The sequence below is a fragment of the Lygodium microphyllum genome, chromosome 29 (genome assembly GCF_053477565.2).
Source record: "Lygodium microphyllum isolate KBCC chromosome 29, Lygodium_microphyllum_v1.1.10, whole genome shotgun sequence".
In the NCBI taxonomy this organism is placed as follows: domain Eukaryota; kingdom Viridiplantae; phylum Streptophyta; class Polypodiopsida; order Schizaeales; family Lygodiaceae; genus Lygodium; species Lygodium microphyllum.
In genome coordinates this window covers 22,431,680-22,503,768 of record NC_141163.1, presented here as the reverse complement: position 1 = coordinate 22,503,768, position 72,089 = coordinate 22,431,680, and the positions used below count along the sequence as shown (strand labels likewise).

General features: G+C 39.6%; 1 protein-coding gene across 4 annotated transcripts; it reads right to left on the bottom strand.

The window, feature by feature from the left end:
• Positions 1–15,640: 15,640 nt before the first annotated feature.
• LOC148010451 (uncharacterized) lies at positions 15,641–52,210 on the bottom strand. 4 transcript variants are annotated; one of them, XR_015689444.1, is made up of 3 exons: positions 47,380–52,210; positions 44,524–44,672; positions 16,651–16,707 (listed from the first exon to the last, which is right to left on the bottom strand). XR_015689444.1 is itself a non-coding variant. In XM_087671203.1 (2 exons), the coding sequence occupies exons 1-2, from the start codon at positions 50,363–50,365 to the stop codon at positions 16,262–16,264; spliced, it is 3,432 nt and encodes a 1,143-aa protein (XP_087527329.1). In that variant the 5' UTR covers positions 50,366–52,210; the 3' UTR covers positions 15,641–16,261. The 4 variants fall into 4 exon arrangements, 3 of the variants coding, with proteins under 3 accessions (XP_087527329.1, XP_087527330.1, XP_087527331.1); XM_087671203.1 differs by lacking the exon at positions 44,524–44,672 and having other exon boundaries at positions 15,641–16,707; XM_087671204.1 differs by lacking the exons at positions 16,651–16,707; positions 44,524–44,672 and adding an exon at positions 16,744–17,634.
• Between the last annotated feature and the right edge of the window lie 19,879 nt (positions 52,211–72,089).

Here is a 72,089-nt window from a genome sequence, read left to right as displayed (position 1 = left end):
TGCAACCACTGTAATAGGAGCCACTAGAGCCGAGGTCCAAGAAGGACCTGATTTTGAACCAGACCATCAAGAGGAGGAACAAATGCAGGAATCAAGTCCCCCCTATGCAACCACAAGGGCAAATAGAAGAGCAATGGGAGGAAGTAAGGCCACCCAAAAAAATGGTGGAGGCAAGTCACAAGTGCAAGGAGCAAGTGTGAAATGTGCCCATAAAAAGTTTCAATCTAGGACACCGCAAGTTCCTCAAGTGAACATCCCTCAAAGGTGAGGAGTATGATCCTCTCAAGTGGGGCTAGGAACTTGTAGTGTGGAGCAATGGGAGAATCACAACCCCTTTGAGTTCTCTTTCACTTTCCCTCACTCATTGGATAGAGTACTATCTCCTAGGGTGGTGGAGGATGTCATCAAACTCTCAGCTAGTCTCAGAAGGTGATAGCTAGAGGAATAAAGGAGGCACCCCACAAGGTGGTAGAAGGAACATGCAAACTATTGAGAAGATAAGACGGTGGAGGTACCTCAGAGAGGGTAGAGGGATATGAGGCAAAGCCAAAGTGGCACCGAAACATCTAGGACTCTAGCTTGGAGGCCTGGACCACTTTTTGCAACACCCTACCTTATGAGCAAGATGATCCTATCTACATGACCTACCCAAGAAGAGTTGGAGTTGACTTCATTTAGGAGGTGCATGGTAGATACAAATTCCCTTTGATCTATAATATAAACACCTCAATACTTGAAGAGAGCTTGAATTTTACCAAAAGGGACCTACGTCCATCTATAGCAAGTTTCCTGAATGATTTTTCCTCATGATGCCCTGATCCTGCTTTCATCACCACATGTAATTAGCTCCACCTACTATAAGTGTTATTAAAACAAAAACCTACTACAAAGGAAGACCAACTATCACCCCTCTTTTTTTTACATCAGTGTTGGAATTGATAGTTGTGCGATGGTGCACCTCATTATGAGAGACACTCTCCTACTAGCATTTTACATGAACATCTTAGAGGACATGAGTGATAGTAGATGCACTGGGTGTAACCACCCATTTTTTTCATCTACTCCACTCAATGTAAGAATCAACTTAAAGGGATATCTGCAAAGTAGGCCATTCCTAAGTAAAGCCCTCAAGCCACCATGCAGTTTGGCCCCTACTCCGCAACAAGATGCCTCTTAGTATGCTCCCTTATTAAATTTGTTCATTCAAAAGAGAAAAAAAATTAAAAAAACAAAAAAAAGAGAAGAATGGATAAGAAAAAAGGATGAGGACAAGAAAAACGTAGAAAGCAAAGAAGCCAACAAGGGGATCAACCATTTGTACCCTACGAGCATCACAAGCACTGCACCTAGGGACCACCCTAGCCCATTCCCCACTTCACATACTTAGGGTACCTTAAGGGAAGGACACACTCAGGGAGCTGCCATGCGGTTAGATCTGCCTCCCTAAGTCACACCCACAACACCACCCTTTGTATAAGAATGGGTCCTCAAGTGTGGGACAACACCTCGAGCTTGTGCCTAAGGTTTCGACCCAACTCCCAATTCCACTAGCACAAACACTATGCATTGCACTATGAGATAGGCACACCCCTAAATAGTGCACTTTCTTTTCTTTCCAAGTATATTTGGCAACCCACGATCAATCACCGGCATCGGAGGCCCCTATCATCCACTCAATCCATCCTCAGCATCCACGACTCTCCATCCATTTTGATATGTCTCTTCTCCATAGCCAACCTCCCAAAACCCCATCATTAATCCACATGGCAAAACTTCAACCACCCAAGCCCTTATCAAGAAGTGCCATGGGACTTGCACTCCACTAGGAGGGGGATAATGTTACATCCCAAAACAGAAGCCCAAAACATAAAGGTCCCAAAAAGTTGGAAATGGAAGACAACCTAAGGTGAGAAAAGTGAAAAAGAAAGGCAAGCTTTAAAAAATGTATGAAAAGCCTTAATACAAAAGGAAGGGCACAATAATGAGTGCATCAAATATTCTAGCAAAGAAAGTGTTGGGTACATTGTAATTCATTTTGTAAAAGAGTGCTAGGCTCCCTCTTGTGCAATTTGTAAATGTAGACGGGCATCGACGAAAGAACCATAAAAAGAGAAAAGAAATAAGGAAAGAAGACCTTGGATAAAATGGCCAGTCGTGTAAAAAGGGATGGATGCCTAAAAGAGGAGAATGACATGTTATAAAAAGGGAAAAAAGGGAATGGAGAAGATCATTCTTATGTGTGTCCAAAACTAGCTCTCCTCTTCTCTTCTTCTTCTTTTTCTTACTTGTTTGTGCTTATGCTTGAGAGAGGGAGTGTGAGAGAGTGAGAAAGTGAGTGTGTGAGGGTGAGGGACTGCGATGGAGAAGCTCTCCTCTCCTCTTCTCTCTTCTCTTCTCTTCTCTTCTCTTCTCTTCTCTTCTCTTCTCTTCTCTTCTCTTGCATGTGCAGCAATGGAGCATTGAGCTTGGAGCTGAGGATCGAGCTCACTTGAAGCTTGCACTTGGATCATAGAGCCAGCAAAGTGCTTGAGGGAGGAGGAACTCGATCGAGCATGGAGGTAAGCTGACTACACTCGTAGGTGTGAGAGCACGTACGGCTATGTGAGAGGTAGCCATTGCACTTGGCTTGAAACACTTGAAACAATAAGAAGTCCATGGGTCTTGGGGTAGTCGAGCATGAGCTCCCATAGATGCACTTGAATCAACATACCATACATCATCATATGTTCCCTTTCTTGTAACAATATTCATCATACGTTTCATAACAAACATATGCTCATTTTTATCTTCATTATGTTGTGAAGACAATGCATAGTTTCCTTGCTGCAATTTACCATTTCACATATCATCCTTCTTAGCATAACAATGGACTACAATATGACCTGTTTTGCCACAATAATAGAAAACAATAGAAATTTTTTCAAAACCTCTATTCTGCCATCCACCTCTTCCTTAGGGCTACTTCTAAGGTTTCCACACGGTCTCCTGAAACTTGCATTTCACTAAATTGCTGATTTAACTTATTTTGCTGATTATCACTAGCACATCCCATACCACAGCCTCTTGAAGAAGATCTACATGTCCCCTTCATGAATAAATGCTTGGACCTATTCAACATTTAATTCATATGAGTCACCTTGCATATTGATCTCTTCAGTAATCATGAGAGAGACCAACTCATCAAATTTTGGAAATGGCTTACGTACATATATAGGATTGACAAATGATTTCCAAGTCTTCTCATTATTAAGGCCACCTAACATAGATGAAACCAAATCATCATCATCATGCATTGCATCAATCGTGCTGCCAAAGAATCTGCAATGGTTCTCACCTTCAAAACATACTCATTGACAAACATTTTCCCTTTCTTCATTCAACTCTTGCTTTGAGTTGAATCTTTCATGCCTTTGTATTTACTAAAAACATGTTCTAAAATGTTGTTCAAGTTACATATGAAGTTTTTGCATTCTTGATATGCCAGCATAGTATTATCAATGATTGCAAATAGCCAATACATCACCTTTTGGTCCTTTGTATTCCATTCTTTCCACGCCTTTAATTCACCTAGAGTTGCATGGTTACTTAGCTTTGCCTCCTTTTCTTCACCTAAAAGGAACTCATAAAGGCCTTTTCCAATAAGAAAGTTCATCACATGAAACTTCCATGATGATTATTTGTTCTTGTCCAACTTCTCAATGATGGGATTTTCACTATTCTCTACCATTATCACAGAAATGATACAAAACAACAAGCAAGTCTTTTGCAAGCTTTTACAACAAGTGCATAGTAATATATCAAATAGCCTTTTTTACTAGTTGCTCAACAATACATGTAATTTGCAACTTGTTTGCATATAAAACTTATGCTTTCTTCCTAGCAACCACCTCAAAACTTACAGATTTGAAATGTGTAACCTATGCATCTACTTTCAACCAACACAACCAAAATTGTAATATGCTCTAAAATTGTCGTTCGTAACCTTGTGTGTCTAAAATATGGCCCGAAACAGTCTTAGATGGAAAAAAGACTTGTGTGAGGAAAGCCTGAAGGAATTATTTGCAAAATATACAATGCTCTATTTGCACATCAAATCTCACATGAATCTGAGATTTTCACTCTACCCTGTTTCTAGTGTCTCCACAAGCACTATCCAAGAGACCTAGGACCTTTCTAGAGGTGGGAAATAACACAAATATTTTGTTGCCATCATATATATTGGGAATATCTATCATTGTTACCCTATCCTTCATTTCTTGTATATTTTCTTTGAGTATAATATTGGTCTTGCTTTCAAGTATCATGTTTATAGGACTTCTAGCAAGAACATGCTCTTCTAATAGTTCAAGTTCTTGAAAGTTGCTCTTTTTAGGATCCTCTCCAAGTTAGTAACATGAACATCACCCACACTTGACGAGCTAGCATCCCAAACGAGAATTGATTATCATTTCTTATGTCATATCCCTTTGTAGAGTTGCCATTTTTGGTTATCAACAACTTATGTATAATCTCATATATAGTAGAAAGGGACGAGTTGAGCATGTAATACTCGCTTTCCTCAACATCACAATCCTTTGTTAAGTTGGTCTCCAAACCATTATAAATATAGCAAAGAGTTCAATGACTCTTTGTTGGTGGCCAAATTCCCTCCAATCATGATCTTGTGAGAGTATGATTTTCCTTTGTGGCATCTCTCTTAATTACATTTGGTTGAAGAAGAGACCAAAAAAGACTAACATCATAACTTAGAAACTATTAGAAGCGAAGTTATATTCATAATTTCTTAAGTAAATGGATATACCTTACTAGGTTATTTTACTATAACCACCTCCTCCTCGTTTGAGATTATCAGTATTCTTGAGAGATCTTATGTTGATTTTGAAGGCCTAAACTAGTTTGTTTTCTTTGGTATACTTTGATGTGTTTCTCCAATGAATGATTCTTCTATTGGACAATCCTATAGATTTTGCAATAACTCATCTCTATGTTTGGTTAACAAGTGATTCTCCACTTGAAGAACATCCTTCTCCAAAAATCCATTATAACCATCACCAATAAAATGCACTAGTGAAGAGCTATTATAAAAAGGATGAGTACTATTTTGATAAGATCTTTGGGGTATAACCTTCCATCCAACCAAAGATCAAGATTTTTTTCCTTCAAATCGAAGCACATGTTTCATGGACTCTAAAATAGTGTTTTGTTTTGTTCTTTTTTTTATTGGTTCATACTCACATTTTAGCTCAACATGAAGATGATGGAGAGCACTATTGTTACAAGGATTGTTGGATTATAAATCCATAGCTAAATATGTGATTTACAACTTTGAATAAGAATATTGTGTGAATTCAAAAAAGTCAAAAAATGAGTAAGTAACCAACAAGGAGAAGAAGAAGGAAAAGAGAGAATGAGGATGAAGGAAGGTAACGAGATGTCAACAAAATTTAAATTGGATGTTCTCTTTCACTTCTATCAAGACAAGGTAAGATCCTCATTAAATTAGTTATCAACATCTTTATGGTGGCCTACATTTCTAGGTTTGATGCAAGCCATGAGAATATGATGATAATGATCTTTTAACACATTTAAATATTTTTATTTATCAAAATATAAACTTTTTAAAAACTCCAAAATTTTTATTCTCTCTCTAGAACACAATATTAGTAAGTTTGGGAATCTCCCAATTCCCATTTTTTGAATACTAAAAAGGTGGAACCCGAATAACATGCCCATAAGTTTCTCAAAACCATATGATGTGACCTATCATTGGAAAGCACTTGAAAAAGGGAATTTATTGAGCTATAGAGCGCTCGATTTGGAGTTATAATGTACAAGTTATGATAAATCCAAAGGTTTGACTAGGTGTCCCAAACTTATGGAAAATTCCAATATTTTCCAATATGGTGTTCTAGGATCTCTTATAGGGAATTTTTGAGACCTCAAATCTCCCCTAATGGCTAGCTAAAAAGACTTTAGTGATGAGAAACCTGGGTGATTATGTGTCTAAATGGGAAAAATATGATATGGCTATAGAAAGGTGAATAAGTGCTCCATGGTAGGATACCCTAGCCACACTATTGGGATAGCTTGCACGAAAGGTGCATCATTCTTTCGTGTTGATCTTTTGCTATGATAGACAGTATGTTAAAGTTACATTGAAGCACTTGGAATACTTATGTTTACTATATGAATTGTAGTGCCAGTTTGCACATGTTGTGTAGATAGTAATTGCAGATGTGGATAGGATGCGGCCTAGTGATGTAGAGTATCATGTCAAATATGACAAGATCATTAAAGACCCAAAGTAACAATTCAAGGATAGAGCATACAAGATGCTCATTATTGCAAACCTGGCAAATAGAGAGGGGCTCTTCCAATTCATGTTCTCATATGATTGGAGAAATAAGAGTGTGGTAATAATATGAAGAAGAAACTTTATGTGCTTACAATGTCGAAGCTTAGTCCTAGAAGGTAGACTATTTGGTCATACATGATTAAATTTCCCATGGCAATGTGCTTGGGAATTGCATCTAAGTCTCTAAAGGCTACATGAAAAAAGAGATCTTGTACATGCTAATTAGTAGCAAAACTCAAGTTATCATGGCTCAAGCTAAGTTTGGTGAGGATGCTTATTTATGTTTGTTAATGAATTTTATTGGGAATATATATTGCAGACATGTGAGGGTCTTACTTAGGAGCTTCAAATAGCTGCTACCAAGTTACCTTTGAACTTTTGTAAGTCCCAAGGGATGCTCAAAGTAGACATGTTGATCAAGCATTCCATAACCTATGACAAGGTGTGAGCATAAGTAAGGAAGCAGAGAAATGACCATAGGTAGAAGAATCCTCAAGGAGACTAGTATACAAGTAAGGTGCTTTGTTTGAACAATGCATTATTTGTCTGTATAGAGTTTACACAAAAAATAATATAGTTACCTACATGGTGTAGGTGGGTGATGAGCTTAGAGAGGAAGGGAGATTTGGATATACCAAAGCCCATATTGATTTGGGAAAACATAGAGGTATTAGGGGAGGCCTGAGGTTGGGGGGGGAAGGCATGTACCCAAACTTGTGGAAGGAGTGCAAAATCAATGCTTGGGAGTATAGGGAGTGTCCAAGGTGGTTGGACTATACACATGGACACATCCATCCCTTAGAGCAAGACCTTTGGAAAGGTAAACAATGAAAATGGATATTTGATTATAAGCTAGTGTATCATTTTTCCTCAATAGTTATATAACATCATGTGGTAATGTATGCAGCAGATTTTCAAGTAGCTCAACATAGAGGGAGGGGGGGGAATGAGGATAATGAACTTAATGAAGAAGAGGGAGAGGGTGATGACATAAGCACACTAGATAGGCTCATAAAAATGGAGACAAAGTTGGGTTCCACTATTAGCAAGAGGACAAGGAATACATTGTATGCCTTAAGACAAGAGTCCCGCAAGAGCCACTTGGATGAGACAGTAGACAAGGACAAAGGAAAAAGGTGTTTGATGCTATGGAAAAATTCATTGTAGAGGATACAGAAACCATTGTGAAGCAACCTACCATATGAGTATTCTTAAATTGATTTGATACTATTATAACTTTTTTCTACATCTATTATTGACAAGTTCGTATGGGTTACATTATGTAGAGTGGATGACTTTTTCTTATATTGTATTGAGTGTTCACATTATGCAGAGTGGGTTGAGATATGTTGTATTGAGTGATGTGCCCATAGGAACTAAAACCATTTCTTATTGTGGTGAGGACTCTTATGGTTACAATTTTTTCAAAGAAGGGACATCCTCACCCTATTATGAGGTGGGATAGAGGTGAGGAAGTTTCATGAGCCCTCTGTTGAGATGACAAGCTCAACACATGCGGACATTGATGATGGACCGCGTGGTTAGATGGTTCCACACGTCTACACTTAGCACGTCGGTGGTCATTATGACTCTCACATGGCCACTGACTCATTACTTATTATATTCAGGTTGTTACACCTATTTACAGCTGGCATAGTTATAGCGCCAGTCGACTAGTGTAGTCGGTTATGCATTGTTTGACTTAGTAGGCCACTTTCATTTTATGTTGTATCTTATCTATACTTTGTGTACATTGTAAAGAGTGTGGAAGAAGAAGAAGAAATCAGCAAGAAAACGTTTTGGCCTCCATCTCTCTTCTTGTCTCTTGAGTGAGCTTCTCCTTGTGCATTCTATGTGTGTTCGGCGCAGCATCTTGAGCAACTCCCCCCATCACGCGATTCTTGACATGGTATCAGAGCCGCACCACTGAGAGAGGCTGATTTCGAAGGTTGAAGCAAAGGAGAAGAAGCAAGGTTTGAGCAAGCAAGCCATGGGTAAGAAGCTCTCCCATCCTTCCACTCTTTCTCTTGGATAGTGCCTATGGAGGCACCGGAAGCAGGGCAGAGCAAAAATCTCAGATTGCAGTGAGATTTGGTGTACGCGAAGGGCGCTGTATATTCTGCAGATGTGCCCTGTAGGGCTTTCCCGCAGTTATTTTGGGCATTTGAGGCCGTTTCAGGGTCCGTTTTAGAGCCGCAAGGTTGCGGGCAGCAGTTTTAGGGTACGCTGTGACTTCGGCTGTATCGACTGAAAGTAGGTACGCAGGTTACAGATTTCAGATCTGTAAGATCAAAGGTATTTACAGTGAGTAAACACAAGGTTTATCTGCAAACTGGGCAGATTGCATGTATTGTTGAGTAGACAGTGAAAAAGGTTGTCTGGTGTATTGCTGTGCACTACAGGTCGAGGGTTGCAGAAGATTTGCTTGCTGTTTGGTATTATTCTTGTGATAATGGCAGAGAATAGTGGAAGCCCCATCATTGAGAAGCTCAACAAGAACAACTATCCTTCATGGAAGTTCCGTGTCACGAACTTTCTTATTGGAAAATGCCTCTACGAGTTCGTTTCAGGTGAAGAAAAGGAGCCGGAGGTGAGTGATCCTCCAACTGCAGAAGAGACAAAGGCACGGAAGGAATGGAATGCAAAGGATAAAAAGGTCATGTATTGGTTGTCTGTAGTAATTGACAATAATATGCTGTGACACATTAGAAATGCAGAGAATGCATATGCAGCTTGGACCATACTTGAAAGTATGTTTTCTGTAAATACAAAGGCACGAAAGATTCAACTCAAGCAAGAGTTGAATACATTGAAGAAAGGGAAGATGTCTATCAATGAGTATGCATTGAAGGTAAGGAGCATTGCAGATGCCTTGGCAGCAATTGATGCAATGCCCGATGATGATGATTTGGTGTTGTCTACCTTGGGTGGACTTAACAATGAAAAGGCTTGGAAGTCTTTTGTAACTTCCGTATATGTCAGAAAGCCATTTCCAGATTTCGATGAGTTGGTCTTCCTTATGATCACACTGAAGAGATCAACATGCAGAGTGAGACATCTAAAAGAAGCGGTGAACAGGTCCAAGCTTTCTACTCCAGTTCAGGAAGGGGACATGGCAGGTTCTCTTCAAGAGGCCGTGGTACAGGACGTGGTAGTGACAACCAGCAAAATAGATTGAATCAGCAATTTGGCGATATACAGGTTTCAGGAGGTCGTGATAACTTTAGAGGCAGGGGGAGCTTTAGAGGAAGAGGTGGATGGCAGAACAGAGGTTCTAACAACTCTATTATTGTGTGCCACTACTATGGCAAAACAGGTCATATTGCAGCCCAATGTTATGCTAAGAAAGATGATATCCGTAGTGGTAAGTTGCAGCAAGGAAACTATGCATCGTCTTCACGACAGAATGAAGAAAAAAATGAATGTCTGTTTGTTATGCAGCATATGCTAAATGCTGTTACAGGAAAGGGAGCACATGATGATGTTTGGTATGTTGATTCAGGTGCATCCAATCATATGACCAGCCATGCAGAATGGTTTGGAGAGATGCAGAATTTGCAGAATGCAAGTTATGTGCAGACGGGTGATGACTCATGCCACCCAATTTCACACATTAGAAAAGTTCCCTTGTCCTTGCATGATGGCAAGACAAAGAGTCTTTCAGATGTATTACATGTGCCATCTATTACAAAGAACTTGGTGTCAGTCGGTCAAATGGTAGAGCAAGGGCTGCAAGTCAGATTTAATGCAAAGGGCTGCTTTGTAGAAGATTTCAATGACAAGTGCAGGTTGGTAGCAAAGGGAAGTAGAGTTGGACGTATGTTTACTCTGGACCCTGGAATTCCTACTATGAATGCTGCTATGTATGCCAAAGGAAAAGGTGTTGTTGCAGACATTGAAATTTGGCACAAACGCATTGGACATGCAAATGTACAAAGGCTGAAATTAATGCAGTCCAAAGGGTTGGTTACAGGTTTGCCTACATTTAGAGTTGCAGAATTTCAGAAGGTATGTGAAGCATGTCAGTTTGGTAAGCAGGCAAGACAACCTTTTTCACATGATAGAGATGTAAGCAGAAATATCCTTGATGTTGTGCATACAGACATTTGGGGGCCTATACAAAATGTATCTCTTGGAGGCAGTTCATACTTTGTCACATTCATTGATGATTGTTCTAGAAAGCTGTGGGTATATTTTATGAAGGAAAAGAGTGAAGCGTTTGAGCACTTTAGAACTTTCAAGGCTGCAGTTGAAAGAGAAACAGGCTTGAAAGTAAAGTGCTTGAGGTCAGATGGAGGGGGAGAGTACCTCTCAAATGAGTTCAGTGATTTTCTGAGGTCTCATGGGATAAAGAGACAGTTCACATGCAGGTATACCCCACAGCAAAATGGGATTGCAGAAAGGAAAAACAGGCATATTGCAGAAGTTGCATGCGCCTTGATGGCTGAAAAGAATATGCCTAAGCATTTTTTGTCTAAGGCTGTTCATACTGATGTTTATATTATGAACAGAACTCCCACAGCTGCAGTTCATGCTATGACCCCCGAAGAATGTTTTACAGGTAAGAAGCCTGATGTCTCACACTTGAAAGTGTTTGGCTGCATTGCGTATGTTTATATGCCAGATGAGTTGCGGAGGAAACTGGATCCGAAGGCTGAAAAGTGTATCTTTATTGGATACTCTTTAAAGTAGAAAGGGTATCGCTGTTACAACCCTGCCACATGTAAGTTCAGAGTGAGCAGGGATGTCATCTTTGATGAAATGAGCAGTTGGTATGCATCTAGTGGTGATGCATTGGATGTTGATGATGATCATGATACTCATGTGCAGGCTGAAAAGCAGGAATCACGGACTCTTAGTGGACCAGAGACATCATCTAGTAGTCCTTGGTCTGGGAGACTAAGGAGTACCTCTACATCTTCAGGTGCATCTAGTAGCACTACAGGTCAAGACAAAGGAAAGAATAAAGTGTCAGAAGGCATTGATGCAGTTCTTGATGGAGACTCCAGTGGCTCAGAGAGCTTGGATGATGAGCTTGGCATTCCTTCAGTGAGGACTCCAGGTGTGCAGAGAGCACGTGTTAATGCAAAGACTCCATTGAGTGATCCAGTGGTACGCAAGTCTAGCAGGGTGAGATACCCTGTTAAAAGATTTGGTTTTGAAGGTTATGCAGCTCACCATTATGCTTATATGGTGAAACTAGTTGAGGATGTTGAGCCCACATGTTTTGAGGAGGCTGTTGGTCATGCTCATTGGGATGCAGCAATGGATAAGGAGATGGCTGCATTAGAGGCCAATAAGACTTGGGATCTAGTATCATTGCCAAAGGAAAAGAAAGCCATTGGATGTAAATGGGTTTATAAGATTAAGCACAATGCAGATGGTTCTATTAGCAGGTACAAAGCTAGGCTGGTTGCAAAAGGCTATGCCCAAACATATGGCATAGATTATGATAAAACCTTTAGTCCAGTTGCTAGGATGGCAACTGTCAGATGTGTGATTGCTTTGGCAGCAGCCAAAGGTTGGAGGTTGCAGCAAATGGATGTAAAGAATGCCTTCTTGCATGGTGATTTGCAGGAAGAAGTGTATATGGATCAGCCAGCAGGTTATGAAGATTTAGAGCATCCCACGTATGTGTGTAGGTTGAAGAAGGCACTCTATGGGCTCAAGCAAGCACCTAGAGCATGGTCTGACAAGATTAGAGAGTATCTTGTCAATATTGGTTTTTATGTTTCTGATGCTGATCACTCACTTTATGTGAGAAAGGGAGATGCAGATTTGGTCATCATAGTCATCTATGTGGATGACTTGATTATTACAGGTGATAGTGATAGTGGGATTGCTGAAGTCAAGGGCTGTTTGAAGATGAAGTTTGAGATGAAGGATCTAGGTGAGCTAAGGTACTTCCTTGGCATTGAGGTGATCAGATGTGATGATGGTATATTGCTGTCCCAAAGACAGTATGGCTTGGATATGTTGTCCAAGTATGGTATGACAACATGCAAACCACTTTCAGTTCCGTTGGAGCAGAATGTAAAGTTGAGTGCTGATGTTGGGGATGAGATAGAAGACCCTACTATGTTCAGGAGGATAGTGGGGAGTTTGATCTACATAACCATTACAAGGCCAGACTTGAGCTACGTTGTTGGTCTTGTGAGTCAGTTTATGCAAGTACCTAGAAAGCCACACTTGGATGGAGTCAGACGCATATTGAGATATGTGAAGTCCACATTACATTATGGACTTTTCTATGAGGCAGGTACAGATGTATAGGTGTTTGGATACACAGATGCAGATTGGGCTGGTAGTATGTCTGATAGAAGATCTACCAGTGGATACATGTTCTCTTTTGGTAGTGCAGCAGTTGCATGGAGCAGCAAAAAGCAATCTACAGTTGCTTTGTCGAGTACAGAGGCTGAGTATAGAGGTGCTGCTGTTGCAGCATGTGAGGTAGTATGGCTGCAAAAACTATTGGCTGATTTGGATGTGCAGGTGGAAGGTCCATTTGTCATTTATTGTGACAACATGAGCAGTATACAGTTGGCTAGGAACCCTGTGTTCCATGTCAGGACAAAACATATTGAGGTACACTACCACTTTGTGAGAGAGAATGTACTAGCATGTGAGATTGACTTGGTGTATGTTAGCACACAGGATCAGATAGCTGACATCTTCACAAAGGCATTGGGTACAGAGAACCTTCAAAAGTTTCGAAGCTTACTTGGAGTTGCAGAGATGCAGTTGAGCTTGAGGGGGAGTGTTAAGATGACAAGCTCAACACATGCGGACATTGATGATGGACCGCCTTGTTAGATGGGTCCACACGTCTACACTTAGCACGTCGGTGATCATTATGACTCTCACATGGCCACTGGCTCATTACTTATTATATTCAGGTTGTTATACCTATTTACAGCTGGCATAGTTATAGCGCCAGTCGACTAGTGTAGTCGGTTATGCATTGTTTGACTTAGTAGGCCACTTTCATTTTATGTTGTATCTTATCTATACTTTGTGTACATTGTAAAGAGTGTGGAAGAAGAAGAAGAAATCAGCAAGAAAACGTTTTGGCCTCCATCTCTCTTCTTGTCTCTTGAGTGAGCTTCTCCTTGTGCATTATGTGTGTGTTCGGCGCAGCATCTTGAGCAACTCCCCCCACCACGTGATTCTTGACACCCTCTTCAATGCAAAGCAAAACATTTTAGGGGAGAAAAGCAAGAGCTTGCCATGTGAGCACACTAAAGTAGGCAATCAATATTTGTGAGGAGGTTAGAGTGGACATCACAGTTTTATTGGTGATATATATATTCAAAGATGTAAATAACAAATGTATTTAATGATTATGAATGGCATTTCATGACAAGTAATAGGATACTTTGTGTAGGTTGCTATTGTCTACTTTCGCTGAGAGGAGAGAGACGCAGTAGTCCATGTATTTGCTCGATGTGGGAAGCTTGGTTGATAATGCGAGGAGCTTGACCGCTGACATTACTTCAACATAGAGAATAAGGCGAATCTTGCTTTTTATGCTCTGCCTCAAGCACACAAGGCATGGAGAGATCCCATTTGAGAGCATGTAGAGAGTTTTTCTACACTTGATATGGCAAGGGAAAGGATGAAGGTTCCATTAGAGGAGTTTTTAAATACTATTATTGCAAAATAGGCACCATGAATGAAAGGAAATGACTATCCACATTGAAATGCATCAAGAAGACTCTTCATGATACCAATAGAAAATTTGGTTTTCAAATTGTTGCGACTCCATGCTTCAGAACATAGATTTACACAGGATAGAAACAGTCACAAATGAGTAAAGCTTATATTTAGCTCCTATTCATACTAATAAGCAAATTAAACAATACTATCAAGAGTAATGTAGACCAAGCAATTAGAAAATGCTTTAATTATAATATAAGATATAAGGATGATCTAAATCTTCAACTGATTTCCTCATATGTTAAATACAACTTGTTTGTCTTCAATCCTATTTACAAACTCATGAGTCTTGAAGTATCGAGCCTCTTTGACACTTGCACAAGCAATACAAATTTGTGCAATAATGACTCACAAGTGTACTTCTTCTTCTTCTCAACACCAAAGTATTATAAACAAGTTCTAGATTGTAACAAGGACACACATTGTAGCCTTTTGGTTTTGCCTCACGATCCACTAAAATATTCATTAAAAGTACTAGAGAGATTAGAGTGATCTCTCCATGAAAACTCTATTTATGATGGAAAACCATAATTTTCTTGTCTGTGAAGCATCTAATCTAGTGCTTTATAGCACGTAGTCTTCATTTGATCACTTTTTATTGTTCCTTTTTTATAAAGCCATCATGCTTGATTGTCAGTTGTGATACAACCAAATTTGTTAGTTATTGGAATTTTAAGGGTCTAATTGTTCAATGTTTTTAGTTGAAGTATTCATATATTTTCTTTCTTACTAGGAGAGCAAGAGTTATACTCCTTTCATAGAGCGCACCATTATCCTACCTACTTCCATTATCGTCTTCTTCTCCTAACAAAGTTATAGGTTCGACATGTCTAAACAACTACCAAAGCATCCAATCCCCACACCAAATTACTTGCGATTGAAAAATGATAGCCTCTATTAATGGAAGAGCATCCTTCCTTCAATTTCATCATTTCATCTATAATGTTATTGGCTACTATGCCAAGTCATCTCCATTCTCTTGGTTAATCATGTTCTAGTACACAATGTGCTATTTTAAATGACCATGGGTGCACTACCTAGGATTCAACATATCATGATGGTATCAAAAATATCCTAGTAGTCCACATTAGAATCTTCTATAGATAAAGTAGTGTCATCTTCACCAAAAGCAATGAGTGTATTAACAAACAACTAATATTTCTTGGGATTTTCATTAGGTAATATTCAAAGATTTATCATGTTCACATATAAGAAACCTTTAAAACTGATACCCTTAAGTTCACATGTAAATGTAGCTACTTTACAAAAATGAGGCAATTCTATTTGGTTGGCATGCAAACATGAGAGAGAGAGAGAGAGAGAGAGAGAGAGAGAGAGAGAGAGAGAGAGAATGTGTAAACTTGTTAATTCATGATTTAGTTGTATGCAACCTTAGGCCTTACATGTTAATTCCCAATACATTATTCCATGAGAAATGTGATTTGCTAAACATGGTGCTATCATGAGATCATGCCAAAATGCGTTATCATTGAAAGTATAGTTGTTCCTAAGATCCAAATACTTGAATGAATCTTCGGTATTGCGTTAAATTACTTGCAAAAATATGCATGCATTGTGAACAAGAATGTCAAATGTTTGAAAATGAGAGGTTTTTGGTTTGCTTCCATAAGAGCAATGGAAAGAGCTTAATCCCAATCTTCATTGGATAAAGCAATTAGCATAAAGTGTTCAAGGTGATCATAGGAAAGGTTGTGTAGCAAAATGGGCTAATGGAGGTTGGAATCGGGAGTGATTGTTGCAAATATCAAGCCTCTTTGGGTGATTATTGCAAGTCTCAAGCAAGAGATAGGTGATGCACTAATAAGAGTTACATGGGGGTAAATATACATATTTGAAAAATCATGGGTCAAGTGTGTTTGCTATGATGGATCATTCCACATATGGAGATAATCATGTGTGTAGAGAAAGATATATTTGATATGTTGAAGATTGAGACAAATTTGTTGTTGTTACACATGGAGAAATTCACGATATGGAGAGGTCCATACGGGTTGGCTACATATGGAGAGATGGATGTGTTGTGAGATCATAGATATGGAGAGATCCACATGAGTTTGCTACACATGGAGGCCTTGCTGAGATGCAAGTGGATTGCTTATGGGGGGGTTGGGGTTGGTCATTAGAGGATGAAGAGTGAGAGGCACGGGAGGGGTGGCCATCAGGTGGGGATCAAGGGGGAGGGGAGGGGAGGGGAGGGGGAGGCGATTCTTTGACTGCAATGAGCATTCGGACGACTTCTCTCATGGAGGGCCTGTGGAGGGGGGAGAAGCTGGTGCAGAAGAGGGCAATCTTGAGGACGAGCAGCATCTCTCTCAGAGAAGAGGAAGAGGAAGAGGAAGAGGAAGAGGAAGAGCTAGTGGTGTGAAGGAGCCTTGCGTCCAGGACATGGCTGGGCCTCCAGGCGGCGGATGATACTTCTTCTTCTTCTTCTTCTTGTCGTTGTGGTGATATTGTGGGGGTTGGCGGGCGCAGGATAGAGCGCTTGACCCATGTCACCAGGTCCCCTCCCTCCTCCAGGGGCTGCACCGGCTTCCTCCCTGTCAGCAGCTCCAGTAGTACCACCCCAAAGCTATACACGTCGCTCTTCTCTGTCACCTTCATTGTGTAGGCATATTCTGACAAGAGAACCCTTCGATTAAATGCAATGCAGGCGGCGGGCACTAGTCAGCTCCAACCGTCTTAACACACACACACACACACTCTCTCTCTCTCTCTCTCTCTCATATTCATTTGTATTCCATTGTCCTATAATTCAGCTTTCAGGCATCGCAATGTATGTTTTTGGAGGGAGATTAAAATTAGGTTCGGGAATCCTGATTAGGTTTCGGAATCATTCTAGTGATTCGGTTATCACCGAAGCTACAATGAAAATGGTGTGTGTGTGTGTGTAGTTTCCTTCCACCTTTGCAATTGTCATGCTGCCAATATATGGGTGACCTTTAGAAAAGGCCTTCTCCGAATGGTTTGAGAAGGAAATCTTCTCTGAAAATATGGGTTCGAGCTTTGAAATGCCTCCTCAATCTAAGATGAGAAGCATTCATGCATGGTTCAATTAAAAATACTTTTAAAACCTTGCCTATTGCCTTTGAGTTTTCTTAGAGCATCATATTAAAAAGACCACGCGAACGCTCGTACACACACACTCTCTCTCTCTCTCTCTCTCTCTCTCTCTCTCTCTCTCTCTCTCAATTGTTTTCACCATCCAAATTATGTAAGCACACAACCGATTTATAACCCTCTCAATTGTAAACCTTTGAAATATTAGTATCACAACATGCATAGTCATTTGAACTTGAATCACATGGCTGAACTTTCTAACTTGAATGAATAACTCTACTACAAGTAGCTACAAATTTGGCTTAATTAATACACATGGAATGGATTAGGTTTGGATTGAAGCAACCTTAGCTTAGCATGGTAGACGCATTGAGTTTTTCCCAATAGTGAGTTAATTGGCCAAATGAATATATATTTTACAATTGCCAAGGGTTTCTCTAAACAAAGAGAGTAAAATTGCACTTTGAAATACCTTAAGGTGTGTGCTGATCCCCATGACCACAAGAGATGGAGCATGTCAAAAACCAATAATTAGTAAGCCTTTGATGTATGTTTAACATCTATGGCATTTCAAGAATATGTAATTGTAGAAAACAAAAGTGAATACATTCTATTGTTAAAAGCATGGTGTATCAACACCGACTCAGAATGGATAAATAAGAAAGTTCATGTCCTTCGTATTGCAAACCCAATCTATTATTTACAATCCTATTCTACAATATTCGAAAACTACACTACTCAATCCCAAACTTCTACCAAGTATAGCAAAATTTTCTCCTTTAGGTGAAGGAAATATGAGATGATGATTACAAGGCATCTAATACCTCAATCTAACGGATCAATGTGAAGTTTGGTTGCTTTTGGGCTTATATAATGTAAATTAGTAAGGCTCACTGTTTACTTCTTAATACTCTATGTTATAGTTGAGACTCCTTTTGAAATCACCTAAAGTCTTTTGCAACAATTTTAACAATAGGAAAAATAAGGATAGATGTTAAAGAATAGGCAATACCACCTTTTACTAAGGTTTTCTTGTTGGTTTATTATTGGCCAAGGCCAACCTTCCTAATGTACACATCACAAAAGATCATATTTATTATAGGAAAATAAAGACCATGGGTCCTAGAGTCACATGACAGTATGATCTAGGACTTCGTAAAATATATCATATGTCAAAACTTATATATTGACCATGGACAAGCCCTAAAGCATGTGCACGGTACATAACATCAAACAAAAAGTCTACCATAAAGCATTTAATTATATGTCCATGGAACATACCACCAAGCAAAAACGATGGCATAATATCTCAAAAAGGAACTTAAAACAAGGACAAATTTCAAAAATTCAATAGATGAAATATCAAATAGCCTCTAATAGGCACTAGTAAGTCTTGAATTCAAAATGTAAGTCTAAGAAAGCACTAACAAGTCTTGAATTTGGAGTGTCAAACTATAGAACCCACAACTTCATGCATAAATAGAGCATCCTCTAACTCTAGGTGATTTACCCAAACCAAGTAAAGAAGTTTCTACCATGTACATACATCTCACTATTTTCAACCATAACATTGACTAGGGAAAACCCCATAACAACCAAGTATCACAAGTCTTATTGAACATAAGATAGGGGCTAAGACTTAAAAAAATGACTATGGAGACATTAAGTCCTTTTATTATCCCAAGGTAAATGGGACCAAAATTTTGCCTCAACCTAATCATGTACTCACCGTGTATTGATAGTGAAGAGTATAGTCTATCAACATGATATGCCACCTAAGATTCAATTCTAGTGGTGTTGTGTGAAAGATTACCCCCAACACTATCCAAACTTGAGATGGGATTGTATGACCAATGCTCAAAATAGTCATTTTTTTCTAATGCATCATGGCATGTATGTGAATAGTTGACATGTTTCATATCATTATGATGTATGTATACATAGGGGATGCCTTTATACATATTCTTTTTCATAGGGAGATGATTTACATTTTAAGAGAGAAAAGTATAAATACATCATGGGATTTATAAATTACTCCCAAGAATACATACAAGGGATTTGTTTATAGGTGCTTCAAGGCATGTGACAAAGAAGTTTTCTTAATAATGAGTGTCCTAGAGGGACCAATGTGACCCATCAAACATCACCCAAATCATTAGTATAGTTGATTGCATGCTTTCACGGTAGGGCATGTTGAAGTAACAATCAATTTAAGAGGGTAGTTTCAAAACCTCACTCCAAATATGCAAGGATGGAATGACAATAAAAAGGGGAGGAGAAAATCAGCAAGGGCTCACTTGGAGGCGAATATTTGCAATGTCATAAGTGAAGTAGATAATCTACTAGGTGGCCCGAACAAGCGAACCTCAAAATTTTGATTTAGCATCCAGTATGATAGTTAAACTCTATCATTTTGAGGAGAATCAAGCACTACTATTAAAACTACCTACATTCTCAAACCATACACACCAACCATTTCATGTTATGCCCTCTTCTTTCCACATATTCTATGTCATTTCATTGTCCTCGTGTCATGGCATATTTCAAAATGTGGTTGCAGTCATCAATTTTCCAAGTGAACAAAATGCTTTCCACTTTCCATTTTCTTCTTTCATTAGAGAAACAAGGCTCCCACCATCCCACCTTGTAAAAGAAGCCAAGGTGGTGTACAAGACAAAATAGTGCTCATATAGGGATAGAATGGGAGGATGAGACAGTAGAAATTTCTTTTCTTAGAGATAATAAAATATGTAGGATAGTATGAAAAGCTAGAATAGAACATAGCCTACCATAAACTCAAAGGTGAAATGCTCAATATGATTAGAGTTTTAACTCTATTCTCACTCAGAGATTGAACAAAGGCCAAAGGGAGCATGACGCAAAGGTTAAACCCATATGGTTTCCTAGATCTATGGAAAATACAACTCCCCCCTCAAACTAAGCCCCATAGAAGAAATTATTAGAGATTCATACAAAATCGAAACAAATATACATCTCATTTTGGGAGACAACCTAGGCATAGGAGCCATTATTATAACTAAAACAAGTGCTAAAAAGCCAAGAAATCTCATATTCACTATCAAGAGAGAGCAACTCCATCATGGTAATCATTGCTTTGTTAGATTTTGATTCTTCATTTAATTTAATGTGAAAGTAGATTTGTTTATCGGTTCTTATCCATTTTCCAAAAAATATTGATCAATTTTATGACCAAGCTTCTACAAGAAGTGTGTCTTGTTGGCTTGTCTTTCTCTTTTCTATAGGAAGCCATAATAGTTATCTCTATGCCTTTGCCTCATCATTCTTTGTCCATAAGAATTGCAACCATTTCTTCAAAGGCCATCTCTCCTCCTACTTTTAGTGTTCTATGATGGTTTCTTTTACATTGTTCTTCAATAGACAAGATGACGAGATATTGAGAAAAATTTATTTCTCATCATCATAATTTAATTGGTTCTACAAAGCATTGAGCTGTTGAAATAGAAGTCTAAGGACATTTAGATGTTGTTTGAGTAGCTCTAATGAATTATAGGGCACATTATAGAGTTATATCTTCAAAGATAACTTTGAGTTATTTATAACTCAACCAAAAGTATTTTCAAGGTTGTCTTATACCTCTTCCTTGCTTTTGGAAACATTAAGATAATGTAGATCATACAAAAAGCACCATACAAGGTAATGGCCAATATGATTGCAATGTGTATTGCTCAACTTGTCAATAAAAGGTTGTATGGGATTATTTACAACGGAAGGATTCAAGATGCTACACTAAATATCATATTAGACATTGAGTCTACTATTGATATCTTCTCATTAACATGGACTTAGACAAGGCCTACAACAAGATAAGTGCCAAATTTATCTTCAAAGTGCAACAATTATTTAGGTTTGGCTCAAATTTCTATAGGATGATTCAAGCCCTCTTTAACAATGCTTCTACTGTGATATCTATCAATGATTATTACTGACATGCTTTCAATCTAAGAAGATCTGTTGCACAAGGATGTCCCATTGGAGCTATTTTATTTGCATGGGCAACTCAACCACTTCTTAATCAACTGGAGAAGAAGGCTCAAGGGGGTGCTATCAAAGGCCTTCCTCTTCTTGATGGCAATTACTTTTGTGCACATTTGTCTCTAATGACAGTTCCAATATCATCAAGGAAAATTAGAGTTCTATGCTCAAGTTGTTGAGGGTGTTTGATGAGTTTTCCTATCTCTCAAGGTCAACATTTAGTAGGTCTACAAACCTTGTGTTTACATTCAATTTGGGTCTAAATAGGTAAATTGGCTCTAGAGGGTCATTAGCCTTGTTGAGTTTAAGTCGCCCACCTCTATGTCATTAACAATATCAATAATCTAAAATAATGGGCTAACTACAAAAGAAAGTCTCTTGCCTTAGTTAAAGGATGGCAATACATTGAGACACACGATGGGCTAACTACCAAGAAAACCCCCTTACCTCAATTAAAGGGCGGCAAGATATTGAGATGCCTAACAATAGGTGGATCTTGAAGAAATAAGAGAGCTAGAGATATCTAGAACCTCAAGGCACTCTAGTAAGGACTTAGGAAGAAAAGATTGCTACTCCCTCCTTTAAACGTAATGTGTTGCTTTGGCAGGTGATTGCATATGAACTTCCTACAAAGGATTTGCTTTGTAAGTTCAAAGAGGTCTACTCTTTCTTGTTGTTTTTAAGAGAGAAGAAAGATATTCAGCATGTCCTATGGAGCTACAATAAAGTAAGACACTTATGGATCCAAATTATGAGAATTATCAATGTTGTGGGATTGTACAAGATGGTGAACAAAATCTCAAGGTGATAGAGGTCATCTAAATGAAAATTTGAGGAGTGTCTGGGATCTTATTAGAGGTGTGATAATACGAAAAGGCAAGGAATAATAACCAATTCATCAAAAGCTTCAGATTTAGGTTGACCCTTGCTCGTTTTGCTAACAAAATAGTTGAGGAGGCCAAAAGCCATTATGGCTAATTGGTGAATAAGATTCCAACATTTAAGGTTGTCTCAAGAATGCTTTATAAAGTTATGTGATCCCTTTTTGGGATAATGTGAATATCCAATGTTGAATACAAACCATCACATTATTTTCTAAAAGAAGTACACAAACACCCTTACTATTATTAAATGCAAATTGATTAGAGGTATGTTCCTACACACACCTACACGAATACACACGTCTATTTGTACGAAGAATGGACTAATATATATTTGAGTACATAAACAAACTCATTATGCCCTACAATTGAGTAAGGTCTAGTTGACCTAGAAGCTATGAAAAGATCATAGTGTCACACCAAATCATGATAAGTTGTGAGAGTTGAAAATGGATTACTATTGAATGAAGATCAATAGTTGTCTACATAAAGTAATTTACAATTACTCCATATTAGGACCCATTTAAAACATGTTCTAAACATTCAAAATCATACCCATAAAACCTAATGTTGGAGAATCCCTTTACAATTTACAATTACTACATATTAGGATCCATTTAAAACATGTTCTAAACATTCAAAATCATACCCATAAAACCTAATGTTGGAGAATCCCTTTAAAATAATGCTTATCAACTCATTCCTATCTCTATCAGAAAGCTCTAGGAGATAGCCCTTGAGTCATTCAACTACTAGCAATAGGTTGAATGTCTTTAATAAGAAATGTTGCTTATGCTTTAAAAACCCAATTAGAATGTTTCTCTTTCCTATATAAGAGAATGCTTGGGTAGGCCATTATAAACTGGATTGTTGTGGATGTGAATCACAATGGCAACAACATCAATCAGAATGAGAAATCCCTTTGTGTTGAAGTATATGCCACACCATCTCCAACATGGGTATGTTGTGTTGCTCAACAACACCATTTTAAGATGGTGAACCAATATAGAAAGACTTTGTTAATTTGTTATGCTCTCCACAATACATGGCAAATGTCGAGAAGCAACGTTCGCCCTCAACATCGACACAAATACCCCAACCTTGTGAGTGGATTGATTCTCCATCATAACCAAGGCATGTAGTGGATGCCAACTCATGTAGAGCTTGACATCTCAATGCTCCCTCTCTCGAGCTCAGTATGAGCTTGTAAACTCCAAGCATAGTCCTGAAGCATTGAAGTTTCTCGGCTCCCAAGGCCTTGGTGAAAATGTCAACAGCTTGATCCTCTATGCTGACATGAACAAAGTCAATATCACTTGCTAGAACTTGCTCCCAAATGAAACGATAATTGACCTCTATGTGTTTGTTCTATGCATGATACACTTGGTTCCTAGCCAATTGAATGATGCTAAGGCTATCACAGTAGATGATAACATTCTTATCCACCTACAATCCCAAATCACCAAGTAGCTTATGTAACCAAGCTACGACACATGCTGCAATTGTAGCAACTCTATATCATCTTTGTACTAGACAAGGCAATTGTTGGCTATTTCTTACTACTCCAAGTAACAACAGTACTTCTAAAGGAAAATATAAAACCACTAGTAGATATCTTGTTTGAAATGCTACTCACCCAATCTACATCTGTGAAACCATGCAAATCCAATGGTACGCTTCCACCACAAAATAAAATATATTCTAATGTGGACTTGACATAGCACAATGTGCGCCACACTACATCTAAATGTGGCTTCCATGAAAGTTGCATAAACTAACTCTCAAAACCAATTATGTAGTTTAGGTCTGCCACCTAGTGATTGTCAAATAGATAAGGCTATGCCTACAATCTTCCAATACATAGTGACATTCTCAATCAACTCACTCTCGTGTGCACTAAGCCATGTCATACTTCTTTAATATATCCAATGCATATTGTCTCTGTGATAACCATATACCCTCTGGAGTCTCGATTATCTCTATATCGAGAAAATTGTGCAACTCTCCTAAATCTTCCATCTCAAATTTAGCCTTCAAAAGACTCTTCACATTGTAAATCTTTGTCTCAATATCACCCACAATGATCAAATCATCCATATATATAACAATGACCACAATACCTACATCACTCTCACATACATAGAGTGATTGATCACCTTGTGCTTTGTGAAATCCAATGTTGATAAGGTATTCTACAATCTTGTCATGAGATACCCTAGGTACTTGCTCCAGTCCATACAAGGCCTTATGAAGCCTACATACATAATCTAAATGATTCTCATTCAGATAACTATATGGCTGCTCCACATAAACTTTCTCTTGCAACTCCCCTTGCAAGAAGGCATTCTTAACATCCATTTGAAGCATGATCCAACCTTTTGATGCAACCACTACTATGACAAAACTTATAGTTGCCATTTTAGCCACTGTAGCAAAGGTCTTCTCACAATCAATACCATGAGTTTGTGCATATTCTTTGGGAGCTAGTCGTGCCTTATAGCGCTCAATAGATCCATTTGACATGCTACCTTGTAAACCCATTTGCAACTAGTAGCTTTCTTGCCTTCAAGTAAGGGCACTATCTATAAGTGTAGCTATTTCTTCATCCATAGCACGATCTCAATACTCATTATCCATTGCATCCTCAGAATACATGGGTTTCACATCCTGCACAACCTTAGCCATGTATTCATAGTGATGAGCTACATAGCTATCGTATATTAATTGTTGTGTTGGCTTTCTCACTCCACTTGACTTGTATGGACCTAGATCACTACCAAGTGCTTTAACATCTTATTGTATCTTTCACATGAGGTGTTTTAACATATGGAATCTCAAACTCCTCATCCAAGCTCTACTTACAGTCATCTAAATCAGCATCAATAAGAGAGAAACTTGATGATACATCTGTCACAATAAGTGAGTCCCTAGCTTTCTCTTTACCATTTCTTGACATCTGTGATGTACTTGGTGGAGTAGCTTGTGACCTCAATCTACCACTCCAAGATCTATTAACCTAACCATGAGTAGGAGACTCTTGTGGTCTACTCGATGTCTATGGATGAATGATGATCTATTTTGTGCACGGCCACACTATCATGCTTATCAACCCCAACTACATTCTACACATTACTGTACCAGTTACTCATTTCATTAAAAACAACATTTTTACTAATTCTCAACTCACATGTAATAGGGCTATAACATCTATATCCCTTTTGCTTGAGAGAATATCGAATAAATACTCATTTTTATGCTTTCAAATCCAATTTACCGTGCAACTCATCGAGAGTATGCACATAAGCAATACATCCAAATACTTTCAAATGGGCCAAATTAGGCTTTCTACCCATATGTTAGATATGCTCAATACCCCCGTATGTTAGATATGCTCAATACCCCACCCACATAAGGTGTAACAATGACCCATGGTGCTCTAAGTTGTAAGACCCCCATTATGAGGAGAAGCCATGTGTGAGCATGAACATTGGGTAGGTCCTAACTTATATGTTAAATGAGGTCTATGACTGGATGGCAAAAGGGTAACCTTTGTGGATCTAGCCTTCAGGTTAGATAGAGCAATTATATTGGTAGTAACTCAAAGCACAATGCATCTAGTTGCGGGGTGTGGGAGTTATTAAAGATCCTTATTTTGGGGTTCGAGGGCTATGGAAGTGGCCCCTAAGCAGGGGGATCTCAGAGGAGCCACTTCTCTAGAATATTCCATGGCCAATTAGAGAAGGCTTATAATATGCTCGAATATGCTGACCAAACAACCTTCCCAAGCTATAAAAGGAAGACCCTTCTAAAGCCATCATCAATCCATTTTTCACCTAGTTAGAGTTCTTCCAGTTACCCTTAAGCTCTTTGCATAGCATCTATCTGGATCACCATCTAAGCTTCACAATGGAAGCGCATGAGTAGGCACAACCATCTTTGTATCAGCTTATTTGAAATTAAAGTAGTTTCTGTTCTTCTCATATTTGTTGTGTCCTCTACTTCTTGCTCAGATTCTATCTATTGTGCTATGTACGTTTTACACCTTAAACTTCTCTGTGTGATACCATATACATCAACAGTGGGTGTCATATTCATGATGTATATAGTAGTAGTAATTTCTTCAACCCAAGAGTAATGGGGCAAGTTTCTTTCTGACATCAGTGCAAAATGCACCTCTACAATATGTCTATTTTTTTGCTCAATAACTCCATTTTGCTATGGAATATATCTATATGTATATTGTCTCTGTACACCATTTTTCTACAAAAAAATCAAAAAACTCATTGGAGAGATTTTTTCCCCCTCTATTTGACCTTAGGCATTTACAATACAACCCTATCTCCTTCTCAACCAAAGCCTTAAAACTTTTAAAGTGAGAAAATACCTCACTTTTCTCACGTATAAAGTAAAACCATACTTTATAAGTATGATCATCAATGAAAGAAACGTAATACATGTAATGACTCAAACTTGTAGTCTTTGTAGGATCCCACACATTAGAATGTATCAATTCAAGTGACTTCTTGCATATATGTTTTTCATGTGGAAACACATACATTGCTTGCTTTCCAAATTGATATACTTCACATACTTTATGTATCCCATCAACCCTTAACTTGGGCAAGCCATCCATAATCTTTTTTGACTCAATGTCTTTCAGCTACTGCACATTCACATGACCAATTCTCTTATGTCAAATTTCAATATCAGCCACAACACTTGAATCTTGTGTAAACAAGGCAACATCCATTTCAAGCAAACTTACATCAAGAGTAAACAATCTACAAGCATATTTCCCTTTTGCAATCAACATGCATCATTTTTTAGGTCTTCTATATAACAACCATTAGATGTGAACCGAACCTATAATCCCTATTCTACCATCTGACCAATAGAAACCAAGTTTTTGGTAATATTTGGTACATACAACACATCATCTAAATACTTAGGTTTTGCATCCTATATACTCAAATGAAGATTTCCAACATAAGTAGGGTGAGTTGTATCGTCCCATGTCTCCACACATAGCCTAGAGTCTCTAGACTCTGCATCTCTCTAAACCACTCTCCATGAGAAGACATGTGGTTAGAGATACCTGAATCTACATATCATACATCATTCGTTGATGAACCATCAGCAGCCATAGTGTTCACAAAGTTGCATTACAAACAACTATTCACTTTTATTATTATTATTTCTACTATAGGATGCATAGTTATCTTGCTGCTTTTTTTCATTTCTAATTTCAACCTTTCTTTTGAAGTAATATTTAAAAATGTGATCTTTTTTACTACAATGCCAAAATTCTTTGCTACTATTATCAAAATTTTGTTACCTATTAGAATCTTCAACTTACCCTCTTTGGCTCCCCCATCCTTAGGATTGTCCTCTATTTTGTTGTGCATCATAACCTTGATCACAACCACAACCTTGGCCTCTGCCACAACCTCTACCCCTACTAGTAGAGTAAAACACTTATTCAGACTTATTCTTGCTTTGAGAAGAAGAGCAATCCAAGACAAGGTTCTTCTCCTGAAGTATCAACATAGAAATCAAGTCTACAAAATCAGAGATATCATCCCTCATATTTATAGGTGGCGTGAAGCTCTTATATTAATCTCCAAGTCCATCTAAGTATACATACACAACATCATCATCATCAACTTCCATACCAATAGATCTAAGAGCTTATAGGATACTTTTGATCTTCAAGGCATAACGATTGATGGATAGGTTCCCTATTTTCACTTGGTTCAGCTCTAATTGAGCTGTAGCTTTCTAGTCTTTGTATTTACTTCGAATAGTCTTACCAAAATCTTCCATGCAATAGCCAGGGTTTTAGAAATAGCCCATTGTGATATCTATGGCACTAACAGATAGCCAATATATGACTTTATTGTCTGGTTCCAATCTTTCTTAGCCTTTAATTGTTCTTTAGTAGTATTTCTTATAGGAACTTCAGGTGCTACTACCATATCTCCTTTAATGCAATTTTAAATACCTTTGTCCTTCAAAAAATTTGTCATCTTGAACTTCCATGTAGAATCATTATTCTTATCAAGCTTCTCGCTCACAATCTGATTGTAATTGTCAAACATATTAATAAAACAAAAAACCTTGCAAAAACTTGTAATCTGCAAGCAAACTAATACAAGAAGGTACACCATAACTAAATGCAGTAGCCAGGATTTTAGAAATAGCCCATCATGCTATCTGTGGCATTGATAGATAGCCAATATATGACTTTATTGCCTGGTTTCAATCTTTCTTAGCCTTTAATTGTTCTTTAGTAGTATTTTGTATAGGAACTTCAAGTGCTACTACCATATCTCCTTCAATGCAATTCCAAACACATTTGCCCTTTAAGAAATTTGTCATCTTGAACTTCCATGTAGAATCTATCAAGTTTCTCGTTGACAATCTGATTGCACTTGTCAAACATTTTAATAAAACAAAAAAGCTTGCAAAAACATGTAATCTGCAAGTAAACTGATACAACGTACACCACAACTAAACACGCTGCTTTTTTTAGTAACTAAACAACAATTACTATAATTTGTAACTTGTATGCAAATGTCTGTTGTGTTTGTAATGTAGCAAACACTTGAAACCTTACAGATTCAGAATCTGTGACATGTACACAAGTAAGTGGCGAACATAGCCAAAACTACATTATGCCCAAAAACTACTATCAACACCACTTGCAGGTCTAGAACAGCTGCCAAAATGATATGCACTATATACACGGTTCTTTCTGCTTACCAAGTTTCATTGCAATCAAAGGTTGTAGCCCTACCAGCCTCAAGAGCCTTCTGCATCTATAATCTAAGGCAAATCAAGCAAGATAAAAGAGTTTCTTACCCATTGCTTGCTTGCTTACTTTCTTGCTCCAGTGACTTCACCTTAGCCTTTAATCGAGCTCCACTCAATTGTGGAATGGCTTTGATACCAATAAAACAAGCAAGAGGAGAGAGAGATGGACCCAAGAGCGCACACATACAAAAGCAATGGAGGCTTGAGAATACAGAGAGACTGGCCTGAAATCTTATTCTTATTCTTGTTCTTCTTCAAAAAGAACTTAGTCTACAACATGATAAAAGATTACTATGAAAGTACCACAATATATGTACACGTGATCACTAAGTGTGAACCTGCTAGGAAGGAAAAGGTGGCACAATAAATGTGCCATAGCCAAGGATGGACTACATGGGTGTAGTCCAATTGTAGAATCACTGGCATATCCTCACATCGATCACTTAACATGCCAGTGAATAATATCGTGCCACATCACCAAGGCATGTAGTGGATGCCAACTCATGTAGAGCTTGACACCTCAACATGGGGTTGCATAGATCTATGTGAAAAAGCTCCAATGAATTGGTGGCTCTGTAGCTAGCCTATATTAGAAAAGGCTGTTGATATTGTATGCCTCAAAGACAACTAGGGTGCAACAAAGAAAGTCACATACACTAGAGGGTAACCCCTCAACCATACGATTGAGAGGTTGTCATAAGGCCTCATACCAAAAATGGTCAATGATCAATATAAAGAGTATCTCTTGAGGTAGTATGCTCCATCTAGCCTAATCTCTTACTCAGTGAAGATGACTCAGCTCTCAAGATAAGGCCATGCATCAATAAAAGATTGAAGCCCAAAGTAGGAACATATAGGACTTCTACTACATATCTAGGATCTTGATAGTTTGAGAGTGACTTTATGGTGCCTAGATCCCCCTAATGCAATATATGTTTCATAGAGAGGAGATATCTATTGGATGCTACTCAAATGCTTAAGAAGATGTCTAAGTCAAATGAGGCCCTCAAACTAGTTGTTAAGCTCCTTTGTGGGTTGAAATTTGAGTTGCCCTTCTCATACCTTGTATGGGACAATGTAAATACCTTGCCAGATAATATTTCTTTCTTTTGCATGAGAAACTTTATGGTGACTGGATTGCCAAAATGCAAAAAAGGTTTGTCACCCATGGTGATGGGGCCCTCTTTATCATAGAGATCCTAGAGTGAACAAATCACATCGAAAGGGCATATGATTTGATGTTCCACTATTCACTAGCTAAGGCTTCTCCAAAGAGAAGGAAGCCAATATAGTATCATTACCTCATAACCATGGACAAAGATATAGCGGCATGTGTAGCGATATTCGACTCGTGCTCTGTTTTCCACCCCACATGAAAGGTAAGGGTGCTTCACAACCAAAATGGTCAATGATGAATCCAAAGAGTGTCTCTTGAAGTAGTATTCTCCATCTAGCCTAAGCTCTTAGTGAAGATGACTCAGCTCCCAAGATAGGCCATGCATCGATAAAGATTGAAGCCCAAATTAGGAACATATAGGACTCCTACTACATATTTGGGATCTTGATAGTCTAGGAGTAACTTTATGGTGCCCACCCTACAAAACTGTGCCAAAGACTTCACCCATGGTGATGGGACCCACTCTATCATAGAGTTCCCAAAGTAAACAAATCACATCGAAAAGGACATATGATTTGGTGTTCCACTGTCCACCAAGCCAAGGCTTCTCTGAAGAGCAAAAAGCTAATATGGTATCATCACCTCATACACGTGGACAAAGACGTGGTAGCTTGTTTGCTCTATTACCCACCCCACGTGAAAAGCAAGGGTGCTTCTGCAAAAATTTCACCTTCGAACGAAGAATGCAGATGGAAGAACCTTTGAACATTTCTGATCCCATAGAGGAACCCAATCCACAAAAGTACCATTGGCAAGATCAACAAGTGGTCGTGGGGTCGTGGGAGTCATCTGCTAATCGGCTGGTAGACAGGCGGCGGGCAGGCCGGGCCAATCATACAAGCGTGTGTATGGGCAGCATGTGGTCAATCGAGCAGCGCGGGTAGCGCAAGCAGTGTGGGCGGCAGCCTTTTGACCAGCAGGAGCATGGCTTTACGGCCGTGTACATATTCTGTTTAAGAGTTCTGACTGCCATACCTCGGACATTCACCTGTCTACATACTCTACTTCATCAATAGCCCGTGCATCCCCTTCCACAATGTTGCCCTCTGACATGGTACCAAAGCAGCGAAGTGATGAAAGCAAAGGTGGACAAATGTGAAGAGGAGTTTCAGCGCATCAAAGGACCTGTGTTTTCAGCATATGAGTGTGCGCAAGAGGGCTGTGCATCGAGCTATGACTAGAGTGGGCTGGGGAGTGCATCATCAGAGGAAGGAGTACTGTGTTTGCTGATAAGGAGGGCTACCTGGATTTGTGTGGCATGGGGATGACGTTTATGGACCTAATTTGGCAAAGGAATCACTAGGAGAAGTGTTGAAAGACTATGTTTCAGTATTCGGAGCAAAGTTTGTGTTCTTATCACCTCGGATGGTAAAGAAGACTTAGTGACCAAGTGGAGGAAGTCTTAGCTGGCTGTGTTTTCAAGGTCAAAGAGGGACTACCCGAGAAGTGTGACCAATTTAAGGTGGGAGAAGGATGTCTAGCGATTCACACATGGATTTCCAAGCCCTGATGGACTACAAAGTCCAGCTAGAGACAGCTTCAAATTTTGGAATCCCATGATGGATGCCATTCTGGAGTCATATGATCTTGCGGTGTTGAAGACTCAAAATCTGACCATCCAATGGTCAAGGATCCGAAAACTCTTTCTACATACGAGAAAGATGATCTAGAGAAGGCCTGAGCACAATGGTATAAGTTCAATGCTTGCACCTGTTGAGTGCTCTTTGATCTTTCTCACTTGCACATTGGCAATCATTATGCATGTGAAGCATATGATAGGTGCACATCAGATATGGGTGCATTTGGAGCTGCTTTACAATTGGATGATGTACATGAAGTGGGCATCTATGGAGATACAAATGCGGACCATTGACCCCAACAAGTTTGTATCTATGAAGGATCACATTAATAAGCTACAACAGCTACAATAAGAGATCCTCAATACAGGGGACATGATCTCCTTTGAATGTATGGCTGTCAATTTACTTGCACAACTACCTGCATGGTTTGTATTCTTCTTCAATCACTTTTGGAAGGGTTGATACTATCGTATGGGAAGAGTTGGTGCCCACAGTGTTGAATCAAGAGGACCCTTTCAAGCTACACTCTCCAAAAACAGGGAATTTAGAGGCTTTGAATGCCAGTATTCCAACACAAAGAAGAAGAGTGAGTAGAAAAAGAAGGATGAAAAATCCAAGGACTCCACTACTGCAAGTGTGGCAAAAGAGACCATCGGAAAAAGGATTGCCAAGAGAAGGACAAGATGGACGACAAGAAAGAGACTTCTAAGAAGGATTCCAACCCTTCAAGAGCAGTAACTGCTTCAACTTTATTGCTATTTCTTCACTTGGAGGTGTTAGAGGCATCTTCATCAAATGATATGATTACCCACAGCTTGAGAATAAATTGTGGATAATGGTGCGTCCTACCATATGAATCCATGGCATTGAGCATTTGCATATGATGTACGACAATATCTATATTGGAGATAGTTCTTTGGTTCTTGTTCATGATATTGGGCTTGGCAAAATTTAGGTCATTTCCAATGGGCATGGTGGTGCTTTTATATTGAAAGTCCTCTATGTGTTTGGACTTGGCTTTCACTTCTTGTTAGTGAGCAAGATCTATGGCCTAGCCGAGGGCTGGTAGTTTGAGTTTGACACTAATTTTTTTTGGATTCATGATGGTAGTTGTTTGTTCTCACTACCTTCTTTCTTCCAGTTCTAGACTGAAGCTATGCTGTGCTCGGTTCGGTCACCTCAACAATGAGTACCTTCGAAAGGCAGCTCATTACCAAATGGTTTGTGGCTTATCAAAGATTGGGATGAGCCAAACCCCATGCTTCTCTTGCATCAAAGGAAAGTTGCAACGAGATCCAATCCCAAAAATCCATCTTGATGGGCCAAGACCCCCTTGGAGTTGGTCTTTACATTACACGGGCTTGTGCGCAACAAATTTCCTTAAAGGGATTAAGTGTTGATGATTTTAAGCCAAGATTATGATGATGTGGACTTTTTTTTGTTGCAATTAAAGTCACAAGTATTCTCTCTCTTTAGAGATTGGCTGATCTATGAAGAAATAAAATCTAGGAAGAAGCTAAAGGCTGAAGATGAGGATGACTTAGTGGAGGAGTTCGCATTCTACTTCTTCCTTGAAGCTCCTAACTCTTTGCAATCCTTGTGCAAATGTTCCTTCTTAATGTAGCGATAACATTGGGCCTTCGACTTCTTCTTCCTATCACCCCTCTCTTAAGCTATAAAGGCCTTACTAGAGCCACCAAACTGCAATGGAAGCCTCTCCTCTAACCGCAAAGGCGTCTCATGCTCAAGTAGCATCAAGGACATCTATAGAAAATTGATAGGTATCGATGATGTCTGAGCCCTCAAAGCATTGGCTACTCCATCAAACTCTTCAAGGAGCTTATAGAGCACAATTCCCACACGATCAGTCTCTAGAAGGGCAGGCTGCATGTGTCAAAGCTAGTCTTGTACCTATGTGACACGAAGTAAGAAAGATTGAATAGTATCCTTTGCCTCAAACTTTATGTGTCGGAGCTGTCCATAAAGAGCGATCCATACATAAGTAGAGGCATCTCATACAACATTTCAAGCTTCGTCCAAGTCATTGGAAAAGTCTTGTAGGAGGTGACCGCCAAAAGGGCTTTTTTAGAGATGCAGTGAAGAAGGGCAAAATATGCTTGAGCATCATTAGTATGCCATGTGAGCACAACTTCTTTATAGTTGTCCTTATCAAAATCAATTGGAAGAGGAGTTGGACGCTTAGGATTCTCCCAAGCTCCAAATACAAGTACCATAATTGTTTCTACACAAACCATTCTTTCATAACAACACTCCATGTTAGGTAATCAAGGCTGTGTACTTTGTCATTAGTGGAATAACGAGGAGTCATCTAGAGGGGATAGAGAGAGAAAATAACAAAAAAAGGAGAAGAGATTGAGAGAGAGGATAGCCAAACCAACAATATAAACTGCACAAAATAGAGTTCACACATAGTGAATACAAGCTGATCACAAAAATCTGTAGAAGAGTACCTAGAAGATGTCACTGAGCACAATAAAAGCACTGAATGCAGTAAACATAGGAGCTGGATAGCAAAACATAGATTAGAGAGGCATTGAATGCAATGACTTAGCAAAAACATCAACATAAATTCAAACACAAACAGTTGAACCATAAATAGTAAAAGACTAAAAATTGGGCAATTGGCAATAGATAGTTGTTGCCAAGCTGGTAGGAATGGAGAGCACACATGAAACGATTAGTAGGAGCAGTTTGTAGACGTGTAATCGGCAAAAAACAACACTCAAAATGGAGATCTTGAAGTCTAATACCCTGTCAGAAGTGGATGCAGCAATGGAAGCATAAATAGATATTGAAATAAACTCCTGAATACAAGGATAGAAGAGAAAAACATAGAAGACCATTGCAAAGAAGATAACTCAAAAGAATGCTTGGAAAATGAAATCCATATATTAAACACGAGAATGTTATATACAACAATGAATAACTAGCTATATAGGCAATGGCACTGGCTCCCTTTCTCCAATAGAACTTGTAGATGATGAATGATTGATTGAGGAGGGAACCCTAGAATATAAAGGCGAAACTAGTGCCATAAATGGTAGCAAATCGGCCAATTAATGCCTATATAATCATCAAAATGACCAAAATAAAATGCCTAAATATCCTACTAATGTTAAGCATAGTAACTCACACATAAGCTGACTAGACTGCTAACACTCTCTCTCAGATCATGGGTGATCTGATATAATACAATGATACAATGACAAGGACTTATCATAGTCCATATAACAACGACCACTAGAATAGAACCATGGATACCCAAGCAATGGGTGATCAAGCCACCACTAAGGTGCCTCAAAGAGAACGTGAGTGTCGATGTCGATTGTAGTAGAACTTAAAAAAGACAGAAGAATCATAACAGATCTTGGAGTTTTAAGGAAGAGAATGACTCGGCCAAGGAGTCCGGATCTTGGTTCTTCATCTTCTTCTCCTTCTTTCTCAAAACTACTAACTCTTTGCAATCCTTGCACAAATGTTCATTCTTACCACAGTGATAACACTAGGCCTTCAACTTCTTCCAGTCATCCCTCTCTAAAGCTGTAAAGGCCTCACTAGAGCCATAGATTGCAATGGAAGCCTCCCTTGTAACTGTTAAGGCATCTCATGTTGAAGCAACATCGAGGACATATGTAGAATACTAACATGTGCCGATGACATCTAAGCCCTCAAAGCATTGGCTACTCCATCAAACTCCAAAGGGAGCTTATAGAGCATAGTCCCCACATGATGAGCCTTTGGCAGGGTAGAGTACATGTATCAAACCTAGTCCTAAACCTGTGTGGCACGAAGTAAGAAAGACTGGATAGTATCCTTTAGCTCGAACTTCATTTGCTGGAGTTGTCCAGAAAGAGTGGTGGCCCGCATTAGCAAAGGAGCCTCATACAACATTTGAAGCTTTGCCTAAATCGCCGGAGAAGTCTTGCAAGAGGTGACCGCTAGAAGGACTTCTTTAGAGATGCAACAAAGAAGAGCAGAATATGCATGGGCATCATCAATATTCCATGTGAGCACAGCTTCTTCATAATTGTCCTCATCAAAATCAATTGGAAGAGGAGTAGGACACTCACAAGCTCCAAATACAACGTACCATAACCGCTTCTACACAAACTATGCTTTCATAACAACACTCCATGTTAGGTCATTAGGGCCATGTAATTTGTCATCAGTGGAACAAGGGGGAGCCATCTGGAGAGGACAGGGATAGAAAATAAAGGAACAAAGAGAGAGAGAGAGAGAGAGAGAGAGAGAGAGAGAGAGAGAGAGAGAGTGAGCCAAACCAATAGCACAGGCTGCACTAAATAGAGTTCACACACAGTGGACACAAGCCGATCACAAAAATCTACAGAAGAGTAGCCAAAAGATGTCATCCAACATGGTAAAAGCATTGAATGCAGTAAACGCAGGAGCTGGACAGCAAAACACAAATTAGAGAGGCATTAAATATAGTGAATCAGCACAAATGTAAAGGCAAACAGCTGGACCATAAATGCAGACTCCAAAAGGCTGAAAACAAGGCAATTGGCAGTAGACAACTGTCATTCAGCTGGTAAGAATGGATAGCACACAGGAAATGATCAGCAGGAGCAGTTTGCAGACCTGTAATCAGCAGAATACAGCACTTGAAACAGAGATCCTGAAATCTAATACCGTGTTAGAAGTGGATGCAGCAATGGAAGCATTAAAAAATGCTGAAATAAACTGCTGAACACAAGGACAGAAGAGAAAAACATAAAAGAACACTGCAAAGAAGAGAACTTAGAAGAATGCCCAAGAAATGGAATCCATATATTAAACACGAGAATGTCATGTACTATAGTGAGTCCCTAGCTGCATAGGCAATGGTGGCAGCTTGCTCTCTCCAACAAAACCTGCAGGTGATGAATGACTGACTAAGGAGGGAGCCTCATGATATAAAGGCCAAAATAGTGCCATAAATGGCAGAACGTCAGCTAGCATTTGACCAGCATTAAATGCCTAAATAATCATCAAGATTACCAAAATAAAAATGGCTAAATACCCTAGTAATGTTAGGCATAGCCTAGACTCACACATGAGCTAACTAGATGGCTAACATCTTCAGCTGTCCCAAGAGCAATCGCCTAGCTACTATATCCTATTTTTATAGCTTGGCTTGTGTTTTCAGCTGTTGCCCTATCGTTTTTCACCTTGTGTAGTCCACCCAACTGCCGCTGCCTCCAATCAGCCCGATCCAAACAAACTCTTCACCCTAATCTACATTTGCAACTATTGATTGCATACAGAGGTTGCTTGTTGTGATTTAGGATATGTTTAGAGTACAACACACACTCTAGTTCATCCCTACCCTAGTCCATTTCGGGACACAAAGGTTCAAGGTTTTGGTATTCACTCTTGCATAGTGTGTTACTGCATTCCTCACTCTTCATCGTCTCTGAGTTACTCTTCACATTTGTGTTCTACTATCTATCCCTTACGTTTTATGGTACATTTGTGTTTTATCTTCTATTTTGAAGTATTTCTTTACACAGTACTAGAGGTAGGTCTCTCTAAAGAAATTTGAAACCTAAGCATTGATTTGAAAGCTCAACATTAGAGACAAGAAAGAACTTTGAGGAAAAGATGGCTTCAACCTCATCCACACCACTTCAATCTCCTAAACAACCTTTGCTGAGAACTGAATAGGAGTGGTACACACCAAGTCATCCTCACCACTTCAATCTCCTAAACAACCTTTGTCGAGAATTGAATAGGAGTGGTAGACACATCTAGCTCCCAAAGATTCTAGCACAAGAGGAGAAACATCTAATTATCATGGGTAGTTCCATCCATATGAGATCTCACTACTAAATACAGTTTGATCCTTGTGTATCAAGCCTAACAAGTCATTGAAGGTAACACTGACCATCTCCATTTAGATTTTGTGTACGAGTTTGAAGATCTTACAAGATTGTTGGAGCGTTTGACTCGGATGGGCCACTCAATTGGAGATAATGACACTGGTGATTTGAGTACATACCATCATTCATAATTGCTACCTCTACTCCCATGCAAGGAACACAAGTTAATACTTCTGTTTCCACTCCTATTGCTACTACTTCTATGCCAAATTTTGAAAATAATTAGGAAAAAGGTAGTATCTATGAGAGTTTAAAACAGAAAAAGAACACGAACCTAGAGAGAGAAGGGAAGAGAAAGACTGCAATGAAAGAAGAGAATGGAAGTGATAAATCTGCACTAAACTCAAAAAGAATGCCAAATACAATGTGGATTGATCAAGTACCTACACATAGCCCAAAGCATCAGTGAGGGCACCAAAACAAACTAATGACATGATAGTACTAGAAGACGGAGGAGAGTCCCGAATGTTGGAGTGTATTGAACCTACAAGAATGAATTTTGATTGTGGCCAATAGCTAATAGCTATATGAAGCCAAAAATGGAAAAATTTGGCCATTTGCTAATTAATCTTGCAATCAAGTTGGCTGACTGCATAGATAATAATAAAATAATACAATCACCTCTCTAAGATGTTGGTCGGCTTAAATCTAGTGTGAACGCACCTTTAGGCCAATGAAAAAGAAATGCAAAGGATGGAAATAAATGTCTGTCAATGTGAACATAATAAAAGGCTTACTGAAAGTGGCACCGTATTGTGCACTCTAGAATGGATAGAAACAATCAGAGCTCTCATATCTCCATCAAACTTGGATAGAGCTCACAACCAAAAGATGATAGCTTGCCATAGTATAGGCTAACATCCCTTTTAGACTTTAGGGAGTATCTAAAGACCTAAAGACCTCATGTGAAAAAGCATGGAAGCTTGAGACAACAACTACATGAATAGATCTAATGCATTGTCCTATGTGGGATAGTACACCACTAGTAAGTAGTGTCAGGAGTCAACATCTCCAACTCAATCTAAGTTACTCCACGTAGTGAGAGTGGCCCCCTCTCCATACATGAGTCCATAGAATCTCATCCTTGTAAGTAGCACAACACATGCAAAGCGGCTCTTCAATGGGCCTTCATGGGAATCTTTGTAAAAAAAAATGACAGTGCCACAACAAATGAGATGTCCATCCATAGAAACACGAAATAGCCCAAACGGCCCCTCGGCATGCGGAATCGCCGTCCCCAGCACGAAGCCGTCATGGGACGCATTGCAAGTCAATGGAACGTTCCCTGTCTGAAATGGGACAGGGAATGCCACGCGGCACCCACTTACCTTCGGCCAACCACTGCTCCTGCCCGCGATTGTTTGTGATTCTGCGCCCAATTGTTTGCCGCGCGTTTCTTGCCTGCTGCTCCCGCCCAATCCCGTTTCCGACCCCCGTGACCAGTCTGCATGGCACCTGTCCTTGTTCTCCTGTCAGTGGCCAACCGCCAATCCCCCTGCCCCTATCTCCTCCCGCCTCGCCTCCAACCTCTCTTCTTTTTTCTTCCTTCTCTTTCTTCTCTTCTTCCTTCTTCCTTCTCTTCTTTCTTCTTCCTTAAACCTTCTCCCTTCTCTTCCTTCTTCTCCTCTTCTCTTCTTCCTTCTTGCTTCTCCCTTCTCTCCTTTTCCCTTCTCTCTTGACTCTTGAGTCTTGACTCTTGAGCCTTCTCCCTTCTCTCGAGACTCGAGTTTTCACTTCTCTCGAGACTCGAGTTCTCACTTCTCTTGAGCCATTTTTATTTCAATTTTCAGCTTGAAATGGCTTCATCTTCCCGCCCCGCTCGTCGGGCTGGTGGTCGAGGAAGAAGGTCTGACGATTGGTCATGGTGGGAAGAAGTAAATGTTGACCACCCATTGAGCGGTGAAGGATCTCGACCATGGACTTGCAAGCTTTGCCCATACAAGCGAACTAGTGGAGCAAACAAGATAATCCATTGAGCTGAGCATTTGTATTTCGAATTTTTATTGATTTTAATTTTTCAAAGTTACTTAAATATTAGGATATGAAATACCAATTGCCACTTGTTCCGTTTTATGCATATATGAGCCAAATTTAAAGGTACAGGTTTGTCGGAATGTGACCTTGGAGAAGCAAAGGGAGTTTCGTGACCGTGTAGCAGGTCAATAAGCTTATCTTGCATCTAGACCACGACATGTTGCAATTAACCCTGCAACTTTTGTGACACCATCCCCATCAGATGTGTCTAGAGCAGTGTCAGTATCAAAAAGTGCTACCTGTACACCTGCTACAGGCATTGCATCGGCCATGGCATCAATAACGTCACATGTTGCGCGTAGACAGAGCACACTTGATGCTAGTTGGGATCCCAAGAAGAAGAAAGAGGTGGATACATCAGTGGCACATTTTTTTATCATGACCAAATTCAATTTCGTGCAGCCAGGTCAGAGTATTTTAAATTGATGTGCAAGAAGATTGGTGAGTATGGCCCTTTGTATATACCTCCATCATCAGAGACCTTACGCACCACTTTGCTCGACAAGGAAAAGTGCCTTGTTGAGCAAGCAACAGTGACTAGAAAGAGCATGTGGGCTAAAAATGGAGTTTTCTTGATTGCTGATGGTTGGAGTGATACATGCAAGCGATCCAGTCATGGTATGGTTGCTTATTCTCGTGGGGAAATGTATTTCATATCTTCACATGATGCATCAGGGACAGGAAAGTCAGCAGATGTACTTGCAGTAGAGTGAGTTACATGTATTGAGCTTATTGGTCAAAAGCATGTTGTGGAATTTGTTGCAGATGGAGAGTCCACAAATAGGGCAACAGGTGCTATTATCCAAGGATATCATCCGCATATCACAGTCTCATATTGTATGGCTCATTGCTTGAACAACCTACTAAAGGATATTGGTAACCTGTCATGGATTGTACCTGTCATAGAGCAAGGAGCTCAAAATGGTTAGCTTTGTTTTGAATCACCTGTTTCTTCGCCATCACTTCTCTTTGCGGTCGAAGAAGACACTTTTAAAATACTCTGATACCATATTTACTTTTAACTACTTGATGCTAGGCAGATTAAGAGAATGCAGAGATGCCTTGAGGCAGTTATTTCTTAGTGATGAGTTCACCTCATCAACATTGGCAAATACTCCTAGAGGTATCTTATGCTTGGAGAAAGCAAATAACTCTACTTTTTGGGATGATGTAAAGCGGATAGATGCTATGGTATCACCTATTGTGCATTTATTGAGGGTTATGGATGCTATGCAACCTTGCATTGACAAGGTATATGAGGCTATGGATAGGCTGAATAAAAAGTTGTAGGAGTTGGCACCAAATGATGAGGCGTATGAGGAGATACGCCATTTAGTTATGACGAGGTGGAACTCCTATAGCTCACCCATACATGCAACTGCATTTGTTGTGGATCCTGAGTTCCAAGGCAAGGGTCAAGAGAATGACATTGAGGTTATGGATGCATGAAAACTTATATTGTCTCAATGAAAGATCAAAGATTAGCTTTCATGTTATAGGACTTTTCGAGGTTCTTTTGGTTGTGGGATGCACAGAAGGATTGTTGTAAGATTGGGATAGCTTTGTGGTGGGAGGATTATGGTTCGGATGGTCGAGAGTTGTAGCAACTAGCCATCCGTATTTTGTGTCAGTCAGTTAGCTCCTCTTGTTTTGAGCAATTGTGGAGTACATATGCTCACATTGCTTTAAAGAAGAGGAATCGTCTTCGTGTGGAGAGAACAAAACTTTCTAGTATTCGTTAGTGCTAATTTGAGGATGTTATGTAACAGTATGACAACAAAGCCCGATCCATTAACAAAGTGGGAGATGCAGCAAGAAGAGGAGACACATGTTGATGTTGAGAGAGATGCAACAATTCATGGTACACATGATGATGAGGCTGGTACTTCAAGAGTAGCTAGAGCAGCCTCAGATCATGATGATGATCTTTGATTTAGTTTACTTATTATGAATCTCATGATACATGTACATTGTATATGATATTATGATCATTGATGATAGTGTGACACTTGGGCTCTTGTGCCATGCCGATATTATATTTGTACTTGTAGTCGTGCAGTTGCCCTTTGGGCTATTTTGGCAGCATTTTGCTTCAATCTAGAGATTAGACTTTATATTTGGTTTTTTTTGGGATAATGAGCATGTTCTTTCAAAGATTAGACTTCATATTTGTAAACTTTTAAGTTTTTTGGCAATAGGACCATAGGCATGTTCTTTCAGCTTAGACTTTAAAGTTTAGTTCATTGTTCATTGTTTTATTATTTATGGCATATGCATTATGCATTTTATAATTGAATAGCTTACCTCTTGAGCCTTGTAAGTTGCAATTCAATTTCTGATGAGTAGTTTTAGAATGATGCATGATATTTTAAAGTTAAAACTTAAAATGATTTGTCCTTGTGGATTGTATACCTTGGTTTTAACACTTCAAAATCCACATGGATTATGAGTGAAATATTAACTTTTTTTCATGATTTTTAATTTTTTAAATGTCATTTCCGTTCCCGCGTCCCCGTTCCCTAGGTTTGGTATCCCCGTCCCCGTTTTCCGTTCTTGTTTCCCGTTTCATGTTTCTATGTGTCTATCCAAGTATGAATAAGCTAGATCAAGAAACTAACAAGGCACCTATACCATCGAGAAGGAGATCTTTGGTAGAAACTAGCTTGGACTCTTGGTCCATGGGACATGAAACACGCTTACACTTAGCCATACCAAACTTTGAAAGTAGCTCGATAATGTACTTGTGTTGCGAAATGAAGATGCCCTTTATCGATTGATAAATCTCAAGGCCGATGAAGAAGTGAAGAATCCCGAGATCAGCCATGTGAAACTCTTGTCACAAAATCTCTCTAGTTCGATCCATTCTTGTGAATAACTCCTTGTAATGATCAAATCATCCACATAAAGGATGACTAAAGCACATCTCTAACCCTCAACCTTATAATAAAGGTTGAGATCATGCTCTCATCGGTGGAAGCCACTCTGTAGAAAGAACCAATTGATCTATTGGTACCAAGTCCTAGAATTTTGATTCATGCCATAGAGGGTCATCCACAACTTGTAAACATGATCCTCCTTTTCCAGCTCATGGAAACCAAGAGACTAATCAACATAAATCTCCTCCTCAAGAATGCCATCAAGAAGGTAGACTTCACATCCATCTAAAAAAAATAGGCCAGTGGTGATAATTGCAAGAGCCAAGATAGTCCAAATGGTAGAGATATGGGTCATTGGTACAAAACTCTTGACATAATCCAAACTTGCTCTCTATGCAAAACCCTTGGCAATAAGCCAAGCTTTGTGCTTGTACAAGGTGCCATCGACCAAGTATTTGGTCTTATAGACCCACTTCACACCTGTCACCTTTGTTTTCCCAAATGTGGAACCAACTCCCAAGTCTAACTTCACTTGATAGAGTTGAGCTCCTCCTACGTAGCATAGTGCCAAGTATCCTGTGCAAGAGCCTTCTCAATAGTGGTAGGCTTATGATCCTATAGAATCCTAGACACAAGGGCAGTTCACATAGAGTGAACTACCCTTCTTGGCATGTAGCCTAGCTGATTTGCATGGGTTCCGCCAATGTCTCAAGAAAGTGAGTAACTCTCAAATCCTACATAAGCTTATGAAACCACTAGGAAACAACAAGTTGATCCTATTCTGATGGAGACCTAAAGGCCTCTTGTACCTATGAAGCACCTATTTGGACAAAGGACTCCCCCTCATTACACAAAGAAGCCTCCCTCTCATTTGAAGAAGATGGCTTCCCCTCTGATGGCTCATTACCCCTTGGAGCCGTAGCCTCCTCAAAGACCACATCTTGACTTACCTCTATCTTTCTTTTCGTTAGGTCATAGAACCTACAACCCTTCATGGTTGTACTATAACCAACAAAGGAAAACTTTTTTGACTTTGCGTCGATCTTGCCCCTTTTCTTCTTATCCACATGGACATTTATATTGCACTTAAAGATGCGAAAGTGAGAGACGAACAGCTTCTTACCAAAGAAAGCCTCATAGGGAGTCATATCCTTCAAAGTCGATGTCAAAGACTTGTTTTGGATATGAATCATTGTGGAGACTTCACATCAAAAGCATGCTGCAATTCAGCTTTCAGGCTGAAATTTGTGCTTCATGAGGTCTAGTCAATAGCATGTCATCCACGTAAAGAATGAGAATCAAGAGGTTATCCCCATCTTCGTAGACATAAAGTGTGCTTTCAATGTGTGAATTACTGACATTAAGAGCAATCAACATAGAACCAATGCAAGGATCCTCCACTAGACAAGGTATGAGGGTGTAACAAATGCCCATAAATCAAAGGTATCAATGATAGACTCCATTTTATACGACCAAAAGGAGTATTTGGATACATCATGCCAATCTTCTATGGGCAAAGAAGAAAGAATAGACACCTGTACAGATGGTGCCATAATAGGCAGATGAGGACCTGCAATACAATTCCTATGAGAAATATGTAGAGAAGTAAGGGGGAGAAGGCTACTTTGATCTTCTAGACCTATTAGAGTTACGTGGCTCTAATTTTCTATCTTCATGTCACTCATTGCGATAGTCTAACTGGTGAGAATTCCTGTCTTCAGAAGAGTGGATGGAGTCCTCATTTGAGTCATCAAAAGTATTGAACCAGTAATCCATAGCTCCTTAAATAGAGTTGCAAATATACAAAAATCGGCTACATTTTGTTGTTATGCTGCTTGAATGGAGGAGAAAATCAGCTACATCTTGCACAAGTTGTAGATGCCTCGCACACTTTGTAGAATGCCCAAATAATGCAGAAAATTTGTGTTCCTTGCAACAAATCTGCTCCAAACAGCAAGCTAAGTGTGGTTTTGCTCTTCTTAGAGCCTCTTAAGTCCTCTCCCTTGTGAAAGATACATTGTGAGAGTGCACAATGGAAGAAGAACACGAACATGGAGAGAGAAGGACTGCAAAGAAAGAAGAGAATTGAAGTGATAAACCTGCACTAAACTCAAAAAGAATGCTGAATACAATGTGGACTGATCAGTCCCTGCATGCAACCCAAAGTGCCAGTGAGGGCACTAGATCAAGCTGATGACAATAGAAGCACTCGAAGACGGACGAGAGTCCCAAATGTAGTGTGTTGAACCTGCAAGAATAAATGATGAGACCAATGCATTTCTCATGGCTATATATAGCCAAAAATGGGAAAAACTGGCTGACTGCTGAGCAAACACACAGTAAACTGACTGACTAAGTAATAATACAATAATGCAGTCTCCTCCCTAAAATGCTGATCGCCTCAAATCTAGTGTGAACATGAACTCCAGCCACTAAAAAAGAAATGCAAAAGCTGGAAATAAACATCAGCTAGTGTTAACACAATAAAAGACTTACTGAAAGTGTAATGCACAATAATGCACACTCTACAATGGGCAAAAACAATCAGAGCTCCCATGTCTCCATCAAACTCTAACAAAGCTCACAACCAGGAGATGAAAAACTAATATGGTACAAGCTAATAGTATTCAATCTATCCACACAAGTCCAAGTCTTGAAGAGGACAGATTCTTGTATGTACATATACAAAGATGTGCTTATCATAAGAAATCAGATAATACTTATGTTAAAGATACGGCCATCCCTACGATGGACACAGGCATATATTGGGCAATTTAGGGTAGTTTAGGCATTTGCATTATGTCCTGGAGTAGGTTGGGAACCAGTTTATGCAGTTGCCAATAGTTGGGCAAGGTCTCGTGCAGGCCAACCAAGGCGGGACAGCTTATGCCACGTAGCAGGCAGCTGTTCATTACATTTTCTGCATTATTTTATTGTTTGAGTGCAATCGGCCAGTCCCTAATCATTTTCATGTATTATTTTATTCCTATATAAGCAGGCTTGCCCGTTGGTCACATTCACTTCAATTTTCTTTCAGTGAGAGAGAACTCCGGCTGGTGATACTCCAACACCCCATGTATATATCTACCTTCAACATTCAGCATTCTACTCTCTCTCTCTCTTGCTTGCCCCCCCCCCCCCCCAACGGCAGTGTCCACTTCTTTCTTTCAGTCTGATTATACACTTTGTATCCCCTGCACTCTAACATGGTATTAGAGCAGTGTAGAAGGGCTGCTTGATCTTGGGCAAATCTAAAGAGCAGGTTTACACCAAGGCTGCATTTTCAGCATTTGAGGGTGAACAAGAGGGCTCCGACCTGACAAGAGGTTGAAGCAAGCAAGGACGCACAAGAAAGGAAGGTGGATTGCTGTTTTTGTGTAGGTTTTGCTGTCAAAGAAGGAGAAAAGGCTATGTTTTCAGCTTTTTAAAGCAGATTTTGATATTTAATAGCCTTAGTGCTAGGCTTGACTGGACAAAGACATCCAAACAAGACTATAGCAAACAATGCCAGAGCTCCAAATGTTCCCATCTAACTCAAATTGAGGCTCACAACCAAGAGGTGACACTGCTCTTCTAAAGCTAGTAGCACACAAGAGTCTAGAAGTTGGTACATGGCCTGGTCACACAGCAAGTTCCTAGTACCTTGTGCCAAATGCATGCTGAGAGAGGAGGCACTACTTAAAGGATTGCCCCGAAGCCTAGGAGGAATGGTTATGGAGGAGAGCTCTTCGCTGGTCTTCCATGGCATGATTGCTGAGATTATGGTGGTGACTTGGGGAATAGTAGTGTGGGACATGGATAGAGGTCCAGCATGTGGATCCAAGAATATTCAGAGGAGTCAATCATTTCTTGTCTATGGACAACAGCTTGCAGATAGAGAGGACCATGTGGAATTGTCGTAGGCAGCAGCATGTCCCTCTCCAGGACCTGGATAGAGATTATCTGTACTGTCCGTAGGAGACGGGAGAGCCTCCAGGGTGATCCTGACTCCATGAGGATAGAGATATTTCTTTATACACGGGAGGCTGCACGTTCTTTTACTTTTAGTCACATATGGTCTAGCATTACAAACCACTAGATTGGCTTCGCATAGCCCTTATAATAGAGTACTCCATGCTATTTTATGCTTTATCGTTGCGTACATAACAAGAATTGTATTGTGCGTTACCTATTGACTGAGGTATTTATGGACAGAATTTCCTCTTCGTGGGAGAAAAAAGCTGTGTCTTCTGGCAAAGAAAGTTTGATCCCTAGAATGGGTTCCGTCGAGGACTTCATACCACTACATTTGGCATTGGCTCTAGTCCGGAGCTCTATTGCTTGGCACTAATTTCAACATCCCTCACATTGCCATTGATGTGATGCGATCTATCTGAGTAGCTTACTTGAAAGTGTACTTCGTCATCGTGTATTGCTTTTGCTAACCAATTCCCCTCCAAGAAAAATATTGTTGGCAGAAGCACTGAGAGATAGTCGGATTGTATTGTAGATGTTAAGCGCTACGGAGTGTGACTGTTGTAGACACTGATGTGGACACATTTGGCATTGTAATGTCTTTCCTGCCTAACGCAATCAAAATTGAATGTTTTTTGTGACATGATAAACTGTATGCTAGAAAATCATTTGAAGTCTAGATTTCATGTCATGTGATTCTATGTATCATACTTTATATGCAGGACACAAGGTCACAGGGTAGTACACTCTATAAATAATACAGCCTTGATTTATGCAGCCTGAGTTAATTGTATTGTCTATGTGTCACTGTTACTGACAATATGATGGAAAAGGCTTGATAACAATGATGTATTTATATTCCACAAGGCCAGAACACTGGATCATGGAATTGAGACAAGAATAAATGTCATGAGACACTAACATTACACTTTTAATGAGCAAATAGATAACACACAAAGATATATATATATATTAAAAAAGAGATGCATGTGTACACTTACCAGGTGCAATGTACCCATAGGATCCAGCAACTGCAGACATCGACTTTGAGAGAGACATGTCTATCAACTTAGCTAATCCAAAGTCACCTACATGAGCCTCGAACTTTTCATCCAATAAAATGTTGCTAGATTTGATGTCTCTATGAACAATCTGAGGCTTGCAATCATGGTGCAGGTAGGATAAACCTTCTGCAGCACCCAAAGCTATCTGATACCTAGTTTCCCACTCCATTTCACAAGGTGCAGTATGAAGAAGATCCCCTAAACTTCCTCTTGGCATATATTCATACAGGAGAAGATTAGCAGCTGGATGATGACAAAAGCCATATAACTTGATGATGTTACGGTGTCTTATTTTCCCAAGTGTGGTGATCTCGGCCTGAAAACTGTTCTCAAAGGTGGGTGTATTTGTAACTATAGGTAATTTTTTGACAGCAAGGACAAGACTTGGCAATGTTGCCTTGTAGACTATACCACAAGAACCACTTCCAATAACACATGTTTCTGAAAAGTTGTCTGTGGCTTCCATTAAATCTTGGAAGGTGAAATCTGATGTGGGAGAGAAATAGGAGTCGGAAGTGATCTTTGCTTCCTCTTGTGGAATGAAAACTTTTGTTGTTTTCTTGCAAAGCCAGCATGATCCCGCCATAATTATTAGGACCAAGATTCCTGTAACAACTGCACCAATCCCAGCAAGTTTTTCTATTGATGCTTTTGCTTCTTGTTGCAAGCTGGTGCTTTTGGCACCAGGTGAAAGAAACAGATTCGGTTGACAGGCCTCAAGTAATGGAGAACCACAGAGTCCATCATTCCCAATGAAATTGGAGGATGACATTATCTGGAAAACCGCAGAACTTGGTATAGGTCCTGTCAAGTGGTTGAAAGAAACATTGAGCACGATAAGGCTAGTAAGATCTGAAAAAGATTGAGGTAGAAGTCCCATGAGCTCATTATTCTCCAGATATAAGTACTCCAGCTTTCCAAGCCTGCCAAGCTCAGCAGGTATATTTCCAGTAAGCTTGTTATTGCTGAGATTTAAAGCAATCTGTAAACTTTGTAATGCCCCCAGTTCGGATGGGATTTTACCTGACAGTTTGTTCCCACCCATCTGCAGTTCTGTCAAGTGATTGAGGTTGCCAAATGTGACTGGTATAGATCCTGTTAGTTGGTTATCAGCAAGGGCAAGAATCTCCAACTGAATCAGAGTACCAAGTTTTGCAGGAATCATCCCTTTCAATGCATTATGGCTCAAATCTAGGCGTTGAAGATTGGAGCAATACCCCAAAGCTGGAGGAATCACGCCTGTGATAAAATTGAAGGAAATATTCAAGACCCGCAGCTGTTTCAATTCCCCAATTTCTTTGGGAATAGTCCCAATCAAGGAGTTCCCTGAAAGTCTTAGCATTTGGAGGCTCTTCTGGTTTACAGCTAGCTGGCCAGGAATTGGGCCCTGTAGTTGGTTGTTGGAGAGATCCAGATGAGTAAGGTTGGCAAACAGGCTGAATGGAATCGTCCCAGTGAGTGTGTTCTGTTCCAAGAAAAGTTTTTTAAGAGATTGACAATGAGAAATCCCCAATGGGATCCTTTGCGTCAATTTATTATGTGAAAGATCGAGATAAAAGAGCTGGTTGTACTTGCACACGTATATTGGAATGTGTCCGGTAAGATTATTGACTGATACATCAAGCACTGAGAGATTACTCTGACTCCCAATGAGGGATGGGATAGTGCCCACCAAACAGTTTGCAGAAAGCTGCAAATGGGTAATATGTTTCAAGTACTGGAAGCCCACTGGAATTGTTCCTGAAAGTGCATTCAGAGAAAGATCCAGTGTCCGTAGATTAGTCAAATTACTAAAGGCCGGAAGAATTTCTCCAGAGAGATGGTTTTCATAAAGTTGAAGCCACTCCAATTTCTGCAGAGAAGCAAAACCTGCTGGTATAGTGCCCGTGAGATTGTTTTCTGAAAGGTCCATTTCCATTAGGGAGGTACAATTGGCAAGCTCTTTGGGAATAATGCCACTCAGATGGTTTTTGTACAAGTAAAGTTTCTCCATAAATTTGAGGTTTTCTAGTTCTGATGGTATGCTTCCTGTCAACTTATTTCCAAACAGGGACAACATCTGCAAATTTACACAATTTGCAAGCTCTGAGGGGATCCTTCCAGTCAGATGATTTTTTTGGAGAGAGAGACTGGTCAAGTTCTGCATTCGTCCTAAGGCTGGAGGGATTTCTCCTTCCAGATTGTTTTCAGCCAGTCCAAGGACTAGTAAGCTTACACAGTCAACTAGTGCAGAAGGAATAGGCCCTGATAATTGATTGTCACCAACTCGAAGTGCGATGAGATTTTTCAGGTTGCCAATAGATAGTGGAATTGGACCTGTCAAGTTGTTGGTGTAGAGCAATAGCTGCTGCAGGCTGGACAAGTTCCCTAATTGTACTGGAAGGCTGCCACTAAGCACATTGTCGTATAACATGAGGGCCTGAAGATTGTGTAGGTTTCCCAACTCTTCTGTAATGCTTCCAGACAGTTTGTTGTGACTAAGATCCAGGACTTGAAGCAGAGAGAGGTTACCCAAGCCTTCTGGAATAGATCCAACCAGTGCATTCTTTGTAAGGTTGAGGATCAATAAAGAACTGCATTGGCTTATCTCATCGGGAATCATCCCGGAAAGTTCATTGTCAGCAAGGTTCAGCATCTGCAGTTCAGTCAGCATCCGAAGGCTGCTTGATATAATCCCAGTCAGATTCATGCTTGCAAGGTTGACATTTGTGACATGGCCACGGCTGCAATTTATACCCTTCCAACTACAAGGTGTGGTGTTCAACTGCTTCCAACTATCCAAGTGATGTAATGGATCTACTAACTGATCTTTGAACCTTAAGAGAGGTTCAACCTCACGTGAAAGAGATGAAACTGGCAAAAACAGACGTGCAAGAACCAATAAAATATACACAGCTTGCACATACCTTGGAGTGCTCCACATGATAAGATATATGTCTCTCAGATACTGTTAGAGATGTACATTCTTAGTAGCCGTCCTTCTGTCTGCACAAGCCAGTGTTCATATCTCTGAGGGAGGTTAGGTACCTTACATCAAGCATATGCTGGCGAGGGCTAATGTATAAGGGAGGTTGTGATCATGAGGGTTTTACAAATTATAGAGCCGGGTGCAGAATGTAGTTTGTTTTGTCAGGCTTCAGAATGATCAGATGAAGATGGCTAAAGAACAGCTCAAGAAGATACTGAGATTTTCTGATCTGAAGGATAGGTGACATGGAATTGATCGTCAAGAAATAGGGGGACTGTACAAGGATATCAGGGTTTTGAGCTTCCAAAGAATGCTGAATAAAGCTTTTGAGAGTAAAAATTTGAGTAAAAAAATATGCACAGCAAGGAATGTACAGTCTAAGGGCCAGAAGAGAGGGAAGGCTTGGAAGAGCAAAGCCTTCATGGTGAGATCGCAATACAAGAAGCTAAATAATAAAGCAGGGGAGGCCATCCCAAGGATTAAGAGAGGCAGGGGATGTGCAAGAAGCAAAATTTGATGCTCAAATGAGGTCAATGTCTGGCCTCTGTGGAGCTACTGGAGGGGAGGATGATGACAGAAAGCATGCCTTCTTGTGGAATCGACAGAAGGGGAAGGCTCGGTCAGGATGGTGACTGTTGGAAGCTTGGGCTGGCCGAGGAATGCAAGAATTATACTCCAATGGTTAGATAGTGGGGATTTTGTGTAGGGACCCAGAAAGTGGGAGGTCGAGCTAGAAATGATAGTGGGCCATTGCCCAAGGAAAATCCCTGTTTTGCCTTTAATTTTCCAACTCATAATCCACAGTCGATCATCAGCCACTTCAGTCTTCCTCCCAACAAAAACAGATATGTCATTTTCTTGGTTTGAGGCAAGCCTGCTGGGCCTCTCTGCTTGAAATGGGTTAGATTAGAAAAAAAATGCTAATCAATCTTCAAGAGGGTTTTCACAAACCTGCCCCACATATGAACCCCACATTGCTCAAACGTCAAGAACTTCAGCATCATAAGGCTTTTGCAAGGGAGCATGCTGCAATGGTGGACAGTTAGCACCGGCGTGGGGGCCACACTAGGTCTGAGAAGCTGATGATGCTGATACTAATAGAAAGGAACACCAGCCACACTATGGATGGGGTGAGCTTCCTTGTACCACATGAGGATACCCATAAAGTTCCTGATAGCAGACCATGACTCAGAAGTACTATGTGGAAACCTTCTGCAGGCCCATGAGTCTGCTAAGAGGATTTCCGAGCATTTGGAGTTGATAAAGAGCCTAATACCTATGCGGCATGCCCTCAATGCAATAAGACCCTTTACTGCAGGCCTGTGGGAATGGCTGCTGAAAGCAAAAGCATTGACACTTCAATTGCCTATAGAGCTAAAGTGGCTGCTAAAAGGAAAACCAGTGACACTTTCATAGACCTAAAATGGCTTTACAAACAGCAACCCAAGCTATATGTAGCATGCCAGCAGCCAAAAGCAACACAGAACAGGAGTGACATTCCAGCCATTCCATGCAAAAGCAAGACGACCAAATTCTGGCGCACTAGACAGACAGAGGCTGTGATGGGGATGGGGATGAGGGCACACATTCCAGAGTTCCTTTTCCCTTTCTCATGGCTCACAGCCGAGCTCTGCATGGGAGATGTCCTTCGTTGATACCCAAAATCTCTACAGCTAAATGATACACTAAATGATACAATGGAATAAAGGCGACGCAGGTAACAGGATGGCAGAGCAGCATCTATTCATCTCAGAATTCCATTTTCATTTTCAATTAATCATAGGTAGCCTCTAGCTTGATTTCGATGTAACAGGTTGAAGCTGCACATGGGAAACAGACACTGTCACACCTTTTGAGAAAGAACAAAGCTCATTGCTGTTTCAAGGCTAATAAATCCGAGGGTAATCGATGGTCGCTCATTGCCCTTTACGACTATGACTACCTTGCCTAATGATCTTCCATTGGCACCACAGCACTAAGAGATTGTTTATTGCTGCTAATTTTGAGATTCCTATGAGACACTGTTTATTGATGTTCATGCAAGTCTATAAGTCCTTATTGGGCCAGGTTCTAAGATGTGATCACTGATGGTTGAGACTTTCATGATGTTAATGTGAGCCATGAATTATGGGACGAGAGGAAACTTATAGTGTGTTATTTCCATGGGTTGGACTTACTCAACTTGTCTAGATGGTTGTCTTTTGACTTCTCGTAAACCTTCATGCAATTTGTCTCACCCATTTGCTCATATACTATGCCACTTTTGATGCTTGAAATTGTTTGTCTTGAACCATAAAAGTGCCCATAGTGTTTCTTTAGTACTTTGCAAAAGACACTTCAATTGGTTAATGAGAAGGTGAAAGAGGTAGGCTTATCGGTGAATTGGAAGAAAATCAAAAGAGATCATAAATGCCAAGAACATCAATGTTTTGCTTATTTGACCTCGAGTATGTTTGAATTGTTGTCGGCATCAAGCATCTTGGTGTAGAAAATAGAGCCATTGGGTAGTGTTGATCCTTTAAGTGCCCCATGCTAAATCTTGAAGTTAACCATTCTTAGCAAAGGATCAATATAACTATGGCAAGGAAGAGGAGGGTCAAAGAGTACCCTTGGCTAACTGACATCTTCAATCAGAGATTAACCCATTGATGTTGATGAAAGGTGCATGGGAGAGCTATGGCGGGAGAGCAAGAGTAAGAGAGAGAGACTCACAATGTGGAAACTCCAATAGTCACAATGTGTGGCCGGCCTTCTCTTTATTCATCTGTCACTAAAAGAATAAAGAATAAACTGACGGTGATGGGCGTCTGATGCCTGCAATGTGCAAATGCGGATACTATTAGTACAATAATACACGAGTGGCTAGGCGGAGGCGCCTTTACCCCCAACAACCTCCCACTTAAAGGCGAATCCACCCCAGTGAGGAGTGAAAAAGAAAAAGAAAAAACAATACATGTACACATGTACAACAGGAAGAGGAAAGACGTCATCTCATCCCACACCCATCAACCTCTTGAGGAAGGCAAAGTGCTCTGTAGAGAGGCTTTTGGTGAGCAAATCTGTAGGATTTTGGTCAATTGAGATCTTGATAAGGTCAATAGACTTGTTCTCAATGACCCCACGTATGAAGTGATACCTCACCTCAATGTGTTTTGTCTTCGCATGGAAGACCGGATTCTTGAGTAACTGAATAGCACTCATAGAATCCGAATGCAGTGTCAGGATAGCATCAATAGCAAGGTCATGAACCAAATGGCCTAACCATATGGCCTCCTTGCAAGCCTCAGTGGCTACAACATACTCGGCCTCAGTGGTGGAAAGAGTCGTACACTTCTACACCCTGGACATCCAAGAGACAGCACCTCCAGCATAGGTGAACACATAGCCAAAAGTGGACTTCCTACTATCTACATATCCTACATAATTAAAGTCAGTGTACCTCACGACTACTGTATCCTGGCTACCATAGCATATGCGCTAGGTGAGAGAGGGCCATTGTACTTCATGGTTGAATCTCTTGAATGAATAAGAGGGTGTCCAAAGTTCCATTGTTGAGCTCATTGAGTATGACTTTTGGAAGAAAATAAAGAAAAAGGGTCTACAAATTTTTGAACAACAGTAATTTTTGTAATAGTCGATGTTAGACATACTCCCTCTAGTGTAGATTGTATTAAGCAACTAGCATCCTTCATTGGGTTTATTTTTTCATCAAGACTAAATTTTGATTACATGTAAACAAATTCAAGACTAGCTGAAAGGACCATAAAGGGGTAGGATGCCTAAGGGGGATGGGCAAAGTCTAACCCTAATTTTCTTGTATTTAAAGGATGAGAATGAATAGAACATGCTATTCATGTGTGTGAAATTTTGGAGTTCTTGCCTTCTTGCGTTTCATTTGTGAGACAAAGGGAGAGAGTGCATGTCAATAAGATCATGAATCATATAAATGGAATCCCATGTACTTCTCTCTTCAAACATCATGGTGCTCGAAGCATGGAATCTATCTCCATCACTTACCATCGTGTTGAAATTTCTCAACAACATCATTGGAGATTGTCATATTAACCCTTTGATTTCTCTCCATTTCTCTACTTTTTTGCTTGAGCTATTTAAAACATAAATTGATACCATATGAATCCTCTTGATCAATCAGAATAACCCTAAGGAAGAAGCATCCTTCTCTATGCACCTAGCACTTAAGGAGTCTTTGATCAGCATCAGTATTCCATATTTTCTTCTCTTATATGCAACTATTATGCATTTATATCCTTCAAACTCATCCTCCTATCAGTAAATCATCTTATATTTTAACTTCCTACAGTGTCGACACATCTAGGATTCTATTCCTAAGCAATGACTTCCATTCTCTTTGATTCAAAGCAAGCACCCATATATTCCATGAGATCGGAGTAAGCTTAGTATTGTTGTTCATAGTATTGTCCTTGTAGAAATTACATAGCACAATGGACAAAATCTGAGCAAGGAGTAGAGAACACACAACAAATATGAGAAGAACAAAGATTACTTTAATTTTAAACAAACTGATACAAAGATGGCTTTGTCCACCGATGCGCTTCCACTGTGAAGCTTGGATGGCAATCCAAACAGATGATACTGGGTGTGAAAGATAGATTGACAATGGCTTTAGAGGGGTCTTCCTTTAATAGCCCGAGAATGTAATCTAGTCGGCATGTCTAACCATATTATAAACCTTCCCTAGTTGATAACTTGATGCATTGTGCCTTAAGTTGCTACTAGCATAACTACTCTATCTAGCCCAAAGGCTAGATCCACAAAGACCATCTTTTTTCCATCCGATCACATAGACCTCATCTGACATACAAGTCAAGACCCACCCAATATCCATGCTCACACATGGCCTCTCCTCATAATGAAGGCCTTACAACTTAGAGCACTATGGATCATTGGTGGTGCCTTATAAGGGTGGGGCATTGAGAATATCTAATACCCCCTCCCCCCTCAATGTCTACTCGTAGGTGAACTACATTCTCAGCCTAATATAAAGTCTTTGAAGATGAATTTGAAGGAGATCCTTAATAAGAGCTTTGGTGAAGATATGTGTTCCATTCTCCTTCATTGGATAATAGACTGAGCTCTACTATCCCATCCTCGATTAAGTCATGCACATAGTGATATTGGATCTCAATGTGTTTTGTGTGTGCATGAAAAACTAGATTTTTGGCAATGATGATGCAACTTTGATTATCACATCTTAGCACTGTTGGGTCTTCATATTGTACTCCCATATGCCATAGGATCCTCTTTAACCATACTACTTCACATGGAACAAAGCTTCGTTATAGAAGACAATGCCACAATTGGTTGCTTCTTATTGATCCAAGAGAAAGTTTATGAATCTAAAGAGAAATAATATCTAGAAATTGATTTCCTAGAATCACAGTCACCTGCCCAGTGTTAGTCACATTTTCCCAAAGAGCACTTCTAGAACTATATGTGATACCATAGTCAAGAGTTCCCTTCAAGTATTTGACACTCGCATCTTGGCTTTCCAAGGACTTTCTCCGTGTTTGTTTGAGAACTTACTCAAAACCCCAACATCAACATAAGTAGATGAGGTTGCCAACCAATCTCTTGTACCTCCCAGTGTCTGCTAGTGTTGATGTAACCTCAATGGATAACTTCACATTGGCCTCCATAGATGTAGCTATCTCCTTACACTTGGTCATGCTAAATGATTTTAAGATCTCCCATACATAATTTTTTTGAGAGATGAAGATTTTGACAAGCTCTTGCTAGACTTCAATCCCCAAACAATAATGCAACAAGCCCAAGTCTGTCATTTCAAACTTGAAGCTCAAAACCTTTTGAGTCTGATGGATCATACCTTCATAGTCACCTATAATAAGAAGGTCATCCACATATAGGACAATCATTACAAACTTTTCACTATCCCCGTAACCATACAAGTTAGCACATGAGGCATATCTTTTGAAATTCAATCCTAGAAAGAATTTATCTATCCACCATTGATACCATTCTCTAGGGCCTGCTTTCTTCGGCTTACAAACTCTGTTCTCAGAATGGGAGGCTAGCCTCAAACACTGGTGGCTGATCCATATACACCCCCTCCTTGAGGTCACCATTCAAAAATACTAATTTAACATCCATTTGGTAAACTAGCTACTTCTTATGAGTAGTCATTGCAAGTATTGTGCAAATAGTGGTCATTCTAGCAATTGAAGCAAATGATTCTTGAAAATTGAATCCTTTAACCTATAAAAATCTATGTGTAACTAATATAGCTTTGTACTTTTCTAAGCTACCATGATCCTTGTACTTTACCTTCTAGGCCCACTTGGTACCAATAATCTTCCTCTTTTCTAGTCGATCCACTAGCCCCCTAGTGTCATTCTTCATTATGTTGTCATAGTCAGCTTGCATAGCTACTCTCCATGCCGGATCGGCAAGTGTTTCTTCCAAGTTAGTTGGCTCCTTTACTTCTCTTATAATCTTAGCCATCAAGGCCATATTAACTATGTGAGAAAAAGTATTTCTTTGCTTCTCTATTCTTAGAAAACTCCTTGGTCCATCTACCCTTTTCTTGATTGTGGTAGGCATAGGATTACTATGATCATAGAGCTGCTTCGCCCATCGTAGCAATGGCTTTTCTGGTGTGGCACAATTGCAGGTTGGCGAACTTTTTCCTGATCATTCGAAGATGATGCTTTCTCCTCCTTGAGAGTAGGGATAGGTTCATATTGGACTACTTCTTCATTGGATGATAAAGTGGAAGAACTTATATTCTTCTCCCTCCATTGTATATGGATGCTCTTTGAACACCACATCACGGCTCATTATGATCTTCTTTGCCTCTTGGTCATACAATTGATAAGCCTTTTTCTCATCACTATAACCCAACAAGATATATTTTGTGCTTTTTGGATTTGACTTGTTTCTTTTATCCTTTGGAACATATGTATAACATCCAAAAGTTCTAAAATGTGAGACGGATGGTTTCTTACCAAAATAGGTCTCGTGAGGAGTTTTGCCCTTAAGAGCCTTTGTGTAACTCCGATCGAGAATGTAGATAGTAGTGTTAACAGCTTCTACCTAAAACTGGTTAGGCAATCCCTTTTCCTTAAGCATGCACTCTGCCATTTTCACAATGGTGCAATTTTGACGTTCAACAATATCATTCTGATGAGGTTTAATAAGGTGTTGTCATCACTATGCTCTAACAAAAGTCTTCAAACTTCTTTGAGTTGGACTCACCACCACCATTTGTTCTAAACTTCTTCACAATTTGCCCCGTTTCATTCTCAATAAGTTTTAGTCATTTTTTAAACTTACCAAAGCTTGAGCTTATCATGAAGGAAGTACACCCACATCTTCATATTGCAATTGTTGACAATCAACATAAAATAAGAAGATTCTCCCAAGGCTTTTGTAGGTATTTTATTGCACAAGTCAGCATGCACTAACTCTAGAGGAGTCTTTGCTCTATTCTTGCTTTCTTGTGAAAATACCTTTCTTCATTTGCTGGTCCATCATACAAGCTTCACATGGTTCCTTCATTTCAATTAGTGCAAATAGATGAGCAATCATACCTTGCTTATGTATCTCCTTCAATACCACAAAACCAATGTAACCAAATCTTTCATGCCAAAGTTTACTTGTGTCCACATCAATGGTGGCTGTAAGAGCACTTAGCTCATCCAGGTTGCTCCTCCTTTCTTCTTTTCCAACAACTTTACTAGCATTATCAATAATTTCTATACCTGTCTTAGTGAACCTCACCTCATAGCCAAGATCAATTATAGAAGCGATTGATAGCATATTCTTCTTAATCTCTGGAACATACAACATATTTGAAAGACTCTTGAGTTCACCATTGGCAGTAACAAAGAAAATAGTATATATGCCCTCATATGGGCATTTTGTATCATTCCCAAATCTATCACAGTGATAGATTCTTGTAGAGACTTCATAGAACTATATAGACACTTCTTGTTGGTCATGTGACGAGAGGTGCCATTATCCAATACCCATGAGTGACGTGTTAGATATTTCTTGCGCCAAGGAATACACTTCCTCAATGGTCGCCATGAATAGCTTCAACTCAACTCTATTTCAACCATATTGGATGCCTCCCTCCCTTTAGTCTTCACAATGCCATTCTTTTTATCTACCTTCTTGACATAACAATTTGCAATTGCATGTCCATTCTTCTTGTAGTAGAAGCACTCTTCTTGAAACTTTTTCTTACCACCCCTCTTCTTTTTGTCATTGTTGGTAGAGGAACCACATTTGCCTTTCGCATTAGTGGAGAATGCAACATCTCCACTATTGCTACCTTCTTGGGCTTAAACCCTCAACTCCTCCTCCATTAATAGTGCACAAAATTTCTCAAATGTCAAAGCTTGGGGTCTCACCTGAGTGTTTAGGGAAGTTACCAATCCATCAAACTTTGATGAAAAAATTCGAAGATACCTCTAAGGAGCTAGCTCTCAACTAGTCTTTTGTATCCTAGCGTTGCTAACCATTTGGTCGTGCAACTTCTTAAAGTGATGAATGCTTCAACTGTCTTTCCTTTAGCAAACTTCTCTATTGCTAGTTGATTCTCGAAGTTTTGAATCCTTATTTAATTTCACATTTCATACTGACTCCTTAGTACATTCCAAGCCTCTGATGCCTTGGTTGTATGCTAAATCAAGGTCAAAATACTATTCGAATAGCTTGTAACTAAGGCATATAGTGCATCTGTGTTCCTTTGTTTCCAAGCTCATAGAAGATTTGCATTTGGAGGAATCATAACACTTGAATTTGATGGATTGGGGGTGGATTGTAGTTCTTGGTCAGACCCTAGTATTGTCTCTAGAAGCTCATAAGAATTAAGGATAGTTGTGATTTTAAACTTCCACAAAGTATAATTTGTACCATCTAACTTGCCTTCCTTGAAGGCTAGTGGATGAATCCTTAGTGTTTGAATTGCCAATGTAGCAACACCACCACTTGATGCACCAACACTACTACTTGATAAAGTAGACAACATTTCTCCTTTTCACTAATTGAAGCCCTTGCCTCTAACATACTCTTCACTCCTCAAAGTCCCTAGGCTCTAATAACATGTAGAAATTACATGGCACAACGGACATAATCTGAGGAGTAGAAAACACACAACAAATATGAGAAGAACAAAGACTGCTTTAATTCTAAACGAATTGATACAAAGATGACTTTGTCTACTCGTGCGCTTCCATTGTGAAGGTTAGATGGCGATCTAGATAGATGATATGCAAAGAGCTTTAAGGGTATCTAGAAGAACTCTGATTGGGTGAAAGATAGATTGATGGTTGCTTTAGAGGGGTCTTTCTTTTATAGCCCTGGAATGTAGTTTGGTCGACCATATTATAATCCTTCTCTAGTTGGCTAGGAAATATTCACAGAATATTTCCTTTATCATTGGGCTAGGGATGTTGTGTCTGAACCCCAAAATAGGGCCCCTTGATACCTTCCACACCCCCCTCAACTCGATACATTGTGTCTCAAGTTACTACCAACATAACTACTCTATCTACAAAGGTCACCTTTTTGCCATCCGATCACATAGACCTCATTTGATAGACAAGTTAGGACCCACCCAATGTCCATGCTCACACATGCCTTCTCCTCATAATGGGGGGCTTAAAACTTAGAGCACCATGGATCATTGGTGGCACCTTATGAGAGTGGGGCATTGAGCATATCTAATAGTCCTTAGCCATCATCTCTCTCTTCATCCCCATCAAGGATGGGATATGCATTATTATCAACCATAAGGGAGTTCTTACCATTTACTTAAGAGATATTTTCTTCTTACCTTTATGTGCAAACTAGGTTTTGTGACTATCAAGAGGTACATTATGCTTCCCTTCCACTCATAAGAACTCTACCCCTCTTTTGAATTGGCTTGAGTATTTTCTTTATGATATTTCTTACATGCATTACTTTGTGTTACCAATGTAGATGGTTTCACTACATTGCCTTCTCCACCCGCAAACTTCTTCTTCTTGGCATCATTTTGTGCATTAATAGGGATGGTTTTTTCTTCTTTCTTTGATTCGCCTTGTTGCATGTCCCATCTTTGGATTAGACTTTCTCATTTTTTGTAGCCGATTTTTGTCATTGTGACCAATTTCAAAGGTAGTAAGAATCAAGAAAAAAATGAAAATTTAGCATCCACAATTACCTCAGTCCATGTAGATCAAAAAACGTCCAAGAAGCTAGGTGTATCTCTCTTCCTTTTTCCTAGAGAATACAAGCTTGTCTCTCCACTATGATGATGCCATGTATTGTAATAGGAATGTACATAACTTTGCCCACCAACTTAGTATAAGCACCCCAAATTCTCCATCCATCCAATTAGGAAGGCTTGGAAAAGATATTTGCACCTGACATTCATGCACTAGGATATCCAATGGCGAAAACCTTGGAGACTAGGGCATCACGTATACACAATTTCCTTTGTACCCAACTATTGGGCCCCAAAGTCCCTTTCTTGACGTGAGCCCACTAGCAAAGAAGAATCCTTTGCAGATGACCCTATATTTTGAAGTGTAGCTCGAGTTGAGTAGGTTGAAAGAAACTAGCAACCAAAGTTGTCTTTAGTGGGTGAGTAGCTTAGCCATAAAAAAGGAAAAACTCGAAGTTGCAAAGAAATCTACAAACCTTTGTTTGAGTCTTTCAATCAAGAACACGACAAGTGCTTTGAATACCTTCTTTGGCTCTTGAATTTGGCTTCTTCTTTTTTCAAAGAAGGCTCTAAGCTCTCCTTACACTTCCTTCTTACCATCCTCTACATTGAGTGCATCATTCTTTGCGGCGGTGCTCAAAGCTCCAAAGCTTCACCATTTCTCCCTACCTTTTGCACCTAGTTTGCTTGATTGTCATCCTTCACTAATCTCTTCCCGTTATTTCTTTCTTGGATAAGGAGGTGTCATGTGGGGGGCTTAGATTGCCACATTCTACTTAATGAGTTAAATGGATTAGTGAGGCATTTATTCCCCTTAATGACTCCCATAGTTTAGAGAATATAGGATACTAAAGGGATAATTTATCTATCACTTTGAAGTTTTTTTTGGAGGTTTATGAAAGCTTGTTGAACCTAAATTTATGGATTTTGCAAGAGGCCATGAAACTCATCAATGTGTATTTTTATGATGGATATTAGAAGTGGAATATGTGAATGATCAAAAGTAGGATTCACTGCTAACATGCCGAATGTGGAAGTATGAAAAAACCCATAATTAAAGAAAAGTAGGGTGTTGAGGTTTTCTTTTTTGAGATAAGACACACATCTAAATGCCCACTAGTTGAGAGAGTGGATGCAAGCCATGTTTGCATTTTCCTCTACCTAGATAGGATAGCTTGCAAGCCATATGATCAATAGAGCTTGATCTCACTAAAACCCTCCTCCTTGATGACACTAGGCTAACCAAGTATTTGAGAGTGGGGAAGAGCCCATAGTTACTTAAACATAGAATGTGAACATAGGTGTTCAACCAAGTCATGCACCTAGTGAGACTTGAACCCACAATCCTACATAATTATGGGGCTAGCTACAAATTGCTAGGCCATCACACAAATGGAATAAGTTGAGCATTTAAATGCCTTTCTAAATCTTCTAAAGCCTTTGTGGGTGTTATAATATTGAGAATGCATGCTATGGAGGATCATTGATGAGCAAATAAACAATCATAATGAGGTAGAAGCATTGACAAAGAAGAACAACTAATATTATCCAAGCATAATGCAAGTACAACTGATTGATAATGATTGATAGAATGAGTGTGGGGATGAGTGCCTTTTATAGGCTTACAGTAGGTGGTATTGGTAGGTAGAGAAAAGTGGAAAGGGGCCATGGTAGTCACCAACCGTGGTTTTAATAAACCATGCATACATGACCTAGTCTAAGGCTTTATTTGCAGTCTATTTCTTTGCCTTGTTTGTTCCATACAAAGAGGCTATGGTGGATGTGATTGCACATTTCTCAACAGTGGGGGGCTGCCCTTGGGGGGTGGGGGTAGGGACAAAAAGGTGTAGTTTTTCAACACATCCCCTCAATTCACAAACCCTATCCTCCATTAATATATCAAAATGTGATAAAGGCACAAAAATTAGCTTTCTTCATCATCATCTTGAAGAAATCAGCCATGGTGGTGATTTCAAAATCTAAGTCTTTCTTTCATTTCTCTCTCTTCTCCTTCTTCTAAACATAGCTGTCATTCTTGTGGGCATGTGTGTAACAAATTTCTCGCCATGAAAAAATGTGCAAAAATGGAAGTAGAAGGGTAGATCTATGTTAAAGAGAACTAAGGGAAGAGTTACTATCCCTATAATTGTATAGGGGCTTCTCCAATCTCTCCTCAAGTGAGTTCTACACATGTACTTTTGTGAATATTCAATTTCCATGAGTTGTATGGGTAATTATGGATTCCTTTTTCTTTGGTTATTTGTTTGCTTTGTTTCTCATCATTGAAAGTTAGAAAACCTATGCAAAAATCAAAGTCACGAGTAAAATAGGAGAAACCTCAAATATGTAAATGTAAGAAATGTTCATGAAGATATTTTTTCTTGTACACAAGGAACTAGAACCTAAAAACTACATGGACTAGGATGACCTTTTTCCTATGGACTTTTGTGGTAGCACGGGTAACCTAGTGCCATAATTTTGTGTTGGGTATAAAATGGATGTTTCTTGGAAATCTTAAGAAAATGTGCATAAAAATGGACTCCAAAGCTTAATTAAGATAAAATTTGGCTCAATGTGTTCACTATTATTTTTTGAGAAGTATCATTGACATGAATAGGTCATGAATTCAATGTGATATCTATCATGTCTCAATAGCATGAGAATAGTTTTGGTGCCTTGTGTACTTTTTGCCAAAAGAAATGCACACAAGATAGTCATGCATTCATGAAAAGTTGAAGGATTTTGATTACACACGAACCATTGTCTTGTGAAAAGAAAATGTTTCGAAACAAAACATTCACTTTAAGGACTTTAAGATTTAGATTATAGTGTAGAGCATCAATGAGTGCCACTTGATTTTCCTATGCCTAAGCATAACAAGGATACTTGGGCCATAGGGTAGCTAGGGTTCTTTGAGTTTAAGTGAGGCTAAGAGGAGTTTGTTGTGCATTTATGTAAGATCAAACGGTGTGGAAGTGGGCTAATACCAAGATTATAAGAGAGATATTTATATATCATAATGGGTAATCCCATGTGCATTAGCAAAGTGTGTACTATCTTGCTTGGAGAATATAACAAGGCAACTATGCCTGCTTCAGGATACTTAAGCTGTGGGGATGGGATTTGATTGACTTTTAGCTAGTATGGGCTCGATTCCCTTGTAGCCATTATTTAAAGAAGACTAGAACACCTAATGAACATGATGCTTTTGAAAGTGGCCAAAGAAAGGACACTTAGAGTCACTCACACATGTTAAACAGGTTCCCAAATTGTTTGTCTCCCAACAAGGGAGACCCCTTTTATGTCAAGAATCGCATGATGGGGGGGATGTGCTTGAGCTGTTGCACCAAACACACAATGTATACACAAGAGGAAGCTCACTCAAGAACACAAGAAGAGAGATGGAGGCCAAAATGTTTTCTTGCTGGTTTTTTCTTCTTCTACCACACACTATACAATGTACACCAAGTATAGATAAGATACAAAATAAAGGAAAGTGGCCTTTTAAGTCAAACAGTGCATAACCAACTGCACTAATCGACTGGCGTTATATCTTTGCCAGCTATAGGTAGGTGTAACAAACTAAATATAATAAGTGATAAGTCAGTGGCCATGTGAGTATCATAATGACCACCAATGTGCTAAGTGTAGACGTGCAGACTCATCTAGCCAGGTGGTTCATCATCAATGCCCGCACGTGTTGAGCTTGCCATCTCATCTCTCCCCCTCAAGCTCAATTCTATCTCTACAACTCCAAGTAAGCTTCAGAACTTTTGAAGCTTCACTGCACCCAATGCCTTTGTGAAAATGTCAGCTATTTGATCATGTGTGCTGACATATACCAAGTCAATCTCTCCTGCAAGTACCTTCTCTCTCACAAAGTGGTAGTGCACCTCAATGTGTTTTGTCCTAGCATGGAATATTGGATTCCTAGCTAGTTGTATGCTACTCATGTTGTCACAATGAATGACAACTAGACCATCTCCCTGCACATCCAAATCACCTAATAACTTTTGTAGCTATACCACCTCACATGATGCCATAGCAGCACCTCTATACTCAGCCTCTGTACTCGATAAAGCAATTGTAGGTTGTTTTTTGCTGCTCCATGTAACTGCTGCACTACCAAGGAAAAACATGAATCCACTTGTAGATCTTTTGTCTGACATGCTACCAACCCAATCTACATCAGTGTATCCAAAGACATGTACGTCCTTACCTGCCTCATAAAAAAGTCCATAATGTAAAGTGGACTTCACATACCTCAATATACGTCTAACTGCATCCAAATGAGGCTTTCTAGGCATCTGCATAAACTGACTAGCAAGGCCAACATCATAGCTCAAGTTTGGCCTTGTGATAGTCATGTAAATCAAACTCCCTACTATCCTCCTGAACATAGTAGGGTCTTCTATCTCATCCCCAATGTTAGTACTCAACTTCACATTTTGCTCCAATGGTACAGAAAGAGGCTTACATGCTGTCATACAATACTTGGATAACATATCCAAGCCTAATCACATCTGATCACCTCAATACCAAGAAAGTATCTCACCTCACCCAAATCCTTCATCTCAAACTTCTTCTTCAAGAAGTCCTTAACTTCAGCAATCCCATTGTCACTGTCACTTGTAATAATCAAGTCATCCACATAGATGAATATGATGACCAAACCTGCATCTTCCTTTCTCACATAAAGTGAGTGATCAGCATCAGAAATACAAAATGCAATATTGGCAAGATACTCTCCAATCTTGTCAGACCATGCTCTAGGTGCTTGCTTCAGCCCATAGAGCGCCTTCTTTAACCTGCACATATATGTGGGATTCTCTAAATCCTCATAACCTATTGGCTGCTTCATATACACTTCTTCTTGCAATTCACCATGGAAGAAGGCATTCTTAACATCCATTTGCTGCAAACTCCAACCTTTGGGTGTTGCCAAGGCAATCACACATCTAATAGTTGCCATCCTAGCAAATGGATTGAATGTCTCTTCATAATCTATGCCATATGTTTGAGCATAGCCTTTTGCAACCAGCCTAGCCTTATACCTGCTAACTGAACCATCTGCATTATGCTTGACTTTGTAAACCCACTTACAGCCAATAGCTTTCTTACCCTTAGGTAAGGGTACCAAATCTCAAGTCTTATTGGCTTCTAATGCAGCCATCTTCTCATCCATTGCTGCATCCCAATGAGCATGACCAACAACAATCTCAAAACAAGTGGGTTCAACATCCTCAACTAGTTTCACCATATAAGCATAATGGTGAGCTACATAACCTTCAAAACCAAATCTTTTAACAGGGTATCTGACCCCGCTAGATCTGCGTACCACCGGATCACTCAATGAAGCCTTTACATTACTGTGAGCTCTCTGTACACTTGGTGTCCTGACTGAAGGAATGCCAAGCTCATCATCCAAACTCTCCAAACCACTAGAATCTCCATCAAATCCCAAATGACTAGTAGATGCATCATTACCATCTAGCACTTTCTTCTTTCCTTTGTCCTTTCCTGCAACACTTATAGACCCACCTAAAGATGTGGGGCTACTCCTTAGTCTCCCAGACCAAGGGCTCACTGTAGGTGTAGTACCAGATGATGTTTCTGGTCCACTAAGACTCCGTGATTCTTGTTTGTCTTTCTGCACATGGCTGTCCTGATCATTATCATCATCCAAAACATCACCAGTAGGTGCATACCAACTGCCCATCTCATCAAAGATAACATCCCTGCTTACTCTAAACTCACATGTGACAGGGTTATAACATCGTTACCCTTTCTGCTCTAAAGAGTACCCAATAAAAATACATTTTTCAGCCTTTGGATCAAGCTTCTTCCATAGCTCATCTGGCACATGAACATATGCAACACATCCAAATACCTTCAAGTGCGATACATCAGGCTTCTTGCCAGTAAAGCACTCTTTAGGAGTCATCCCATGAACTGCAGCTCTGTAGGAGTTCTATTCATAATGTAGACAATAGTATGGACAGCCTCTCAGACCAAAAATGTTTGGACATATTATTTTCATCCATTAATGCCCATGCAACTTCTGCAATATGCCTGTTTTTTCTTTTTGCAACTCCATTTTGCTGTGGGGTATACCTGTAAGTAAATTGCCTCTTTATCCCATAAGTCCTCAAGAAGCCACTTAACTCATTAGAGAGGTACTCTCCCCCTCCATCTGATCTCAAGCACTTTACTTTTAAGCTTGTTTCTATTTCAACAGCTGTCTTAAAAGATTTGAAGTGCTCAAACACATCACTTTTTTCCTTCATGAAGTATACCCATAACTTCCTTGAACAACCATCAATAAATGTGACAAAGTATTTGATGCCACCAAGAGATACATTCTATGTAGGCCCCCAAACATCTGTATTACTACATCAAGTATATTTCTGCTCACTTCTCTATCATGCGAGAAGGGTTGTCACACCTGCTTACCAAATTAGCATACTTCACAGACTTTATGCAATTCTGCAACTCTAAAAGAAGGCAACCCTGTAACCAATCCTCCGGATTGCATTAATTTCAGCCTTTGCACATTTGCATGTCCAATATGTTTATGCCATATTTCAATATTTGCAACTACTCCTTTTCCTTTAGCAGCATTCATTGCAGGAATTCCAGCATCTAAAGTGAACATTCGGCCAACTCTACTTCCTTTTGAGACCAACTTGCACTTATCATTAAAGTCTTCTACAAAACAACCTTTTGCATTGAATCGGACCTGCAACACCTACTCTACCATTTGGCCAATAGATACTAGATTCTTTGTAATTGATGGCACATGTAATACATCTGTTAGACTCTTTGTCTAGCCATCATACAAGGACAAGGGAACCTTTCCAATGTGTGAAATTGGGTGGCATGAATCATTACCCGTCTGCACATAACTTGGGTTTTGTAAGTCCTGCATCTCTCCAAACCATTCAACATGACTAGTCATATGATTAGATGCATCCGAATCAACATACCATACATCATCATGTATCCTCTTTCATGTAACTGCATTCATCATATGCTGCATAACAAACAGATGCTCATTTTTGTCTTCATTCTGCCGTGAAGACGATGCATAGTTTCCTTGTTGCAATTTATCACTGCGAATATCATCCTTCTTTGCATAGCAATGGGCTGTAATATGGCTTGTTTTGTTACAATAATGTTAAACAATAGCAGAATTTCCAGAACCTCTATTCTGCCATCCACCTCTTCCTCTAGAGCTCCCCCTGCCTCTAAAGTTTCCTCGGCCTCCTGAAACCTGCATTTCACCAAATTGTTGATTGAACCTGTTTTGCTGGTTATCGCCAGCATGTCCTATACCACAGCCTCTCCAAGAGGATCTACCCGTCTCCTTCCTGAACTCGAGTAAAATGCTTGGACCTGTTCACCATTTCTTTCAGATGAATCACCCTGCATATTGATCTCTTCAGAAATCATGAGAGAGATTAGCACATCAAAATCTGGAAATGGCTTCTGTACATATACTGAAGTAACAAATGATTTCCATGCCTTCTCATTGTTAAGGACACTCAAAGTGGATGAAACCAAATCATCATCATCCGGCATTGCATCAATCACTACTAAAGCATATGCAATACTCCTCACCTTCAATACATACTCATTGACAGACATTTTCCCTTTCTTCAATGCATTCAACTCTTGCTTGAGTTGAATCTTTTGTTCCTTTGTATTTATTGAAAACACGCTCTCAAAAATTGTCCAAGCTGCATGTGAAGTTTCTGCATTCCTGATATGTCCCAGCATAGTATTATCAATGACTGCAGATAGCCAGTACATCACCTTTTTGTCTTTCGTATTCCACTCTTTCCATGCTTTTAACTCCAGCCAGACCCAGCTTTGGCTCCTTTTCTTGACCTGAAACAAATTCATAAAGGCCCTTTCCAATGAGGAAGTTTGTCACACGGAACTTCCATGAAGGATAGTTGTTCTTGTCGAGCTTCTTAATAATGAGATTTCCACAGTTCTCTACCATGATCACAAACAAGGATACAACATGTCAAGCTAGTCTTCTGCAATCTTTCACAACACGTGCACAACAATACACCAAGCAACCTTTTTTATTGATTGCTCAATAGTACATGTAATTTGCAACCTGTTTGTAGATAAACTTTATGTTTGCTTCCTGTAAATACCTCAAAAATTACAGATTTGCAATTTGTAACCTGCACACCCACTTTCGGTCAATACAACCGAAATCACAGTGTACCCTGAAACTGCTGTCCGCAACCTTGCGGCTCTAAAACTGGGCATGAAACAGCCTCAGATGCCCAAAATAATTGCGGGTAAGCCCTACAGAATATACAGTGATTTGCTTGCATACCAAATCTCACAGCAATTTGAGATTTTTGATCGACCCTGCTTCCGGTGCCTCCACTGGCACTATCCAAGAGAGAGAGTGGAAGAATGGGAGAGCTTCTTACCCGTTGCTTGCTTGCTCGAGGATTGCTTCTTCTCCTTCACTTTAGCCTTCAAAATCAGCCTCTCTCAGTGGCGCGGCTCTGATACCATGTCAAGAATCACGTGATGGGGGGATGTGCTTGAGCTGCTGCACCAAACACACACTGTATACAAAAGAGGAAGCTCACTCAAGAACACAAGAAGAGAGATGGAGGCCAAAACATTTTCTTGCTGGTTTTTTCTTCTTCTACCACGCACTATACAATATACACCAAGTATGGATAAGATACAACATAAAGGAAAGTGGCCTTCTAAGTCAAATAGTGCATAACCGACTACACTAATAGACTGGTGTTATATCTTTGCCAACTGTAGGTAGGTGTAACAAACTAAATATAATAAGTGATAAGTCAGTGGCCATGTGAGTATCATAATGACCGCCAACGTGCTAAGTGTAGACGTGCGGACTCATCTAGCCAGGTGGTCCATCATCAATGTCTGCACATGTTGAGCTTGCCATCTCAACATTCTACAAAAGAGGGATCTATCAAACTTCAACTCCACCTATCTTTAATTGACAAGGACCTAGAACCAAGTGAGCTAGATATTCTTCCCATGTTGACATTAGGTATGATGGGAATGGCAAGGGTCTTCTACACTTACACTTATAGAGAATAATAAATAAGAAATTTGTCCCAAATATAAGAACTAGATTGCCTCCTTAATTCAAAATTTACCTAGATTGTATGGGTTTCCTAATGGAAATGGTATAAAAGTGTATCTTTGGGAACCATATATTCAATCAAGAGCTTATGAGCTATTTTTAAATCATTCCCAAAGGAGCTTACTTGTGCTAGGGAAGATTTTAGTGCTTAAGAGATACGATTTTATTAATATCAAAGTATATGTTATGCCTTTGATAAAACTATTTGAGCCCTTGACCAAGAAAGTTCAAGTATTTTGCCAATGAGACACTAGGAGAGGTATTTATTGGCTAGTTGGACCTAGGAGAGATATTTTTTAGCTAGTTGGATCTTGGATAGGGTATATGAGCCACATTGGGAATTTAAAAACCCTAGAGGAAGCCAAGTCCCAAGTAATCTAGTACAAGTGCAAAACGCAAGAGCATTTGGAAAACTTTTAGAGTTTTCCTCACATATGTAGGTTAATTATAACAGACACTGAAGCAATGTAATGACGCATGGTCAAGCAAAGGCAACCCTTGATTTGTATGCAAGTAGGTGTAGCCCTTGGTTGCATGAAGTTTCTAGAAGATTTCAAAACATTCTAGAATATTTGAGAAAGTACTAGCTTATTCTAAGAAGGTTGTAGATAAGTCTTTGGAAACTTCTAGAAGACAATTGCATGAATGGTTACATGTTCCATGAAGTCTCTAGAAGACTCTAGAATATTCTAGAACATTCTAGAAGATTTGAGAGAGTACTAGACAATTCTAAGAAGATTTGTGAAAGTACTATACAATTCTAAGAAGGTTCTAGGTAATTCTTTGGAAATTTCTAAAAGAATCTTGCATTAATGCTTGCATCAACATTGGTTATATCATCACTTATGTCAATGATATCTATGTCATCATTTAGAAGCTTCCCCTTAACCTTGTCAATTCTAGTATAAATAGGGGTCTTGGGCTACAAGCTCTTTAGTCTTGCCAACACTAGTTGTGAGGCTCCTATTAGGTAATTCCTCTTCCAGTTCTTGTCTTGTTCTACTCTTGTATTGTAATAAAACCACGCTCTTGTGAGCATTCTCTTGTAATCAAGTTCTCTTGTAGTTGAGTTATTTCACAATCAATTTCTCATTCAATTTATATTTCAAATTCTTCTATTGTAAATCTCCTCACTCTCAAAGGGCACTTGTCCTGCTCATAATAATTACGTAGATATTTGCAAGGCATGGGGCATTGTGTTCAATCTCTAAATATGTGTGCAAGATTTTAAAGGCCTTAAATGCCCATGTTTTATTAGTAGACTAGTAGAAAGGATGTAACCCTCATAATTCCATGATATCATTGTGCAAGAAGCCCCTCATGAGCAACTTTTTGAGATCTCTTCTCATGTTTTTTTAGAGATACTTGCATACCAAGTTAATTTTGGAGTATAAGACAATGCATGCCAAAACATGGGATGATGGAGGGGTAGGCACATGGTTGTCACTTTAAGATTAAACTCCCCTTTGTAAATAAAGGGGTAGGTTCTCAAAGAGTGGTTGCACTAACTAGGATAAGGATTTAGATGCATATTGGTGAAAAGGAATTATGCCCAAAATGGGAATGAAAGACAAAAACCTTAACCCTCAATACTTATATATGTGACAAATCAGAGAGAGAGATAGGCAAAGGCTTAGGCCAGAAGGATAGCAACCATGCTTCCTGTTCAATCCCTTTCATTCCACATAGTTAAGTCAACTGTAGTACTACACACACATACAAAGATCAAGTAACCTAGATCTAACCATGGTTAAGTCGGTATGACTTAACCTTATTCAACTAAGGTAGAAAACTGAACCAAAGAACTATGAGCTTGACTCTCAACACTCCCCCTCAAGCTCAAGTTTGGTACTTCACTCCAAGTAGCCCTCTAAAATGCACAAACTTATCTTTATCGAATGACTTGGTAAAGATATCTGCAACTTGGTCTTCTATCCTCACATGGACCAAATCAATGTCACCTACAATCACTTTTTCTCTAATAAAGTGATAGTGTACCTCAATGTGCTTAGTCCTAGCATGATAGACTGGGTTACTGGCTAGGAGAACACTACTCATGTTATCAGAATAGAGTGTGACAGGCCTGACTTCTTGCATGCCCAAATCATCAAGAAGCTTCATGAGCCATGCTGCCTCACATGGAGCTAATGCATCACCTCTATACTCTGCTTCAGTACTAGAGAGTGCAACTATAGGTTCCTTCTTACTACTCTAGCTAACCCACTGGTAGATCTCTTATCATTGGCACTTCCTGCCTAGTCAGCATTTGTATATCTTGTAAGCTCCAAAGGCTTACCGTGCTCATAGAA

Excerpts from the sequence above, each read along its gene's own strand:
- LOC148010451 (XM_087671203.1), bottom strand. The coding sequence starts at position 50,365 with ATGTGGAGCACTCCAAGGTATGTGCAAGCTGTGTATATTTTATTGGTT. Across the intron at positions 16,708-47,379 it reads CTATGGGTACATTGCACCTG|AATATGCCTACACAATGAAG; the intron begins GTAAGTGTACAC and ends TTCTCTTGTCAG.